At 41.1% G+C, this 60,948-nt stretch overlaps 2 protein-coding genes across 5 annotated transcripts; both read left to right on the top strand.

The window, feature by feature from the left end:
- The first annotated feature begins 3,894 nt into the window (after nt 1–3,894).
- Nucleotides 3,895–15,147, top strand: LOC133411645 (LIM/homeobox protein Lhx8-like). Of its 2 annotated transcripts, none has more exons than XM_061694239.1 (8): nt 3,895–4,015; nt 7,428–7,571; nt 8,906–9,027; nt 10,958–11,178; nt 11,982–12,085; nt 12,249–12,344; nt 12,463–12,640; nt 14,484–15,147. In XM_061694239.1, the coding sequence occupies exons 2-8, from the start codon at nt 7,479–7,481 to the stop codon at nt 14,558–14,560; spliced, it is 891 nt and encodes a 296-aa protein (XP_061550223.1). In that variant the 5' UTR covers nt 3,895–4,015; nt 7,428–7,478; the 3' UTR covers nt 14,561–15,147. The 2 variants fall into 2 exon arrangements, with proteins under 2 accessions (XP_061550223.1, XP_061550222.1); XM_061694238.1 differs by lacking the exon at nt 3,895–4,015 and adding an exon at nt 6,295–6,376.
- Nucleotides 15,148–18,094: 2,947 nt separating this feature from the next.
- Nucleotides 18,095–43,925, top strand: klhl20 (kelch-like family member 20). Of its 3 annotated transcripts, none has more exons than XM_061693857.1 (14): nt 18,095–18,209; nt 19,622–19,682; nt 23,256–23,513; nt 23,661–23,769; nt 24,952–25,158; nt 27,219–27,377; nt 27,475–27,569; nt 29,097–29,212; nt 33,066–33,249; nt 33,904–34,047; nt 34,830–34,963; nt 37,555–37,763; nt 39,618–39,724; nt 41,037–43,925. In XM_061693857.1, the coding sequence occupies exons 2-14, from the start codon at nt 19,660–19,662 to the stop codon at nt 41,119–41,121; spliced, it is 1,830 nt and encodes a 609-aa protein (XP_061549841.1). In that variant the 5' UTR covers nt 18,095–18,209; nt 19,622–19,659; the 3' UTR covers nt 41,122–43,925. The 3 variants fall into 3 exon arrangements, with proteins under 3 accessions (XP_061549841.1, XP_061549842.1, XP_061549843.1); XM_061693858.1 differs by lacking the exon at nt 18,095–18,209 and adding an exon at nt 21,920–22,010 and having other exon boundaries at nt 19,627–19,682; XM_061693859.1 differs by lacking the exons at nt 18,095–18,209; nt 19,622–19,682 and having other exon boundaries at nt 23,270–23,400.
- The last annotated feature ends 17,023 nt before the right edge of the window (nt 43,926–60,948 follow it).

Genomic DNA, 60,948 nt, shown 5'->3' with positions numbered 1-60,948 from the left:
TTTGCGGATTTATTAAAAAAGAAAAACTGAAATATCACACAGCCATAAGTATTCAGACCCTTTGCTGTGACACTCATATATTTAACTCGGGTGTTGTCCATTTCTTCTGCTCATCCTTAAAATGGTTCTGCACCTTCATTGGAGTCCAGCAGTGCTTGATTATACTGATTGGACTTGATTAGGAAAGCCACACCCCTGTCTATTGAAGATCTTACAGCTCACAGTGCATATGTGCAAATGAGAGTCATGAGGTCAAAGGAACTGCCTGAAGAGCTCAGAGACAGAATTGTGGCAAAGCACAGATCTGGCCAAGGTTACAAAAAAATTTCTGCTGCACTTAAGGTTCCTAAGAGCACAGTGGGCTCCATAATCCTGAAATGGAAGACGTTTTGGGTCGATCAGAACCCTTCCTAGAACTGGCCGTCCGGCCAAACTGAGCAATTGGAGGAGAAGAGCCTTGGTAAGAGAGGTCAAGAAGAACCCAAAGATCACTGTGGCTGAGCTCCAGAAATGCAGTCGGAGATGGGAGAAAGTTCTAGAAAGTCAACCATCACTGCAGCCCTCCACCAGTCGGGGCTTTATGGCTGAGTGGCCCGACGGAAGCCTCTCCTCAGTGCAAGACACATGAAAGCCCGCATGGAGTTTGCCAAAAAAAAAAAAAAAAACACCTGAAGGACTCCAAGATGGTGAGAAATAAAATTCTCTGGTCTGATGAGACCAAGATATAAATTGTTGGCCTTAATTCTAAGCGGAAATTGTGGAGAATACCAGGCACTGCTCATCACCTGTCCAATGACCCTAAGCACACAGCTAAAATAACGCAGGAGTGGCTTATAACGAAGGAATTTTTTTTAACAACACATCAACAACAACAACACATTATTTTATGTGGCACGTGATAGGAGATATTTGTCAGCTTCCGTTATTGTTGCTAAAATCTGTGCCGAAACTTCAAATTGTCATATATAATAAATAATATATTGATATTGAATTAGTTTTTTTTGTTTGTTTGTTACCAAACCACCTTTTACATTTGACTTGAACAATAGTTGTACAAACTATTATCCCTTGACTTCTGATTTGAAAATCCATCAATTTGTTGTGTCTTTGTAATATGAGACGTTCAAACATTTATGTTTTCTACAATTTGTCCCATGACAAGAAGGAGTTTGACACTTCTGCTTTAAGAGGAGCAGAATAGCCTGTGCTTCTGTTTGCTGTCACTTCTAACTGTGTTCCACTAAAAGAAAGCAAAAACAGCAGCAACAACAAAACACACACACACACAAAATTAGCCCCCCTAAAATAACATGGATACACAGTACCCTCTTCTGGACCAAAAGGGGTTGTGCAACTTTGATTTAAGAAATTGTTGTAGGATTATTATGATTATTATTAATCAGCAATTGCCATTTGCACCAGTATAGGTACTAGTACATGTATGCTACAGGCACATATGAAACCCTTCTATTGAGTAGCTCATTGAAAGAGAAATAATACTTTAATTTGCCAAATGTGAATGTGTTACAAATATTGAAAAATTCATTAATGCTCAGTAAGAAATTATTGCATCACTGATTGATTTTCTTTAAATATATATTCAGTAGTCGACATGCAATACAGACAACCGATACCAATAAATGAGAAATCCACACAAAATGTCAACATTTGAAAGCCTTGACCTTTTCCACTGTTTTCATTTTGATACAGTAAAACTATGTATTGTCAAACAGACCAACAAATAGTATGATTCTGCAAAAGAAATGATTACAATTTGGCGAGGCCCTGGATAAATGTGCTAATACCCAAATTTATTTCACTGTGTGAGTCACTATGGCTAGTAAGCACGTCTGCATCACAGTTCTGAAGGTCGTGTTTCAGATCTTGGCCATGGGCTTCCTGCCTGGAATTTGCTGGTTCCACTTTTGCTCATGTCGGTTTTCTCCAGGTACTCCGGCTTCCTAACACATTTGTAAAACGTGCGTGTTACTTTCCTGTCAGTCCGGATGGGCTCCGGGTCACCCAATGGCAATGGGAACAACTTCTGTAGAAAACGGATGGATCGCTGCTGGAATAACAATTGGCTCGCCTCACTTCCATGCGGACCGAGTGGGTTCAATTCCTGCTCAATAGATGTATGAATGCGAGTGTGAAAGCTTTTCGGTCTCTGCCCTGTGATCGACCGGCAATTAGCCCACGATGTACAGTCTGCTGTTTGACCAAAGTTAGCTGGGATAGGCTTCGGTTTCCCTTAACCCTGAAGAGGATGAGTGGTATAGAAAATGCGTGGCCGGATGGAGTCACAATGGCATGCTCCTGGATGCAGAAAAAGCCTGTCATTACACACATACAACATACTACTGACGCACAAACACAGTATTTTTATTGTGTGAATTTTACTTGGGGCTTGGAGCAGGCCTGCACTCTACTGAGTCACTGGTTGCTAAAACCACAAATCTAATGGCGGTATAGGACTTACACACCGTATTGTAAATCCTAAATACAATCACGCCGATTTTAAACATTTCAGAAATACAATAGCGAGCAATATACCTGAATAGTATTTACAAAGTTGAAAACAAAACAACTAATGTTCCAGCAGTTTATCCACAGACACTGATAGACTTGCACACAGGTTTGAGGAAATTGTAGATTCCTTCCACTATAGCCTCCTACGCTCCATCTTTCATCACTCCATTTATTCAGGTTTCCTGTTGCAAACCGTGTTTTTTTTTTTTTTTTTTTTTTTATCACTAAGGCTATGGGCGATAAATTGCTTTCAGCTCCTTAGATGAACTGAGGCAAGTAGTGAGCCAACGGGGACACAACCCCCATGTGACAAGGCACATGCCTAAACACATTCAGCGACAGGACAAATGTAAAACTTCCTGCTAACAGGGCCGGGCCATGCTTTGAGTGGGCCTTGCCCTTGTCTGCGCGGCAGCACGCTCTACACACGGAGGCACCAAGGACATGCAAGAACTAACCAATGGGACAAGATGAGAGGACAGAGAAGGAAAGGGCAGGACAGGATGTGGGAAACTAACAGGGCAGTGCTACCGATGACTGATGCTTTTAGAATGTCTAAACACCTGTAAAAACCTGTCAGATGAGATCTTAATATATACAACCTGTGTTATTGTTAGTTGTCCCAGCATAAGCTATTCAAGCCCAAAGCGTGTCGGTGGAACTTATTCGTGAGCGAACATCGTATCACATGCATGTTAGTCAACTGGCGTACGGAGTTGCCGAGCCGGAACGTCGCGGCCCCCGCCATGCGCAAGGCGTGGGCCGTTGCTTTTGTGTGCCACTGGCTATGCTATATGTAGGGCTAAAGGTCGTTATTTGTGAATGTATTTCATGAAACTCTCAACTGTGGCGTATAACTCTCAACTGTGGCGCTGACCAGCGGCGTGCCAGTCATGTTCACTGCAACTTTACCAAATGCGTAAGTTGAAATTGCTCAGTAACGTGTCTTTATAGGCAAACTAAGAGAGCCTGTTTGACCTTATGTGGGTGAGTCATTCTGGTCATGTTGTAGTCAAATAGCTACCAATGCTATCATCAAAAAAACAAAAAGAAAAAAGAAAAAAGTCTGTGATGCGCTGAAGCCGCAATAAGTAAACCGCGGTTTCGTGAGGGATTCGTGTAATCATTGTGAGATTTCTGTGGCCAACATCCCTGAGATATCGTTCAGGGGCATTGCATTGCGCCCATTGTTTACGTAACACCCATCCAATGGAACGGACATTTACCTCCTATGTTTATCTCCGCACGTTGCCCAGAATAACCTGTCACTCTGCAGCCACTGTTCGCCCGTTTCCTCCAATAGCGTGACTCTGCTATATCAGGGGGCGGGAACTCAATTAAAACAGGATGGAAGGAGGAAAACAAGATGTGACTGTGGAGCGGGCTTCACAAAGGACAGGAAACTTTGAGACATGTCAGGGAGAAGTGGGATCGAGATGGATGAGAGATAGAAGGAGGGCTGAGGGGCGAAAAGAATCGAAGTGAGGTAAGTAAATGGGTTTGAAGAACAAAACGAGCAAGAAACACATCGGAGGAGGAAGGAAAGTCCAGACATAAAGGGAGGAAAAAAGAAAATGAAAACATCCCAAAATGTTCCTACTTTAACTTTGAAATTCATTTATAGACGTGCTTATCATATCACTGGATAAACAATTGTGTCTTTGGTGTGTGTGTGTGTGGGGGGGGGGGGGGGGGGGGGCACAGATTAAGTGGTGAAAGCTTTATAATAAGAACAAAAGAAAAAAGAAAAACTCCCAAGCTTTTGGCTTTGGGTTGCTGTGCGGACCGACGGAGACAGCTTTGATGTGACACTGATTCAGAGCAGAGCACATTTGATCGGGCGGGCCTGCAAATGAATCAAGCCCTCATTGCGCATGGCGTGTGGTGCAGAGGGTTGCAAATTACACAACGCGCTGGGTTGAGGAGCCAGGGGAGGGATGCATGGTCAGCGAGCCCGCCGGATGGGCGCCCGATTGGCACGGCCAAATATCTGAGCAATTCTGTCGACCTCTGACCTACTGTACTTTTTATAACCATTAGGGGAACTTGCTGTTTTATATTTTACGAGTCTTATTGCTCCAATGTGTTCGAAACCTCAGCATTATACAGGTCGGGTCGAAACGAACTATCGGGGGACTTCTAAGGTCAAACACAATCCGCGTGAGGGCGAAACTAGACCTTTGGGATTGGGATTGGGAAATTATCCATATCAATGGAAATGATCTGTTCCAGGGTCAAACTATAACTATCATAAAACCTTTATGAACTGTATAGTTCATATACGTAACATATTAACTTTCTTAACTGTGTAAATCTATCTTTAGTGTAGTAGTAGATGTGCTAACCAATCGTCCCCCGTGCCGGCAGTCATGTAACGGTCATAGTAAAATTGTCAAAACAACAAAATACTCCGAATTCAAAGTGATGAATTCACATTGAAAACGTGCACAATCGTTTCTTAATAGCTCTAATTGTACAAATTAAGAACAGAAAATGAGTGGAACCAAATGGACAAATGTATTGGGACATCATCTTCTTTACTTTTACATGTCAGTCAGTCTTCTCTTAATACTCCTCGTTGAGCCTCATCCAGTTAAAAAAATGATGCTTGCCGCATTTTGGAATTAGCGTAAACAAAACTCAGAGGAAACACAAAAGAAATCGAAAACCACCGTCCACAATTAAGTGTTTGTTGAGCAAACAAGATTTGCCGAGGTCACTGCATGACGGCAATTGAGTTTCCAATTTTATAACCTCCGAGGCCTTTGACTTCAAGGTTCCACAATAATAACAACTTGTAACGTGATTGTCAGCGCACATGCCATTAGTGAGCCGCCACCCTCAAAATTTTTTTTTAAAAGGTCAGTCCTGCCACAGCGCGTGCCACAAATACGGAGCGCTGAAAACAATATTTTTCCCAAATAAACACCATATACTGTTATCTCTATGATATCTGATCACGTACAGTTTGATTGACATCCCACTACACATCGAACAATGAAAATTGTTCCTAATGAGATACAAGTGCAAGAAAGTGGCCAAAGTACACGCTGGTATTTCAGCAGCCCGCCGTTTGTTTCTGACCACACAGCAACGACCTTTGCTGTGTCACTTACACCATCGGATACAAGCCGACAAGATATCAATTCCGTGACCCCCGGGACCCATCCGTTTACTTTGGTGATGTCCTTTCCCTCTCTGGTATGAAAAGAATATGCCACCTAATGTGTTGTTACTGCGCATAAAGCCGGTCATCTATCATTGTCCACTTCTGCTAATGAAGCCCAGATGCGGATCTGTTCTTGTTTCACTCTATAGCCTTGTTCATTCGCTCTTTTGTTGTCAGGATTCCGGACCCACAATCCTGATGCTTTTTTTTGTTTGTTTTTGTTTTGTTTTTGTTGTTCCGGGTTGTCCCGGTAATTTCACACTCTTAAGGGTGAGTAGACGATAGGCCGCATGTATAGTTACACTGTTATAACTATTGTTGCACGCAATCACAAACCAAGCCGCACATGAAAATGTCCGTCTTGTCTCGAATTATATCTGTCGCAGAACACTTCCGACGCTAAACTGCATGAGTATTATGACAGCACGTGAGAGATGCAGTATCGAGGGCTTATTTGTTTTCATGATGCTGCAGCGGGCGGGCCTATCAGAGTGGGAGGGGCGGTTTTTTCTTTTTGTTTTTTTTTTAAATGAAGTTTAACTAACAGAACCAAATTAAAAGAAGCATTGCCGAAAGAAGTGGGTTGACGAGAAACACTGGAAGGTGGCGAAACGGGGAAATTGGACTTGTGTGATGCATTTTGGGGAGGAAATGTTGAACTGCGTCTCCAGCAGCGTGGTAAGTGGTCAACTCCGCTATGGGGCCTACAGGCTATTCGCATTGGGCATGCGGCATACAAGACTCGAAACAATTTTTTTTAAAGGAATAATAATGATGATTTAAAAAAAAAAAAAATATATATATATATATATATATATATATAAACAACTGTGTGAGATTTTAATGTTTAATTGAATTGAGTATTAGGTGAGGAAACGCGGTGTGGAAATGCGAATCGTCCCTGCATTACATGTTTAACTCATGGCCAATAAACAAAACAACTCCATTCTGCGCGTTGTGAAAACAAATGCGTACGTCTTCGGTCATAAATAAATGCTATTTAATTACGGATGTTTTTTTTTTATTACTATTTAATTTTTTTAATGAAAATTTAAATAAAAGTTCGTTATTAAAACGAAGCCTTAGTGGATTGTGCGCGAAATGAATATGCGGCCATTCAATCAATTAAGCGCACGTGTGATGTCAATCACAGCCAAGCGGTCCAGCTGCGCGCGCGTCGGCGTTGACGCTGAGCGAACGGGCCACAAAGTACGCGGCACACGTGTCGAACGGAGAGGAGAATCATGTTGAGGGTTGACTTTTTCACTTTTTATTATTTTCGCCATGGGAATATAAAGCTCGCCTCCTGCGTCGCTCACTATTGAGGCGGGGGCATGTCGGAGAAACAACTGGAACCCACGGACATTTTTGTCCAACCTGGCAATGATTTCGTGGACACGGTAAATTCGCTCATGATTCACAATAAGCCGCGTTTTGCGTTGCGCCCTCTCCCCCTAAAACGCTCGATTTGTGCGCTCAAAAGGCTTTCAAATGACCGACAGTCAACGCGGCGGCGCGCACATCAAAGTGCCGCCGGGGACTCAATCAACGTGATTGCTTGTGCTAGCAAAGCAGCTATTGAATTGCTTTTTTTTTTCATTCCAAATGACTTCAACGCAATACTTGAAATGTCAACTTTTTTTGTTTGTTTTGTTTTTGTTTGTTTTTGTCCCCACAAGTGCTGCTAATATTTGTAAGCAGTTCCATGTCCGTCTGCGTGTTCTGACAGGGTTCCTCTGGGTCAGAGGACATTTTTGAGGACTCGTATTCTCCCTGCTCCATGTCCTCCTCCAACCTCACTGTGACCTCTCAGCAGGGAAAAATCATCTGCTCCTCTTGCTGCCAGGAGATATTGGACAGATATCTCCTCAAGGTATGGCGTCAAAATACAGTGGTTAGGCTTGAGATAGGCACCAATATTTCACTGTTTTGTACATTTCAACACAATGTCATGCCCGCATTTCTGAAATTTCTGTTAAAGTCTACGACTAAACCAAGGTTAATTGCCACAGCAAAAGTGGGAATGGATTAGAAAGTCCGCATCACTGCAGACGGCGCACCGATCCGCTGAAAAAGCTGTGTACTTTCATTCCAATGTCACTGCCACCTAGAGGTTATGAGAGAGGTGTACACTTTCATTCCAATGTCACCGCCACCTAGAGGTTATGAGAGAGGTGTACACTTTCATTCCAATGTCACCGCCACCTAGAGGTTATGAGAGAGGTGTACACTTTCATTCCAATATGACAGGGGTACGTATGACTGCATATCCTGTATGTACAGTCGTGCTCATAAGTTTACATACCCTGGCAGAATTTGTGAATTTTTCTTTTTTTTAATAAAAAGACTGAACAATCATTCATTTCTTTACGGTTATGTTTTGTTTAATGATGATGCTTTTCTGAAATGCTTGACAGTTTAATTGGAATGCCATTAAAATAAAAATTTTCGCCTAGCCCTTGTTTTCTTTAAAGAATTGTACCCATCTTACAAATTCTGCCTGGGTAATCAAACATATGAGCACAAATGTTTTCTCATTCACTAAATAAAAGGCTGTGAATTTCAAAATAAGAGCAAGTAAATCAAAAGTATTACATGTTCAAATAGTGCTTAACTTCAGAGTAATTCTTTGAAAAACTACTTTGTTTTGATCATATGGGTAGAAGCAAAATCATGCATTGTAAAAATGCGTTATACATGGGTAGAAGGGTTTTCCAGAATTTTGAGGTCAACTTTGGGGGTGCGTATTATACATGGGTGCACATTATACACGTGAAATTGCGGTATTTCTTGTGATGTCACGTGTTAGGTGGCCAATCAGGTGCTTATATACTATAACAAGGAAGTGAAGTGAGCGCTGAAGCAGCCCGCCAGCTAAGCAACGTGCCTACGTATACCTCAAACTACATTTTACGCACAACTGGGATTCATTTTAGGGGTGCTTTAGCACCCTCAAACATGGGCTAGAAAGTATGGGTGCATGTACACACCTGGGCGTTTGCCATGGTCTTTAAAGCTATAGTAATCACTTTATTTGCTATTTAAAAATGGCTTTCTGCACACACAGAACACGCAGTTGCATCATAATTTGGTCTGAACTCGGTGTCAAACAGACATGCTACCATAGGTCTCTAATATGCAATGACAGTACAGTCTTTCTCTATTAGGGTTGTTGGGAAAAATTAAACATTGAACTTATTCGTTAAGGTGAACAATTTGTGCTGGCATGTCCGCTGCCTGTCATGCTGCGTGTGCAAGACATCACTTGGGAGACATGTCAGCTGCTATGTAAAAGAGAGACAAGTTTTCTGCAAACTGGACTACTTCAGGTAAGTCTACACTAACAGTATTGTGGGGGTTTATATCTCAAAATGTCATGTGGGTGTATACTGTAGAAAAAGAAATGCATTTATGACACAATTATCTTGTGAAGGAAATTGATGTTTACAGAATTGTGCAACAGAATCCTAACTCTATTTAGGTTTACGTAAAATAAATATTGTTCAACTGAGGTTTTTTCAAGAGTTCATGCAAATTCCCCCCCCCCCCCCCCCCCCCCTTTCTCCTTCAAAGCAGTGGCGTGACAACTCAACTAGCTCATTTGACTTTCATGTTTTTGTTTTTTGAATTTTGTAAGCCCATAAACCCAACTTCAGTGAATATTCGGGGTCAAGCACTAAAGGAAACAGAAGATTAACCCTAGATGATGCAAATACATTTAGTAAGGAGAACAAAACAGATAGAAAATGAATAGTCACGGTAACCCGAGATCATATGTCAAACTCTGGCCTGGGGGCCAAATTTGGCCCGTGATGTAATTATATTTGGCCCGCAAGACCATATCAAATGTGGCCCACCAGTATATAGCAGATGCGCCACTATTACTACAAATCCCAGAATGCTTTGCTAGTGTGTCGGCCCATCAGTCTAGACCAGCGAGCGCCCCTTCCCTTTCTGTTGCAGTTGTTAGCGACTCGGCTACCATTCTCCTTGAGCAAATTTACTTCCCCTTCCCAAAAAGGTCCAAACGAAAGATGGAAAAGGGTTAACTTCCAAGACAGGTGGGAGGCAGAACGTCTGTTCACTAAAGTAAAAGACCGACCTGTTTGTCGAGGGCGGAGCAACCTGGCTGGAACAAAGAATATATCATAATTGAATTCATGTTTTTGTTAATGCCCTTTATCAACTCCTAGGCAGGGAGGGACTGTTAATAGTTGGGATTTTTATTGAAGGACATTATTTTTTTGGGTTGTTTTGTTGTTGGCCTTTGAAAAAAATTAACATCAAAAGGAGGTAGTTGGAGATAAATAGAAGATGGAGTGACAAGAATTCATGTTATCTATTTAAATGCAAAACTACCAACAAATACCACTTATGTCTTTTATCGCAAATTTGATTTCTCGTCTTTATAATATTAGTTTGTTTATTCCAGATTCAGTGTTTAAGCAAAATTGAAGTTTGTTGTCATATGATAGACTTTCACGCTACATTTCTGCAGAGAAGGGAAACCTGCACATCACAGTGATTTTTCAGTCAATATTAAGTTTGGCCTGCGACGTTGTCCCAATTTGTAATTTTGGCCCACCGTGGATTTGAGTTTGACACCCCTGCCCTAGATGATGCAAATAAATTTATGAAGGAGAACAAAACGGTTAGAAAATGAATAGTCGTGTACTGAAATGTGTACTCGAGGCGGAATGGTGGACAACTGGTTAGCACATCTGCCTCACAGTTCTGAGGAACCGGGTATAAATCCAGCCTCGCTTTTGTGAAGTTTGCATGTTCTTCCCGTGCATGTGTGGGTTTTCTCCGGGTACTCTGGTTTCTGCTAGACTTTACACCGATCTGATCGGTATCGGCCGATAATTAGGATTTTATGCTGATCGGCTGATCGACTTTCATGTCATAATTCGCAGATCGGCTCCGCACAAGACATTTAACTCCGTCGCTGTGGCGTATAAATCCAAAAGCTAGTTTATTTTTAGCCTTAGTCACGTGTCTTGTGGCTCAGTACTGTAACTATCTGACGGCCAATAAAGTTTTTTTCAATCTTGAAAAAAATACGCCATCGCCGTGGGACTATTTTGCGGCGTCTCAGACAAACAACACGGAAGTTATTTGCAGTCTGTGCACAACTGAAGTACGTCGTGGGGAATCTCGGAGTTTAAGTGAGGCATGGGACTTCTAGTGAATGCCTTGTCCTATAAAGGGCATGCGATACAGTCCTTATTACACTTATGTTTTTGTATTCTTCATCAGGAAGTATGGAACGCGCTGTGCTCGTTGTGGCCGTAATATCTATTCCAGTGACTGGGTGCGGCAGGCAAGAGGCAGCACCTTCCACCTAGCTTGTTTCTGCTGCGCCACCTGTAAGCGTCAGCTGTCCACCGGGGAGGAGTGTGGTCTATTAGAGAACAGAGTCTTCTGCCGGCCCCACTATGATATTATAATGGAGAATATCCAACGCAACAAAGAAAATGGTGAGCGTATGACTGCAAACATAACGATTAAATGTCATTCAGTGTCGCATCTATAGATGTACAGGATCTACTTCGATCTAGTTAAGACATGACAAATTGCAACACTTGAAGTAAAATGGGGATTCGACTATAAGCATCCCAAAACTACACTGGAGAGTATTACAAAACCCAGACTGTTGGTTATCCACCCACGGTTAAAGGTGCCATATATTACCAGAACAACTTGGGATGAAATATTAGCTCTATGGTGCCTCAGTAAACATTTTAAATATGAATTAAAATCATAAACGCATTCCCGAATGTTGTTTTTCTGCTGAGAGGCTTGAAATCAGGTCATTGAAATTTCTCAAGTTTGTGTACGTCATTACAAAGATCTCCGCCTCCCTCTCCAAGCCATTGCTGTCTACAAAAACAGGTGCGCTCTCACAAGTGGGTCTTCTACACCCAGGCAGCCAAGCAGAGGAAAGGGGGCAGTCTTAGCCAAATATGGACAAAGCGGATACAAAACTGGGTCAAACAGAAGTAACTGTCAGAGGGGCCTTTTCTGGAGACTTGTATGACAAAACCAAGAGTTTTTATTTTTTATAAATTAATGAAATTGACACTAATTCTGTGATCGAGAATAACTATGGAGCTCTAACTGGCCGAAATAAGGTAAAGGTCCATGTGTGGTCAAAATAAATTGATTGAGTTGATAAATAATCCATACGATAATTTTTTTGATTAATCATGAGTTAACACGTTAACTTTGACAGCCCTACTTAAAATGCTAAACCATAACATACGGTGTGTTGTCTATAAAGAGCAATCAAAAATAAATGAAGACCAGGAAGAAAAAGATGGCTGCAGCACCATGTCCAGACCTGCTAAGAGGGCCAGGACCAGTTTTACTGTTGACCAGTTACAGGTACTGCATATGCTGTTAAGATGCTAGCCCTCCACTAAGCTTATTTTGGCTCTCGTCTCGAGTCGTGTTTTGTTTTACATTCGCTGAACATGTGGGTTTGGGCGCGACATGGTTATTCAGAGCACTGGTTACATGAGCGCCATGCCCTCCACTTTATACTCAGGTAATGCAAACTCAGTTTGCTCAGGAGAACAACCCAGATGCTCAGACTCTCCAGAAACTATCAGAGAGGACTGGTCTAACCCGCAGGGTTATTCAGGTGGGCCAAAACTTCATTTCCTGTAGTACTGTAATTTCAACACAGATTGAATGTTGCATGGCATCAGATATAATTTTTTCAGGTTTCCTTCATTCCCTGGCAATTTCTTTGGTTTCAGGTCTGGTTTCAGAACTGCAGAGCCCGTCAAAAGAAACACATCACCACAAATTCTGCCTCCAATACAATGACGTCACTGCCTACTGGTCAACTGTCACCGCCTCTGACGGATGATTTGCAATACATAACCTACCTTAATTCAGATGTCCCTCTTCTCACCACATTGACCTATATGGATGGTAAGAAACCCTCCTTTTTTGCACATACAGTGGGTACGGAAAGCATTGAGACCCGCTTAAATTTTTGTTATATTGCAGCCATTTGCTAAAATCAGTTCATTTTCCCCCCCTCATTAATGTACACACAGCACCCCATATTGACGGGGAAAAAAACAGAATTGTTGAAATTTTTACATATTTATTCAAAAAGAAAATCTGAAATATCACACAGTATTCAGACTCTTTGCTGTAGCACTCATATATTTAACTCGGGTGTTGTCCATTTCTTATCATCCTTGAGATGGTTCTACACCTTCGTTGGAGTCCAGCTGTGTTTAATTATACTGATTTGACTTGATTAGGAAAGCCACACCCCTGTCTATATAAGACCTTACAGCTCACACTGCATGTCAGAGCAATCGAGAATCATGAGGTCAAAGGAACTGCTTGAAGAGCTCAGAGACGGAATTGTGGCAAGGCACAGAACCCAAAGATCACTGTGGCTGAGCTCCAGAGTTGGAGATGGGAGAAACTTCTAGAAAGTCAACCATCACTGCAGCCCTCCACCAGTCGGGGCTTTATGGCAGAGTGTCACGACGGAAGCCTCTCCTCAGTGCAAGACACATGAAAGCCCGCATGGAGTTTGCTAAAAGAAAACATGATGAGACCAAGATAGAACTTTTTGGCCTTAATTCTAAGTGGCATGTGTGGAGAAAACCAGGCACTGCTCATCACCTGTCCAATACAGTCCCAACAGTGACCCATGGTGGTGGCAGCATCATGCTGTGGGGGTGTTTTTCAGCTGCAGGGACAGGGAGACTGGTTGCAATCGAAGGAAAGATGAATGCGGCCAAGTACAGGGATATCCTGGACGAAAACCTTCTCCAGGGTGCTCAGGACCTCAGACTGGCCCGAAGGTTCACTTTCCAACAAGACAATGACCCTAAGCACACAGCTAAAATAACGGAGTGGAATCAGAACAACACAGTCACTGTTCTTGAATGGCCCTGACTTCAACCCAATTGAACATCTCTGGAGAGACCTGAAAATGGCTGTCCACCATCCAACGTGACAGAACTGGAGAGGATCTGCAAGGAGGAATGGCAGAAGATCCCCAAACCCAACTGTGAAAAACATCATTCCCAAAAAGACTGACTGTATTAGCTTAAAAGGTTGCTTCTACTAAGCGTCTGAGCACTTATGGCTGTGTGACATTTCAGTTTTTCTTTTAATAAATCTGCAAAAATATCTTTTTTTTTTTTTTGTCAATATGGGGGGGGGGGGGTAATAAATTATTTTAGCAAATGGCTGCAATATAAGAGTGAAAAGTTTAAGGGAGTCTGAATACTTTCCTCACCCACTGTCTCAATCCAAATTTCCCAACGGAAACGTGTTCAAAACATTAACTGTATAGCTTGCACCATTTGAAGCAGTGTCAGAGCGTCGTAACTAAATTGAAGGTCATTTCTTTAATACTTACTTTTTTAAAGGGCCCGTATTTTGCCAAACCAAGTTTTTCTAGTATTTGTGATGTAATATTCCCGAGCAAGTCCTGTCAATATAACAAAACGCGTGCGCTCTCACAAGTGGGTCTTCTGCACGGAGGCAACCAATCAGATGAAGGGGCGTTCTTAGCCAAATATGGACAAAGCTGATACAAAACTGGGTCAAACAAAAGTAGCTTTTAGAGGGGCCTTTTCTGGACACTCGTATGACAAAACCGTTATTTTTATTTTTTAAAACTAAGTCCACGTTAGTCACTCTGTGGCGGTCTAAATAAACAAAATATGGGACCTTTAACCAATTATAAAGAAAATTGTTGCAAATTGTTGACAAATAATGTATCTATACTTTACATTTCCAGTACAAACTCCAGACCCACTTCTACTTCAGCCTCTTATCTCCCATCCACTGACACAACTGCCAGCCAGCCAAGCTTAAGACGCTGCCCACTACTGGAGAGGCGAGGTTCACCAATTCATTTTTTGTTTATTTTTTATAAAAACACACTGCGTATCCTTATTTTGGTGGCAGGTCAGCTGGAGCTTGTGCAAGCTGACTTTGAGCGAGAGGCTGGGAACACACTGGACCATCGCAGGGTCACCACTCGCCAAAATTAGCATTTGTTACTGTAAAGCTCATGCTTCCTAATGTGTTCCCATGCACTGAATAATCCTTCGGGGACACGGAAGTTAAAAAATGTCATGTTTGCTTTGTGGAATTTTGTTAAAAAAAGTATGTACTTGTATTTAATTTATTTGGAAAGTATGATGAAATAAGTCACTGATAATTAAAATGGATAGTTTGTTTAATTTAAGATTGTGACATTTAAGTCTCCACATATTTATAGGATGTAAGATGTCTGTTGTCCAAGAATACAAAATTCAGATCCACTGGTTTAACTGCAAATTAATACTGGAACAGTACTTAATTTTGTTGACTGCGAGACAAATGTACAATGATTGTTTAGCAAACTAAAATTGACTGATTGCTATGTGCAGTTCATGTATTCACATTTATATATTTTCACTAGGATGCCTTATCACAAACAATGTAAAACAGCAAAAATACATGGTCATTTGTTTAATATGAATACAGGAATTAATTGCACTTTTGTAGGACATAAATATGAAATGGATGCTGATCCTGGGGATTAAAGTCGATGGCCGTATACTGTATTTTGTTTGCAATGCTTCTTTGACTCTGTCACAGCTACTTACTGATATCACCTGACATTTCTTTATACACAATACACATTTACATTACTTTTACCACTTGGGCTACTTACCAAAGTGTACCCAGTTGGCTTCTTAGTAGTCTTATGTTTTGGTGTTTTACCCAACTATATACAAAATCTGCATTTACTATATGTACCTTGGCAAGGTAATCTTATAATTCTAACTGTAATGTATGTTCTTGTAGCTTTATGTACCGCACAGGATGCTAAAGCAGTGAACATAATTAGGTGCTCCACTGCCAGTAGCTGAAAGAGCAAACCTGGAGACGAGGCACTGCTCCTTATTAGTTTATTCCTCCTTTTTGTCTGCAGTCGAGACTGTTGGCCCAGCAGACCACATCGTGGAAAAGAGCTGATGCCACTATACAGTACATCAGAAAATGTCAATTTCAGTCTGTTCTCATTTAATGCCATAATACGCTCAGGAATGGGATGTGACCTACCTAACTTGATGTGCACAACTTGTGTGTAAACTTGCACAACCAAATCTGAAGCAGGGAATCTGGGTGACACATCCTACATCTAAAAGATGATTGTATCTTCAAAATAATTCCAAATTAAGGGGTTTCCTGTCAATCTGAGATTTACAAAAATGAATCCACTCAAAGCAGAGCACCCTAAATCCAGGTTTTACAGACCAGTCGCACATGTTCTTACTGGCACAGACAAATCGCAGCGCATCACGCTTGTCAAATCACTGCACTGGTTACTCGTCAAAACTGTTTTTAAAATCCTCGTGTACAAAGCTTTCCGTGGCATTTCACTTCAGTAGGCCTATGTAACAGACATGCTCTTCTATTACACTCTGGCAAGAAGCTCTAGCAATTGCAGTCTAGTCATTCCTCACAAAAACACAGCAAGGGAATTCAGCTTTTTGTATCTATGCCACGCATCTGGAACAAACGAGGTGCATTGCTACCCGGGCCATGCGATGCTGGTGATGCCAAAAAAGCAATTGTCAACAGTCTGGGTCGGATGGGTGTGGTGCTAAGGAAGCATTTTCCTGATTGAAATATATATTAGTCGAGAAGGGGGGCGGAGGGGGTTGGAGTGTCGAGGAAATTCTCTTCTCATCAAAATCCTTTTGACTTCTGATGACCAGCACATATTTAAATGTTTGGCGAAGTTGTCAAAGGAGGGTATTTGTGTTTGCTGAAGTGTCCGCTACAGGTGTAATTCGGCACCTTGGTTATGAAGTGCTGCGTTCAAGTGTGAAAATATAATCCATCTTTAAACGGGCACTCGATTCTTTTCTGTGCACCCTGGACTAGAAGCAGCTGTCATTGGCCCAGCAGTCCAAGAGGGTGCGGGTGAGCAGTGGCTCATTTTAAAACAACAGCCCTGTTGAAGCCCATAATAATAATAATAAATAATGGCGGCACAGTGCCCGACTGCCTCACAGTTCTGAGGACCCGGGTTCAAATCAGGCCTTGCCTGTGTGGAGTTTGCATGTTCTCCCCGTGCCTGTGTGGCTTTTCTCCGGGTACTCCGGTTTCTTCCCACATCCCCAAAACATGCGTGGTAGGTTCATTGAAGACTTTAAAATGCCCATAGGAGTGAACGTGAGTGTGAATGGTTGTTTGTCGATATGTGCCCTGCGATTGGCTGGCGACCGGTTCAGGGTGTACCCCGCCTCTCGCCCAGAGTCAGCTGGGATAGGCACCGGCACGCCCGCGACCCACGTGAGGAGAAGCGGGATGGAAAATGGATGGATGGATAATAATAATAATAATCATAATAATAATCATAAATTAGATTGCTATAGCGCCTTTCATGACTGCCAAGGACACTTAACAAATGACCAAAAAACAAAAAGGGGTTGAGTGTTTATTCCGAAAGCCATAACGTAATAACAGCCCTTAATGAGCCCTAATTACTGAGCACTTACATAATACTCAATTATGTTATGGGCTTATTACATTTTTAAAAAGGTTGCACTGTGCGCTACATGGTCGAGACCTGGGGTTTCAAACTCAGTTGTAGTTCCGGGGCCACATTCACCTCAATTTGATCTCCAGTGAACCTGCCGAGTGTATTTTTTTGTGGCCTAATAAGCTAATAAATAATGACTATTCCCAATTTTTCTCATTTTTGGGGTGCAAATAAAATACAAGCACACTTGGAAAATATTCACATTTATTGATTACTGTCGCCAGTCTTGTTTCAAATAATTTGAGCAATCTGAAATCAATTTACAAAAATGAGTGTAATTTCAATAATATTATTATTTATTTATTTATTTTTTATTTTAATTTGTGTGCAACGTACAGATCACTGGGTCTGCGTGCTGTATGTACCTTTGATAAAACAATTTATGATCTAATTTTATGTTCACTACATGAATTTCCACATCCATCTGGAAATCTTGACAACCTCAAGTGTTTCATCACGCCATACAAATGAAAGTGGCAACTTGTAGTTGTCCCCATGCCTTGTGAATGTATACTGTACATAAAAACACGCACAAAACAACAACAACATAAAAGGGTTCCACCAAACCAACTTCTTTTGAACTGAAGCCGCTGACTGATACTTTGCAATATTCAGTCTCTCTGAATATATTTCTACAGGAGGTACTCATTTTCACAGAACTGTATTCTTCACAGTGCAAAGGTGGCACAGCCTTGAAAATGATTTTGCTCCTGAACCTCGGCATCTTTTAGTCTTCACAAGCGCGTCAATATTTACGCGCCTTTATTTTGAAAGCGCCTTGACCGGAAGTAATACATGTCAAGTGACATGCGCAATTGGCAGCAATGAGGAAGTGCTGCGTATTCAACCATTAAACTTGTAAACATTAGCGACCCGAGATGCCCGTGTTTTTGGCGTCTGATTAGGACATGTAAATATAAGGTAATGGTCCTCTTCAAAGAAGCCAACACTTTGTTTTAGATCGTCAGAATGTTCAATAGGAGCGCAGCTGAAAGTCGTTTCGTGTCGGCTGATGTAGTTCATGTTAGCATGGCATTTTGATGATCGCAGTTTTCGGTCAAATGAATGCTATGAATTCTCACTTGTGACTTTGGCCATCTCGTTATTGCGCGAAATGATCCTTGCGTTTAATTAGCTTTGGCTGCGTCGCTAATACTTAATTGTGATGGGAAATCGCCCGTGGGCCCTGTCACTCAGCTACCGATAGCATGCGCGTTAGTTTACCATTTGTTCACAAAACAATTCGACTCTTTCATTGTATTTGAAATCAAACACTAAGTTAACGATGTTTGGCATTGTTTGGGGAATTTGACTGCTCCCAAATATCGATTTGAAACCAGGCGCGACCTTTGCTAGCTGGGCTCCTTCGTGGGATGTGTCTATTTGCTGAAACTACAAACGGTTAACAGGAAACGACAGCACTTGCCACTTCTGACTCTTTTGATTTGGAGACAGTTTCAGTTGTTTACAAAACGTGCTTCATGCAAGCTACTGCATTCTACGACCGATGACTCAAGCTATACGTTTACTAACCAATGAACAGTAATTTATATAGTAGCCATTGATTTACTAAAGCACACAATCTAGCTCAACAGATATTTAACTACCTTACCACTTTAAACGAAGATGTTTATTGTTGACATAGGTAAAGGTCATACTTAAGTTGTGTTGCTGTATAGTGCAAACTTTTTTCCTTGAAGTTGTTATTGAATACGATCAATGTAAGTAAATATGTGAATATTACTGCTGTAACACAATAAACCCTGAGAAATAAAGTATATATTACGTTACAATTGTCCCCATCCCTCTGATGCTGTCTTAGTTGAAAATGATTTACTCAATAAAAGATGTTCCTGGCAGCATGGTAGAGCCTTAATGAATAATCTATTTTGCTGTACGATGGAATAATACACCCCCGAGTTTGTAATATTTGGAATTTGAACCAGATTTTGGAGGGAAAAAAAATATGCCCCTTAAATTGCACAGAACTGACTTGCATGTTGTCATGTAAGATGTCAGCATGTCAGATTGTGCAAGTATCAAAATATTATTTATTACTGTTTTGCTGAGTTTTTAATACCATGATGGAGGTTGTGTTTCTGTTGGGTCCTCTACTTTGTGTCAAGTGTGGTTATGAGGCTATTTAATAACAAACAGAAAAGGAGAGGTCTTCCTGTTTTTTTATTTTATTTAAAAAAATACATTTTTTACATGACATTTGTGATGGTTTAGCTTCTGGTATGTCGCCTTGTTTTGCTACAGATTCAACTTGTTAGGTTTAGAGGCAAGGGGAGCACACAGTCCTATAGTTTATGTTTTCTTTGTCTTTGCAGGATTTCAACGTGTGGTACAAAACACTGTTCTACTTTGCATGGACCCAAAGCTGATGCGCAGGTACGTCTTTTAATAATAGGTGTTTAGGATGTAGGGCTGTTTTGTTACTTAAAGCTTAATCTTTTGTGATGGTTATGACACAATTGGGACTGGTTGTTGGAGAGATGTGAGTCTGTTGAGGTGCCCTAAAGCAACTTGCAAGGTATGGAACTGCCAAACTACTTAGGGTCTACACAATATTGAAGCGCCTTGTTAACTCTTTCGTGCCTCAATATGGTGGATTGGTTCTTCGTGGTGTAACAAATTTACATGTGCCTCTAACAATGGATGTCTTCATGAAATAGGGCATGAATTCTTGCAAATACTGATTAACTGCCTTCTTAGGGTAACATAATTGTTCCTCAACAAATGAGCAGCTTGTTCTTAGATGCAGAAATATAAGATGTCATCCCTGTGACTTATGCACCATTCTCGGCCACATTTTCCCCCTTCCTCTTAACACTCTGTTAATGTACTTTGATGCAGCACTCTGAGCATCCATCTTCTTTTGCAATTTCTTTTTGAGACCTTTTTTTCTTTATGGAGAATGTTTTCTGCACAACCGTCAAGTCGGCAGTCTTCCCCATGATTCTGAAGCCTGCAAAGCAAATGTATTTATATATAGCACATTTCATACAAAAGGTTAACTCAATGTGCTTTACATGATTAAAAGCATTTAAAAACAAAAGTAAAAAAACTGCTTATAAACATTTAAAACAAAGAGAAAAAATACAATTACAACAGCGTACAGTGCAAGAAATATCATTTAAAAGTGGAAATGCTCTAAGAAGCATGGGCAAATGAAGAGTTTTTAACCTAGACGTAAAAACATGCTCATTTGGGGCTGATGTCACTTCTGTTGGAAACTTATTCCATTTGTGTGCAGCATAATAGCTAAATGCTGCTTCACCATGTTTGCTTTGGACTCTGTGTTCCACTATTTGACCCAGGTCTGTGGAGCTCAGAGCCCTACTGGGTTTATATTCCATAAGTATTTCATTCACGTATTCAGGACCTAAATTGTTTAGTGATTTATAGACCAGTAGCAGAACTTTAAAATCTATTCTAAAACTGACTGGAAGCCAGTGTAAAGACTTTAGAATTGGAGTCATATGCGCTGACCTCTTTGTTCTGGTCAGAAGCCGAGCTGCAGCATTATGAATGAGCTGCAGCTGTTTAATGCTCTTTTTAGGGAGTCCAGTCAGAAGACCATTACAATAGTCAAATATACTTGCGATAAAAACATGGATATGCTTCTCCTGGTCTGCTTGACACATGCAAGCCTTCACTCTGGATATGTTCTTCAGATGGTAGAAGGCAGTTTTAGTAATTGATTTGATATAACTGTGATATATATATATATATATGATATAACTGTTGAATGTCAGGTCGGAATCTATTAGAACACCAAGGTTTCTGACTTGGTCTTTGTTTTTTTAAAGACAGTGACTGCAGGTATTTACGAACAGAAATCCTCTTTTCTTTATTGCCAAAAACAATTATCTCAGTTTTATTGTGGTTTATTTGAAGAACATTTTGGCTCATCCAGTTATGTATCTGTTTTAGACAGTGACAAAACACCTCAACTGACCTGTAGTCATCTGGAGACACTTCCAGATATAACTGTGTGTCATCTGCATTGCTATGATGGTCAAAATTAAAGTTCTGAAGAATTTGACCCAAGGGTAGCATATACAAGCTGAACAGGAGGGGTCCAAGAACTGACCCTTGAGGGACCCCATAGGTCATTGCCATTCGATGATATTGAATACTTATAATGGTTACAAATGCTGAACCGTTTTCTCCAGTTTTTTGGTCAACTGTATCAAATTCTGACATGGTAATAAGAGTTTTTCTTGGGTGGCTTCAGATGTATCATTTTATCATTTTGGTGATTTGGTGCTAATATTTAACCTGATGGATTGTATTTTTTCACTAAAATAACTAGCAAATTCGTTGCATTTATCTGCTGTTAGGAGTTCTGGAGTTATCTGATTCGGGGGTGCGGAGGGGGAGGAGTTTGTGAGCTTGTCAAACAAAGCAAGTATTGTTCTTACTGATTATTTCAGAAAAGTGTCCTGGTTCAAATTACAAAGACTTTGTAGAGTCAATTTGGAGTTTAGTTTTTCTCCACTTACGTTCTGCGTTCCTACACTTTGATTTAGAGGTCTTTACCATCATTCTTCTTTTCTCTTTTTACCAAGATTGTCTTAGTTTTAATAGGAGCGACAGCATTCATGACATTTGATATTTTACAGGTGAAATTATCCAAACGTTCATCAACTGTGTCAGCAGTCACAGTTTGTGGCACAGCAGTGGTCTCCATAAACGTAGTGGCGGTACTCTGATGTATGTACCTCTTCTTAATAGACATAGAAGTTGTCTGAACTTTTGAAAGAATCTGTAATTCAAAGAATACACAAAAATGGTCAGAAATAGCCATATCCTTAATATCAATTGATAGAATTTCAACATCCTTAGAGATGACTAGGCCGAAGATGTAACCTTGAGTGTGGGTTGGACTCTTAATGTTGCGAGATGTCAAATATGTCTAGTATGACAGCTAGATGTTTTCTCCCATGTTATTGTCAACATGAATGTTAAAGTTTCCCATTGTGACAAAATAGTTGGCATGAGTACAAATAACTGACAGCAGTTCTGAAAAGTCCTCCATACATTTTCTGTTGTATCTTGGAGGCCTATAAATTATTAAAAGAATAACCTTTGGGTCACCTTTAACTGAAAAACAGAGCTATTCAAAAGAGCTAAAATCACCCAGTATAATTTCTTTACACTGAAATAATGACTTAAAAATAACAGCAATACCAGCGCCTTTTTTCCCTACTTGCTCATAAAATAAATATTTGCTGGGGTTGCCTCATTTCAAATGGTATTACAGCTACTTTGTTAACCACGTTTCATTTAGTAACAAAAAGTCCAGTTCATAGGTTGTAAGGATGTCATTGATTTATTACCCAGTGAGCTGATATTGATAAGCGCTAGTCTCGCAGCGATAGATTCACATTTTATCGTCACTAAGTTTGTAGTTGTACTTTTTTTTGTGCCATATTTAATTGCCCAATTTTCTGTCACGTGTAGGTACAGGGTTCAAAAATGCCTGATCTCCATAGGGTCTGACTTATTCTGGAAAAGACGAAACCAGACCGAGACAATTTAAAGGCTGAGGGAAAACCTCTGCAGACGTTTTGCGTTAATTAGCTGACAAAATTGGGACACAGGGAGCCTACAATGTTGAACTTTGTTATGATATGCTAATTATTATTTTTTTGTCTTTCTGCCATAATTGTCAAAATTGAAACAAATACAGGCTGGAAATATTTCACTTTGTGTGGGGTGAACTAATATAGCACACAAGTTTCACTTTTTCAAACCAATTATTGGAATAAATGGACTTTCCCTCGATTCAAATTGTTTTGGCACCTGCCTGTATATTTGTGTAAGTTAACGCTGCTATAACAAGCTACAAAACTGCGTAGCAACATTCAAGCAAATGTGACACAAACGAGGCAACAATGAACTGTGATTATCAAGCATATGTGCACTCACTTGGCTGACCGTGCGCTTCATCTCTAGGGCCACCAGCGCACGTCAAGACGCCACTGGAATGGACATCACCAGCCGCTGTACTCTGGGGGACCCTAACAAGCTTCCTGAAGGGGTCCCCCAGCCTGCCCGCATGCCGTATGTCTCAGACAAACACCCGCGGCAGACCCTGGAGGTGATAAACCTGTTGAGGAAGCATCGTGAGCTTTGTGATGTGGTACTTGTGGTGGGTGCCAAGAAAATTTATGCCCACCGCGTCATACTTTCTGCTTGCAGTCCCTACTTCAGGTAAAAGGGCAAGTCGGTTGGACGGACACTTGAGTGTAAATAGGAAGCTTTGCTGAGGTCAAATGTGCATCAATAAATTGACTACTTCATCAGTGTATTACAAGATAATTTGATGCCAAGGAGAATGTTCTTTCCTGTTCTTTTCAGGGCAATGTTTACTGGGGAGCTTGCTGAAAGTAGGCAGACTGAAGTGGTTATTCGAGACATTGATGAGAGAGCAATGGAACTGTTGATCGACTTCGCCTACACTTCACAGGTAAAGTTTGTATGAACTAATGGATAGCAAAATTCTGACCTCGATACTAAACCTGCATAAAATACCTCAATACCGGTGGTGAAACGATACCACAGCAAAAATCTAAAACATCGGTAAAAGCAGTGGAATGTAAACTGACAAAACAACTTCAAATACTTTGATATTTGTTTTTATTCATTCAAAACATGACAATAAACTTGAAAAAATGAAGTAATAATGAATTAGCCCATTCCTAACGAGTCATTTTTTTTAAGTAATTGGATCAATGCCTACATTATCATACAGTGGGTACGGAAGGTATTCAGACCCCCTTACATTTTTCACTCTTTGTTATATCGCAGCTATTGGCTAAAATCATTTAAGTAAATTTTGTTCCTTCGGTAATGTACACACAGCCCCCATATTGACAGAAAAAAACGACATCCAGGCCATGGCGGCGGAGTGCATTACTCACTGTTTTCCTTGTGACAACAGCACCTGCTAATTCCAGGCCTTTTTGAAGCTCTTCCACAGGTGGTCCTTGGCTCTTTGACAACTCTTCTAATTATTCTTTGCACTCACGCCGCTGTCAAAAATCTTGTTAGGAGCACCTGATCGAGGCAAATTCATGGTGGTATGATTGGCTTTCCACTTACGTATTATGGCGCCAACCGTGCTCACTGGAACGTTCAGAAGCTTAGATATGCACCCATAAGCACTGTCATCGTTAGGTTTTGCAACAGTTAGTTTGCGATGGTCTTGAGACAGCTCTCTGCTCTTACCCATCATGAGATGTCTCGACTCACCCTTTGTCAACGAGACCCTTTTTGTAGGCCATCAATTAGGACTGAACCAGCTGATATTCATTTGCAGTGACAAGGGGGCTGGATTGCTGTATGATTATTGATAGATTTTAGATGTTGTCTTGGCTTGCCATGCCTTTCTGAACCTCCCTTTCTTCATGTGCCCAATACCTTTTCCCTGTCCCTGTGTCATTTCACATTATTACACAGAACTTTAATTTCTGATCTTATTTGTTCTATTTTCTTTGGATTACTTGGGCTGTTCCCAACATCTGGTGAAATATATTTAGTGAGAAAAATGGTGATGTGTTAAGTACCTTTCAGCCACTGTTTATGTATATCAAAAGTTGACCCAGAAAAAATCCATCAGTAAAATTAAATATGCCCCCTTCACTTGTAGGTGACGGTGGAGGAGGGGAACGTTCAGACTCTGCTTCCCGCAGCCTGTCTGCTCCAGCTTGCTGAGATCCAGGAGGCCTGCTGCGAGTTCCTCAAGAGGCAGCTGGATCCTTCCAATTGTCTGGGTATCAGGGCATTTGCAGACACTCACTCCTGCCGCGAACTGCTCCGCATTGCAGACAAGTTCACTCAACACAATTTTCAAGAGGTGAGAATGTACTCATGTCGACACATTTTTATTTTCAATTCAATATATTTCCTTGCACCCAGTAAGAACAATTGTCCACAGAGAGGCAATTCAATTCAATGATTCATCAGTTGTCACATGCAAATTCATACCAGTACCTGAATTTTTGCACATTTATAGTTTGGATTCAGGAGAACTTGCAGCTCTGTATTTGACAATATACCTATTTTAGCAGCTTGAATCACACATAAGCACATTAATCAACAACCTGATGTGATGATATTTCAAAGAGATTGAGTCATTAAAATATTTGAACAGGATCGCTTGCCCAATTTGAAACCCGGACTTCTCTGTACACATCAGAGATGAGGGACTCGAGTCACATGACCTGACTCAAATGAAAAATGAATGACAAGACTTGAGTCAGAATAATGTTGTCCACTTTAGGGCTTTCTAGGCTAAAATCTGGGAAATATGCGACTTGAACTACGTGACTTCAGGTATATCCGGTATTGCATCGCAAAATGCAACGTTTAGCCCCCGATTGCTCAGTTTGGCCGAATGCCCAGCTCTAGGAAGGGTTCTGGTCACAGTGATGGTTGACTTTCTAGAACCTTCTCCCATCTCCTGACTGCATCTCTGGAGCTCAGCCAAAGTGATCTTTGGGTGCTGTGCCTTGCCACAATTCTGTCTCTGAGCTCTTCAGGCAGTTCCCTTGACCTCATGATTCTCACTTGCTCTGACATGCACTGTGAGCTGTAAGGTCTTCTATAGACAGGGGTGTGGCTTTCCTAGTCAAGTCCAATCAGTATAATCAAATGCAGTTGGACTCCAATGAAGGTGTAGAACCATCTCAAGGATGATCAGAAGAAATGGACAGCACCCGAGTTAAATATGAGTGTCACAGCAAAGGGGCTGAATACTTATGGCTGTGAGATATTTGTTTTTCTTTTTTAATAAAGAGAAGGAATGGCAGAGGATCCCCAAATCCAGGTGTGAAAAACTTGTTCCATCATTGCCAAAAAGACTCATGGCTGTATTAACTCAAAAGGAGCGCTTCTACTAAATAGTGAGCAAAGGGTTGAGTTGCTGAGTTGACGTAACGGCGGCATGTTTACATATAACCGTTAGTGCTAGCACTAGCTTGCTGGGCTACATCATGTTTTGTTGCCTGCTTGCGAGCCGTATCGTATTAAAAGTACGTGAATATACCTCAAGCAATCCTTGAACGAACGTCTTCTACCGAGCACCAGTGACCACCGCCGCAGGCTTTTCCCCATTTTGTTCTTTTTTGACCAACACAATACACGTGCGATCGTTTTTTGTTGTCGTGGCCATGGTAGTGAGTGTATCTGGTCGCGTTTGATTTGACAAGATAAAGCCCAGTGTTCATAAAAGACAGGTTGGGGTGGCATTGGCATACAAGATTTTATTGCAGTAGTTTGACCAAATTTGTCTTGTCGTCTGAGTCACGCAGTACGTGTTGTCTGTCCCAGAGGTTTTCTGTCCCACACCGCCAACGTTTATTTGAAAAAAAAAAAAAAAAAAGAACTTTATTGGCGGTCAGATATTTACAGTACTTTGTCAAAAGACGCGCGACAAGGCCAAAAATAAACCATCTTTTGAATTAAAATATACTGTATACGATGTCGCCGCGGAGTAAATGTCTTTTGCGGAGCCGATCAATGACGTCAATTGATCGGATCTGTGAATTGTAACATTAAAGCCGAACTATAGGCCGATACCGATCAAACGAATCAGATCGGTGTAAAGTCTCATAAAGATGAACTGAAATAATATTTCGCGTTCAGAAAACAAGGTTTAAGATTCATTCGCTTCCAATATTTACTGTAACAGCTTCAAAATCATTTAGTCGCTGCAGTTGCTTATAATAGTTAAAATAGTTGCCAATTTGACTAATGTTAGGTTGGCAGTAAAAATAGGTTTTGTATATGCTAATAGTTCTTTCAACTGTTTACTGGAAATGTTGGAAACCGGCCACACTAAACTGTGAATATGACTGAGAGCTTGAAATGATTTTTGTAGTTTTCCTTTGCACTCTTTTTGTATTGTCTTGTCAGGTAATGGAAAGTGAGGAGTTCATGCTGCTCCCTGCCAACCAGTTGATTGATATAATTTCCAGTGATGAACTTAATGTGCGAAGTGAGGAGCAAGTTTTTAATGCTGTGATGGCCTGGGTGAAATATAGCATTCAGGAACGCAGACCACAATTACCGCAGGTTTGTTTCTGGTTGGAATAGAATGTCATTTAACTAATGTTAGTTATGACAGTGTAATTGGAAAAATGTACAGACATTTATTTTCTTTTTGGTTTAGGTTCTGCAACATGTTAGACTACCACTCCTCAGCCCCAAGTTCCTGGTGGGCACTGTGGGTTCAGACCCGCTCATCAAGAGTGATGAGGAGTGCAGGTAATCCAAATGACAAGTCAAATATGTTGCTCATGTATCGAGAAGCTCGATAAAGAAAAAGGGGATCAACGATTTTCGCTACTCCACGAGACTTCCGCCAACATGGAGGAGACGATGCAAGTGACTAGCAAACCATAAATAGTCCCAAAATAGGATGCGTCTATCATTTGGAAAGAACCATAGTCTGCAGAACATATAAAAGGTGAAGACGGGTATACAGTCCTCTCCAAAAGTATTGAAACGACCAGGTCAATTTCTTTGTTTTTGTTGTATACTGAAGACATTTGGGTTTCAGATCAAAAGATGAATGAGACGACAGTTCAGAATTACAGTTTTTCTCTCATGGTATTTACATCTCGATGTGTTAAACAACTCAGGACAGAGCACCTTTTGTTTGAAGCCACATACTTTTCAAGTGATCAAAGGTATTGGAACAGACATTACTAAATTAACTTCAAGAATATAACATTTAATATTTGCAGTTGTGCAGTTGAAGCACTTGTGTTTTTGTGTTCGCTCCGTGAACGGGGCTAGAAGAAAACAATGTAGTAGGTTGCCTTACATCTGTGTGTTTATGGTGGATTTGTGGAATGGCTCCAGCTGCCAGCGTTCATGGAGTACGAAACAGCCCATGACGTCAGTGACGGCGACGGTGAGCCCACCCCTTCAGGAAAAAAATCATCGCATCTATCCGATTTACGTAAATGGCCTATTTTGAGTTCAAAACGGCGAATTTTGCCAAAAGGTGACTGATTTGCATGTATGTTATCTGCAGATCAATGGGGATGGGGATGTTTAAGTGCATTGCTGCCACCTAATGGTTAAGTGAGGACCACCCACAACAGAGCCAAACCCTAAGAAATACATTCAAATAACAGATATAAATGTTAATAACTGTAGAGTAATGATTATGATGTGCAAGTGAACAGTATGTCGAATTATTTTTATCCTATTACTTAATATACTCCTATGACTGTCCTGCGGTAATGTTCTAAAAATATAATTGTTCTGCAAGTGAATTCCTATAGGTTGGGAGCTCTGCAGTCCGAGCCATAAATGCAATTTTACTAATATTTGTCAAGTTAATAATTGGCATAATAATTTCTTCCGGTGCTTGGGTTTTCTTGTTTTTTTTGGGTTTCGGTCACAAATTTTCATTTCGGTGCATCACTAATTTTGAGATATTTATATTTTAAAATTCATGCAGTATTTTTTTCTTTGTAACGTTTATAATTGTTAAATAAACCTGCTTTATAATGTAAATCAATATGGTTTAATTAAGTTGTATGCATTTATAAACTTTAACACAATTAAATAGCAAGTCATATCAAATATCATCATTCGGGAGAAAAACAAATTGTGATTTCAAATTTAGGTCATGTCGCCCAGCACTACTCATGTAACGTTTGCACTGTCTTAGGCCTTTCTCATTCCTCAAATATTCTTTCCCAACATGCCATTGTATCAGTTATATTTCTTATTTGGTTAATATTGTGTGCGCTACGAACTCTGTTCTGTGACTGTTAGAGACCTGGTTGACGAGGCCAAGAACTACCTGCTCCTGCCACAAGAAAGGCCCCTGATGCAGGGCCCAAGAACCCGGCCTAGGAAACCCATACGTTGTGGAGAAGTCCTTTTTGCAGGTCAGTCTTTTAAAGTATAACAATGGAAATACAACATTTAAAAAAATCAACATCAGATGTTTTTACAAGTTGAATAATACCTGACAAACTCAAAACAGAAATACAGCCAAAGCAATGGCCATAGTGTATATATAGTTGTTTTTTAAATTTATTTATTTATTTATTTTTTAATCCTTGTGTCGGGACAGTCCATGCTTAATGTAAAAAAATCTTAACATTGCTTAGTGTCCCAAAACTACGACCAATCGTCACCAAAATGTATGTGGACCTCTCTAATTATGTCCCCTTCCCCATCTAAAAATATCAGAGTGAAATCCCTAATATTTTGTATTTTATGGACGCTAAGAGTTTTCCTCACGATACAGAAAAGGTTTGTCGCTCCTTGTCACAAAACTGCGACCAATCATCACCAAAATTAATTTGGACATCTGTCTTTATGCCCTTTCAACCTCTGAAATAATCAGAACAAAATCCCAAATGTTTTGGATTATGGACAAGTACCGGTAACTTTTCCTCTCCGTATGCGCTCACTATAGAGAAAAAGTTTCATATCACAAAACTGCTACCAATTGTCGTGAAATTTACCGTTATTTAAATTTGTAACATTAGACATTACATCTCCTATTAGAATGAAAGTTCACCTTTTTCAGACTGAGTCTGCTTAATAAATGTTGATTGTATTGCTATGCAATAAATTGAAGGGAAAATCAGAAACTTATTTATATTATTCAGGAGGCTTTACACGGTCAGGATTTTTGAGGCCGATCAACGAGTTTAAAAAAAACGATAACTGATCACCGATCCGATCACAAGAGCAAAGTGTCTATTTAAATGACTTGTCATTTACTGTATATACTTGTGTACTTAATTGTTAAAATTAAGTACACAAGTATAGTGCTAGCACTAGCTTGCTACATAACGTTTTGTTACCTGCTTGCAAGCCGTATCGTATTAAAAGTATGTGAACATACCTCAAGCAATCCTTGAATGAAAGTCCTCTCCCGAGCACCGGTGACCACCAGCACACGTTTTTCCCCATTTTGTTCATACAAAATCGTGAATAATGCGAAACATTCTTGTTGTCGTCGCCATGGTAACGAGTATGATGAGGTAACTGTATCCGGTCGCGTTTGAGTTAAGATAAAGCCCAGTGATCCTAAAAGATGGGATGCGGTGGTATCGGAATTTTTTTAACGGATTTTATTGCAGTAGTCTGACGTAGTGCAATCGTGAAAGACCAAATTTTTCTTATAGTCTAATTCAGGCATTACGTGTTGTCTGTCTCAGACGTGTTGTCTGTCCCACACCGCCGAGTTTTTTTATTTTATTTTTTAAATAACTTTATTGGTGGTCAGATAGTTACAGTACTACGTCAGAAGACACTCGACATGGCTAAAAATAAAGTAGCTTTTGGATTGAAATATACTGCACACGGCGACGGATCGGCGAATTTTGACATTAAGGCCGATCAACATAAAGTGATAATTATCGGCCGATACCGATCAGATCGGTGTAAAGTCTATTATTCAGCCATGATTTCACTTGTTGGTCCAGTTTTTTTTTTCCCAAAAAAGAATTATGAATTATGATTAGAATGTTAGAATTATTAGTTAATGTAGAAGTTAATGTTAGAATTATTAGGGATTTGCCGATTCTCACACACACACACACACACACACACACACACACGCAACCTTAATGATAATTTCTCGCGAGCCGCCTCCTCCTCATCTGCCATCCATCAGACAGACGGACATCTTAAACGTCAATAAAAGTGCTAAAAAAAAACCCAAAAACAAACAACGCACACACATACTGTGGTGTCTCATCCAACCACTGGGGGCACAATGGAAAGGAGTGACTCGATGTGGGGTGTAGAAAAGGAAACGAAGAAAAGAGACAAAGTAACCTTGACAGTGCTAACTGCTGTGTGCTAACTTAAAAATCAACCAAAGTAAAGGAATGACAAGTGTTTTTCTTGGAAATACAACAAATTCACAAATCCATATAAAGCCTGCCATGCTTAACTCCAGTCTGCTATTTCTTGCTATCGATACAATCAATTGATTACCATTTAAAACGATTTGAAGCGATATATTTACGGCCGGAAGGCTAACTTGGGGAGCACAGATCGCTCCAGATGGATCGTAGGAATATAAATCGATACATTGATTTAATAAGTAAATCGTGAAACCACTATCTTATACCTATGCAGAGCTGCCAAATGTTACAGAATGTCTGTGTTTTGTTTCGGAAATCACTGAAAGTTGACTCGTTACGGGCGTAATACTGATTGTTCCGGATATTGGAAAAAATAATCCATCATATGATATTACTGTCATGTCCACTTTCAACAGCTGCTTGTTGCACCCTATTTTATTACGCCCCTTGGCTGCCAAGCCGCAGAGGTTAAAGTTCTCTTTGCGCCCGGTGTCAACGCATTGTAAGTCACTGATCATCGCCTCCATGGTAGCAATTAAGCTACACTTCTTATCATGCTTCTTAGAAGTATCACGAAGGGAGGACGAGGAGTGGCTAGGTGAAGACGATGTCAAAGCCACGCTAATTGCTAAGCTATCGTGTCACACAGTCACAAATCATCGAAATAAGTGTTTAGGTGATACAGTACACGTGTCACATAGGTCTGGCTGGAACGCCGTTTTCGCAGAGAGTAACAAACTTTGAACAACAAAATAACAGGGCACTTAATACATGTTTAGAGATATAAAATGAAATCAATAATCGTAATTTCTCGTGTATCGTGCACATTTATTTCTCCCAACAATTTTGAAAAGTCAATAGTGCGCATTATACATGGGGATTGGGGCAAATGGAAAAAAAAAACTTTCACATTTTATAAATGTATGCTGCCATATATTGGTTATGACAAAGCTGTACACTTTCATTCCAAAATGCCACGGCCACCTAGACGTTATGAGAAAGGTGTACACTTTCATTCCAATATGACAGGGGTACGTATGACTGCATACATGTGCAGTTAGATAAGTTACAGTGATATAAATTTAGATACCCAAATCAGAATTTGTGAAATTCTTTTTTTTTTTTTTTTTTTTTTTTTATAAATATGACTGATGACTGAACAACAACCATAATTAATTTCGTTCTGGTTATGTTTTGTTTAATGATAATGCTTTTCTGAAATGCTTGACCGTTTAATTTGCATCCTTATAAAATAAAATTAAATGTGTTTCGCCTGGTCCTTCATGTTTTCTTAAAAGAATTGTACCCGTCTTACAAATTCTGCCTGATTAATCAAACATATGAGCACAACTGTGTGTTGTCTAGTTTACTAAATAAAAGTAGGTCTGTGAATTTCAAGATAAGAGCAAGTACATTAAAAAACGTATTACGTGTCTAAATAAAGTGCTTAACTTCCGAATAATAACAAAATACAGATAATACTTAGTTTTGATCGTATGGGTAGAAGCAAAATCATGCATTGTAAAAATGCATTCTACATACAGTGGGTACGGAAAGTATTCAGACTGCCTTAAAATTTTCACTCTTTGTTATATTGCAGCTATTTGCTCAAATAAATTTTTCCCCACATTAATGTACACACAGCTGAATTGTTGAAATTTCCGCAGATATATTGAAAAATTATTTGATTTAATTTTTGTACTGTACAGTAATATGGGTGCATAGGGCCTCAAAAAAAAGTGCTTCAATGTAACGGAAATAGGCTATATCGGACAACCCCGGGCCCCTATTAGACTGTTCTATCGAGGTTCCACTGTATTTGTTTTATAAATCTGCAAATTGCCTTGACATTTTCAGCTCCGTGTTCCTGAAGATAGATCACGATTAGTCTTCATTTTTCCTTTTTTTGTAGTTGGTGGTTGGTGCAGCGGGGATGCCATATCCAGTGTGGAACGTTACGATCCTCAGACCAATGAGTGGCGGATGGTGGCATCAATGAGTAAACGACGTTGTGGAGTGGGTGTCAGTGTCCTGGATGACTTGCTTTATGCTGTCGGAGGGCATGATGGCTCCTCCTACCTCAACTCAGTAGAAAGGTGTGCAAAAATAGTGCTTTCAATTGTGGTTCCCAAAATTTACAAAAGAAGCCACTGTTAAAAACCCCACTCTGCCCTGGTCTCGGCCTCTTTGTGACTTTCCTGATCTAAACCTTTCTTCCCAGACTGAAGCCATGACAGTTTCTTAGAGCTCTTCGTTAAGTTTAGTCACCTCCACCTCTTGCCGTTACAGCCTGCTACTGTGTCTGAAAGTCGTATATGCTATGGACGCGCACGGCTACCCAGAAGCACTTGCAGAGTTTTTATCAGAATTTTGATCGCCCTAGATTTACTTTCTATCGGTTGAAAAAAAATTGCATTGATTTCAATGTTTGATTGTATTGTTTGAAAAGTTATTATTGAGATGAGTAAATCAAAACTATAACTACATTTGAAGTAACCAATTTTAGGGGAAAATGGCTGAATTAATGCAATAAATATGACAGGACTCACAATGTCATTTAAACGCTCTGGTGGCCAGATTAAAGAATCGAGCAAACCGTATGTGGCCCACAGACCAGAGTTTGCTCACCCGTGCTTTATAGGACAAAATAGAAGGTAGTCCAATTTTAGCAGCGTATAATTTTTTTTGTCTGCCCAAGCTTGTCAACCGCTTTCTGAAAGACATTTCTCTCTCCCTTTTGTTTTTTCCAGATACGATCCAAAGACCAACCAGTGGAGTAGTGATGTGGCCCCAACTAGCACCTGTCGGACCAGTGTTGGTGTGGCTGTTCTTGGTGGTTATTTGTATGCTGTGGGAGGACAGGATGGTGTTTCCTGTCTCAACATTGTTGAAAGGTACCAATCGAAACCTTATATTATTGCCTATTGAATTTCATATTAAAATGATTTAGTTGTTTTGAGTAGACTCTGAGCCGATCTGTTTTGCGGCGTCTCAGACAAACAACACGTAAGTTATTTGCAGTCTGTGCACAACTGAAGCACGTCGTGGGGAATTTCATCTAAATGCTTCAGCACAACAAATTGGATCGGGCACCTGAAGAATGTACACGAGGAGGAGCATGCCGCGTTCAAGCAACGCAGCGTGGGGGGAAAAAAAACAAACCCTGGCCAACATCCGTCCATATAACCGGGACAGTGAGAAAGTTAGAGGAAGCATGTCATTAACAGTATTTATTAAAGTAATTTAATTGCAATAAAGTAATTTAATTACAGTAAGTTAGCACCCATTATTTCTGTCATGTGATGTTGATCTGACCTAAACGTATGTCAGTGGCCAATCCTTGAATGCCCCCGAGAGGTCATTGGTGTTTTAACTTTTGTCTAAAATGCTAGAGAATACTTTTGAGCTAGGATGGGCTCCAGCACGCCAGCGACCCTTGTGAGGATAAGCTGTACAGAAAATTTGAAAATGAATGGATGGATGGATACAGTATACAGTTCACAAGTATATACAATAAATGAACAAGTCATGTAAACAGACACTTTGCTCCATCTTGTTATCGGATCAGTGATCGTTTTTTTTTTTTTTTTTTTTTAAACTTGCTGATCAGTGATCGGCCCCAAAAATCCTGATCGTGTAAAGCCTAGTTTTGAGTGTCAACCCCCTTGCTATGCAGGTATGATCCAAAGGAGAACAAATGGACTCGTGTGGCCTCAATGAGCACCAGGCGACTGGGTGTCGCTGTGGCTGTGCTAGGTGGTTTTCTGTATGCTGTAGGTGGGTCTGATGGAACGTCTCCATTAAATACAGGTATATTAAATAAACAGTGTGATGTGAACTTTTCCAACTGAAACCCCGTGATTTTTAGGAAATGCACCCACAGGAATGATGCCGTCCAGACGGTTAGACACTGTGGATAAAAGTAATGTTTCATGAGTCTGACGCCTCGGTATTTAAAAGTTGCTTACTCAACATCTTTTAAATATTATGTAAATGTCCGGGAGACTTTAAATAGAATAAAAACATAAAGGAATAAAATTAATTCAACAATTCCCGTTGGATATTAGAGCCAGGCTTCTCACGATCATAAAAAACGTTATAATCGAATAAAAACGATAATGTGCTGCGACGCAGGTTCCTGCGTTGTACGCACCCTGAACACACCCTGTGTATCTTGCAGCAAGCGTGTGACATACAGTGCGATGAAAAATTCATGGCATTCATTCATTCAATATAGTGCCTTCTTAAATTGTTATATTTTTGCATAGTTTCCCCACTTCAATGTTTAAGGTCATCAAACAAATGTAAATATCAAACAAATACGACACAAGTGAACTTAAAATGCTGTTTTAAAAATGATTTCATTTATTAAGGAAAATAAAAACTTTTGCGTGTGTGTGTGTGCATGTGTGCGCGTGCGCGCACGTGTGCCTTGGTGCGTGCATGTACGTAAACGTGAAAGTGAGAGAGTCACAAACATACACACCATTGCTCCCACCACAGTAATTTTTATGCGAAGAGCGAGAGAACTTTTTTTCTTACTACGTGACCTCAGCCGTGCAGCGCGTTCAACCAGCTCACTGTCTGGACTTCAGACTAAGTTGCGAGTTCTCACTTGGCATTGTAAATATTTTATAAGCTAAATATTGTAAGTCCTCCAGTGAGTCAGTCCTTACCCTCTGTGACCGATATATGGCCGCGCACTTCAGTATGAATACATAACCCACAATGCATTGCGCGTTTAACATGCCAGTAAAACTGTATTCCTAATGTGTAAATAAAAAAGTAACAACAATCAAATACACTTTTTATGAAGGAAAATAACAAAAATAGTGTGGCAACAGTAAAATTGTGCATGTCTTTGCACTTTTACGGTACTGAACTGTCACTGTGCATTGTGTAATGAACAAGCACTTCCCAATCACTTTCTTCCATTTGTTGAAGAAAAGAGCTTCTGCACAGCTGGACTTATCTTTGTTCGAATCACCAGTTACATATTAGTATTTGGTGGGAGACATTAATGAAAATAAAAGTAAAGTAACTGTCGTCTAATTACATTACACTAACGCGTTACTCAAAATGGCTTTTTTTTTTTTTTTTTTTTTTTTTATATATATAAAAAGAGTAGTAATGCATTACCGGCATCACTGCTCACCTGTGAGGATGACTGGACTGTAAAATGTCTCTTCCAGTTCATTGGGCTTTTAAACAAGCGCATGGTTCAAAGTAGTGCCAGAAATCGGGCATATGAATTATTTTTTGACAAGACTCGCCCTATTAATGTGTGTGTGCATGTAGGGGGGGTTTCAGATCAAAAGATGAATATGAGTGTTTTGGGTCATTGTCCTGTTGCATGTTGAAGTTTCTCCCAATTAGTGTGGTTGCATTTTTCTGTAAATTGTCAGGCAAAATGGTTTTGTAGACTTCAGAATTCATTCTGCTGCTACCATCATGAGTTACATCATCAATCAAGACTAGTGAGCCCGTTCCAGAAGCAGCCATGCCATGCAGGCCATGACATGACCTCCACTATGCTTCACAGATGAGCTTGTGTGTTTTGGATCATAAGCAGATCCTTTCTTTCTCCATACATTGGCCTTTCCATCACTTTGGTAGAGGTTAATCTTGGTCTCATCAGTCCATAAAACCTTGTTCCAAAACCTTTGTGGCTCGTCTCTGTAGCCATCTAATGTTTAAGCAATCAAAAGGCAAACCTGAGCAACTAGAAACACCCATCAGTCACATGTTCCAATACATTTGCTCACTTGAAAAGTGGGTGGGTTCAAACAAAAGGTGCTCTGTCCTGAGTTGTTGAACACATCTAGATGTAAATACCATGAAATAAAAGCTGGAATTCTGAACTTTTGTCTCATAGTCGTCTTTTTATCTGAAACCCAAATATATTCACCATAAAACAAAAACAAAAGAATTGACCTTGCCATTCCAGCACTTTTGAAGGGGACTGAAACAGCGAGGAACATGTGAAGTGTAGTGCAGCTAGCGGGCTAGCTACATCGCTGAGCACTGTGGTTTTATGGTTTAACAAAAACGATACAGTTGCATAGACTGTATGTGGAGCCTCAAAATCCTTTACAGGGTTGCAGTTGTCTTTTCAAGTTGCTTAATTTGCGGTTGTGAGTCTGTCTTTTTTTTTTTTTTTTTTTTTTTTGCAATGGTCCAATCCTGTTATGTTAGGCCGTGTGGAGCTGTGGACCTGGTTTTGTAAGTTTATTCGAAGTACATATAGAACTACCAAGGAAAACACAATGCAGAATGAGACTACAGTATTTGTTCTACAAATCTACACTATGCAACGAGTTGAGTTAGGGAATGTTTTGTTTCTGTCTAGCAGATAAGGAAATCGTTTTCACCTGTCTTTCTTCCTTACTCTTTCTCCTCAGTGGAGCGTTACAATCCTCAGGAGAACCGATGGCACACGGTATCGCCAATGGGTACCCGACGAAAGCACCTAGGGTGTGCAGTCTACCAAGACATGATTTATTCTGTCGGAGGCCGGGATGACACAACAGAGCTGAGCAGCGCTGAGCGTTACAATCCCAGGACGAACCAGTGGTCTCCTGTGGTCGCCATGACATCTCGACGGAGTGGGGTATGTATTGCAGTCAACGCTATTACTTCAGTCAATTGCTACATACCGTGGGAGGAAAAACTGTCAGCCCTATGAAATCTTTGCACAAATTGGTCATAAAATGTGGTCTGATCTTCATCTAAATCACAGGGTTATCATAAATAAAAGGAGTCTGCTTAAACTAATACCTCACAAACAATTATGTTTTCATATTTTTATAGCGCATAGCATATAAACATTCACAGGACAGGGAGGAAAAAGTAAGTAAGTGAACTCTTGGATTGAATAACTGGTTGACTATCCTTTCGCAGCAATAACATCAACCAAACGTTTCCTGTAGTTACAGATCAAACGTGGACAACGATCAGGATGAATTTTGAAACACTGTAAAGATTACCGTATTTTTCGGACCATAAATCTCAGTTTTTTTTCAGTTTGGCCGGGGGGTGCGACGTATACTCCGGAGGGACTTCTATGTGAAATTATGAACACATTATTCTATAATTTCACGTTATTTTCACACTGACAACTTCAAGAGGGCGCTCCTTTATCGTTGATTGATGGCATGATGTCATTATGAAACCGTGAGTGTTGGGTGTGTGACATAAAGTCACCTCCCAGTCAATTCAACTGGAGATTCAGCAATGCTCTGTATGGCATTGCTTGGAAGTAGGAAATGATTCGTCAGTGTGAAGTGTAAATATTCAACGTGATATATATGTGACATGTTATTTCTGTAGTTTTATTTTGGTGAAAAAAGTAACCCAAAATGGACATTTGGGCTATTATCGGCGCCAGGGAAAGATATGACCGTGGGCTTCAGCCGATTATCAAAGAGAGAGATTTCAAGAATCTAGCAGAGATCCAGAAAGAGTGGAATGAGGCGGGAGTCACCACTTCAAAAACCACCACATTCAGACACATCTGGGAGATGGGCTACAATCGGTCGGGTTCCTCGGATCAAGCCACTTGTGACCCTGAGCCAACGTCGGAAGCGTCTCAACTGGGCCAAGGTGAAAGACTGGACTGTCGGCCAGTGGGCCAAGGTCCTCTTTTCCGATGAAAGTAAAGTGCGCCTTTCATTCGGGAATCAAGGTCCAAGGGTTTGGAGGAAGACGGGTGAAGACCAGAACTTAAGCTGCTTGAGGTCCAGTGTGAAATATCCACAGTCAGTCATGATTTGAGGTGCAATGTCAGTCATGATTTGAGGTGCAATGTCCAGTGCAGGTGTTGGTAAACTCTGCTTTCTTAAAGCCAAGGTCACCGCAACAGTCTACCAGATTGTTTGCCATGCCATGCCGCTTGACCGGCCAGCCAACTCACCGGATCTAAACCCCAATGAGAATGGAGGGGTATTATCAAGAGGAAAATGAGGGGCACCAGACCCCAAAACAAAGAAGACATCTGGGCTTCTATAACTCCCAGGCAATGCCACAGGCTGATTGCCTCAATGTCGCGGCGCATCCAGGCAGTGATTCAAGCAAAGGGATTCCCAACCAAGTATTGAAGATGAACATATCATTTTGAAAGTACCATATTTTGATTGATTTAATGTGGCCCTAATTTCTCTTTTTTTCTTCAAAAACCGACAAGTAAATTCTGTGATTTCTTCACAGTATTCAAATTTTTTGAATTCCTGATTTCATGGGTTTTATGAGCTGGAAGCCCAAATTATGCAAAAATAAAGAAATAGTTTAAACTGAATGTGTAATCTATGAAAGTTTAACTTTTTGAATGGAATTATGGAATTAAATATACTTTTCCATGATATTCAATTTTTTTGGAAAGAGTCTGCCCTGTTTCCTCGCACTCTAGCAAGTCACACTTAGATCACTTTATGTTGGTATATTGGTTTTGATTATTCTCTCTCTTTAGGTGGGCCTAGCTGTGGTCAATGGTCAGTTGATGGCAGTTGGAGGGTTTGACGGGACGACGTATTTAAAAACTATCGAAGTTTATGACCCTGATGCCAACACATGGAGGTAGGTGCCTCTCTCTTGTCTCCTTATCTGCAATACAGAAGTTACCCTACGAACATTGGCGCTCCAAACATTAAGACTTACAAATAGACTGTCGTGTTAGTTAAAATTTCCTTCGGAATGCTTCCGCCTGAAGTCTGAATTTGGAGTTGCATTCCCTCAGTGTAGTACGTTTTGTCGCAACCTTGCCAGGTTGCGCTGTATTCTATTCCCACAATTCTAATCCAAATTAGTATCCATTGCTTTCATTACAATTCCTTTGCCATGTTTCTCAATTTCTTGTTGTGTGCAATGTAACATTTATTAAAAAGAAGGAATTGTGTGTGAGACCCTCCCTCCTGTTGGTATAAATGTTGCCAGCTGCTCGTTTCGATGAGAAACCAGATGAAGTCGACATCGGTGTTGTTAGTCAGGGGTATCAAACCATTTTTTGTTGCGGGCCACATCATAGTTATGGTGACTGGTCAGAAGGCTGTTATGAATGCGAACCAAGGCTGCGCGATATTTTGTTTGAGCATCGTCATCGATGTACGTGTGCGCGATAGTCACATCGCAGGGTCTGCTGTGATGTTGGTGTTCCGGAATTTACTGTGAATCAGCTGTAATCTTGAAAGAGACCAGCAGAGGGACCCGTTTGGACATGCTTGTTCATTTTGGGAACAGTGAACTGAACTTTTAACAAGTTTGCGTGGAAAATTAACTTCCCCAACACCAATCCTGTATTATATCACATTGCAATATATCTCACAGGTTTAAAAAAAAAAAAAAAATTCATTTTCATTTTTTTCCTCCCAATATCGTGCAGCCATATTGTGAACCCATGTGTCGCCTCATATTATACTGTATGATCGCCTCATATGATTACATATACATAAAAAAACAAAACAACAACTAGAATAAGTAGTTTGGAAATCCGAAGGCAATAAAATGTTTTTTTTTTCAACTATTATTCAGTTAATTTTGAAAGGGGGATTGGTAACAAAAAATGCTTCCAATAGCTGATTAAAAGTGAAGACAATTTTGGTATTTTTATGCTTTGACGGGGCAGGCCGGCTCCGGCCCCCCGGGCGTTGTGTTTGACCCCTACATATGTTGTACGTGAATTGTACCTCAAGTTACACAGCGCTGCTGTTCAGTGCCTTTACGTTTCAACGCAGCCATTATCAAGCCTGTATCAAGCATCATTCACCGGTTTTGTTAAATAGTACCATTAGAATTTCATAAACCTTTATTAGTGTTTCAGTGTACTCATTGGTGAAAAGGACTCATAATTGAAAAATACCACATGTTGTAACTTCGTTTGACCTCTTCACAGGTTGTACGGAGGAATGAATTACCGACGACTAGGTGGCGGAGTGGGCGTCATTAAAATGACTCACTGTGAATCCCACATTTGGTAACGCCTACCCTCTCCCACAGACACGCATACTTTGACGTGGATGCCAGCAACACTCATACCTCCATAAAAGACTGTTTGTTATGTGAGGATGAGAGAAATGTTTGGGCAAACGAGACTGAAAGCAGAACGCATTTGCTATTCTTCATCCCTCCTGCAAGGTCATCCACTTTTAAAACTGTTGTCTTCAGTGTCCTCACCTCGGGGTGGTGTGTGAAACCCAGAGCAAACATCTACCGAGCATCACTGCGCCGCCAGATTGGAGAAGCCGTTATAGGTCCTTCCCCTGTGACCCCTCTAAACGTCTAGCTCAAAAGCACATTTGTAAACGTGTGAGCGATCACAGTCTCGAAACCCGAGCCCAAAATAAAACACCATACGGCAGCCGGCAAACAAGAAATCATTTGAGCTCTTCTTTGAGCTACAAATTGTCTCGACTGATACCGAATACTAACTCCATATACACTCTACCCGCGTTTCTACATAGCTTTAGGCTCGAAGGCATCCCAGTTAAGCTTCATGTTTGTGTTTTAAACAATAGAGAGCGTTCAAACTCATATGGCAAAAGGCAGTCTCATCGTCCCGCCACTTGCCAACAGAGAAAAGGGACATCGTATTCATTAGACGGCATATTGCACGTTTTACTTGAAGTTTGAAATGCTTTGTTTTGGGCTCTTCATCAAACTACTGCAATAAATAAATGTTGAGACTCCGAAATCACTCTCTTCTGACGCTCGCTGATTCTTCAATCTCGTTGTGAAACGCCTCATTCTGCGTTAAGCTGATTGGCTCCGTTTGTACAGACGACACCCGCTGGGTTGCGTCCACTTCTGCTCAATTGAATTCCTCACTTCTAAACTGTTACAAACATGGTTGCAGACTAGAGATTCTGCACTTTATATCAATGACTAGCTTTACTTGAGGAGTAGGAATACCTGACATTTATTCAGTTTAATGGTCTTTAGGGATCATACAGTACTGAAATGTTCTGATTTAAGATTTTTTTTTTTCCACGACGAGCGCACAGCTAAAAAGTAGATTTTCTTTTTAAAGAAACAAAACCCTAAAGGTAGAGCTAATATGTTGGTTATGGATCATATCCAGAAGCACAGTTTACCTAGTGAGTATTGCAGGCTGCACACGGTGAGCATTTCAGTCAAAATTGACCACAAAGTGAGATTGAGGCAATGAAGGCAGTGACCATCTCATGGACGATACTAATGATTTGATTGGAATATATTTGATTAGAATGTGTCAAGGACTTGGATTGATAAACCCTAATTGAATATGAATGCCAATGCAATGTGTTCGTTTTGGTCGCGTTCCTTCAAAGGGTCATGGTGTGCCTAGCTCCATCTGCTGGAGACTGGGGAATAGCGCAGCCGTTCTGCGTTCATGGCTGCAGTTGATCTCGTGTGAAAATCGTTTATCTTGACCGAAGTTTGGATGTTCAGGATGTATTGCAGTGACACTAGAAGTGCGTTTTGGATTTTAAAATGTGTTTTCTTTAATTTTGTTGACCCCCCCCCCCAAAAAAAAAAAACGGTGTATAAATATTCAAAAGTCACCAGTTGTTTTTTGAAGCAGACATTTTGACTGTTTAATCCATCGGTGCTCTCCGACAGCGAGCTATTTTGTTTTTTAGGTGCAGTACTTTGCTTTCTGTCTCACACAGTTCATCACTGTGCGTGTTTGTGTGCGTTCCAGCTTGTTTTGTTTTTGTGTGGGTAGGTTGTTTTTGTGTGTGCGCAGTCGCTGCCATCACAAAGCTCATAACAGTAAATGTTAAAGGCAGCTGAGCTCTGATTTCATCATTTCACAAAGGAACAGATGCACACTAGGAAGGCTGGTCATGTTTTTTAAAAAAAAAACAATTCTACTCTCTCCATGTCGCGTTCCGCAGTGTAGTTATGCAAGGTATCTTACCTACAAATGCATCTCTCACAAAATGACGACTTCAACCATTTTCGTCTTTTATTTTATTTTATTTTATCAAACATGCAGTGTAAAGCCCAGTTTTAGAAAACAAAAGTGAAATTGTCTTGAAGAAAATGTTTCCTCTCAACTGCCTGATTCGGTTCTGCACTCAGAAATGTTACTTTTTACTGCCGTTGTGTAATGTACCACACACCCTTACTTTTGTGACAATGCATTTATGATTTTTTTTTATTTTACGAAACAAATGTGCTATTACAGCTGAAGGAGTATAGATTCACAAAAGGAAAAACAATTGATGTATATCCTCCAATTTTATTTATAGTTTTATTTTTGGGCAGCACATTTACTTTTCCCTCCCTTAAAAAAAAGGCTTCATTTGACTATTTTCATAAACAATTTTACACCTCTGACACGTTGTCTGTACATGGTTCTAAACTATAATAATTTGCTCCGCTAATGATCAGTTGGAACTGGCTTATCTTATTTGGCGTGACCTATGTTAAGGGTGTCCTAAATGTGACCTAAACAGATTCCTAACACAGATTCATTTTAAGCTATGGTCAGAAACTCAAAAATGTTATGAAAAGAATAAAATGCATTTTGGTGAAAAAAGGTGTCTGTATTCTTGAATATTTGATCATGACAAGATTGTATGTGTGTCTCACGGCTGACAAGCACAGATTGTCAGGTGCAAAAATGTTTCGGTTGTGGCTCCAGTTTGGTTTTATTTTTCAACTTTTCGTTTCACATGGCTTCGACATTTTGGTAAGGGGCAGAATTAATTCTCTAAACTTCAAAAACCTCTGGAATGCCAAAGAGAATTTCAGAAATTCCAAAGGGTCAACATGATAAATATTGTTTTCGACAAAATGTGACGTATTCTTTAAAACCTTGTTTCATTATTTTTCAGTCCACAATCGATTTAAAAGTGCTTAATTTAGAGTACGGTAATTTTAATCACTGAAGCAGGTTAGCAGTAAAGTTTGTGAAACCAATTTGCTGTCGTTTCCCAAATTAATTTCGGCACGACTGTAGCTAAAATCTAAAAAGAATGTGAGTGCGAATGGTTGTTTGTTTCTATGTGCCCTGCGGTCGGCTGGCGACCAGTTCAGGGTGTACCCCGCCTCTGGCCCGAAGACAGCTGGTACGGGCTCCAGCACGCCCGCGACCCGCATGAGGAGAAATATGGCTTTGTGATATTTCAGTTTTTCCTTTTTAATAAATCTGCAAAAATTTCAAAAATTCCGTTGTTTTTTTTTCTGTCAATATGGGGTGACGTGTGTACATTCATGAGGGGAAAAAATTAACTTCAATGATTTTAACAAATGGCTGCAATATAAAAAGAGAGTGACAAATTGAAGGGGGTCTGAAAACGTTCCGTACCCGCCATCGATGTGTAAGTTGTCCTCTCGGCCACATTTTCATCATTTTATGGTAAAATGAGTATGTTCAAAGGCTGCTGGGAGCGGGGCAAACGGTGCAATTATACACAATGATGAATCCTGTACAACAATCAAAAATAAGACACTGTGGAATGCTCTAGTTTAAAATTCATTGAATGATTTTTATCATGACACCAGGTTTCCTTGTGCCTGATACGATTACTGCAACAGAACAGCGTTTAATCTGTACAAAGTTTTCCAAAAAGTCACGGGCTGCTCTCCCATATTGTAATCCTGTTTATACAAGTATTTACTCATGGTGGAACAGCTTTCTGGAAAAGCTGAGGAGCTTTTGTCACTCTGTTGTGAGACCCAAAAGGCTCCCGGTGACACACGTTGCCCTGCAGCTCAGCAGCATTGTCCGTATCATCCTCTGTGGTGCTGAAACCACTCAAGGGAATAAATACCAGCAATGCAATTTTGAATGGATTACCTGAAATCATTTATAGCTGCTATTCTGAATGTGCTGGTGAAAAGCGGGGTGGGGGGTTAATCCTGGTGGTGATGAGACTCAGGTTACTTGCGCTTATCTGCTTGTGTAAAAAAAAAAACAGGACAAAAAACACATGTACAGTACATCCCTTCAACTCCACAAGCATTTATGCACGAAACTGTTTGTCACGAATGATTAGAAAATGCAGTGGGACATCAACAGTCCACACCAATCTGTTAAAATCCGAAAATTTAAAATGTTGTCCCATAGGAATCAGTGAGAACTGAAATAATATTTAAAAAAAAAATAAAAAATCATAATAAATCATACGTACAAGTATAAAGACTTGGCGGAATACAGTCATTGCGTTCTTTCACTCATGTCAATGCTGATTCTAAAAAGCATCATGCGCATCTTTCTATTCCTCCTTTTCTGTCCCATTCCTGTTTTTCTGCCTGCCTGTTTGTTGCCTTGTCTGCTTCCTCAGTCTCCATGGCGATTGTCGGTGGGCGGAGTTGGCCGGCTCGGCACCTGCTGCTGGTATTTTAAGTGCTGCTGTTGCAGAAGGCTGATGCCACAGGATACAATTGTGTGGAGTGGGAGACCAAGCAGGCGAGACGAGGTTGTTGTTGTCGTCGTTGCCAGGTTACAATTAGGGCGCACAAGACTTAAAAGCACATTGAACATTATCGGGAAGCATCCAACAGCTCTCTATGAACACAATGGACTATGTGCACCAGTCCGGTTTTAGGAGAAATATTTGATAGCCAGTTTAAAAAGAAAAAAGAAAAAGAAAAGGTTGAATTACTGTGCAGCGTTTGGCTGCGACAGGTGAACATTTGCCAGGGAAAAGGCCGAGCGCAGCTGGTTTCACGCCAGCCAGAGTTTGAATTTGAACTCCTTAACCTGTTTGATGAATCTAATCCCTACTCGTCTACTTAAGGATGGTCTGCCACTGGCTGGCACTGTTATACTCAACATTATAAATAGCTGCTGTATATTGACAGGCTATACACTACAGTTACTTCAAGCTAGCTATAGAACGCAACTGAACTGTTCACTTGCTTAATGCGGTTTGCATGGTTTTGCAACTGCGAGGGGTTGGGCAGTCAAAAGTAATGAACCTCAATTAATTTAGCCTACTAATAATAATTGGAGCGGCACGGTGGACGACTGGTTAGCACGGCCGACTGGTTAGCACGTCCGACGACTGGTTAGCACGTCCGACGACTGGTTAGCACGTCCGATGACTGGTTAGCACCTCCGACTCACAGTTCTGAGGACCGGGGTTCAAATCCCGGCCCCGCCTGTGTGGAGTTTAGGCCATATGCGATGTTTAGGCTTTGTTTGTGTTTGCTTACAGTATGTTATACATGTATATGCATAAATAAATGCTAAGTATTTGAGATTGGTTCAAAAAACACCAGCCATAAAGCAAACAAAATTTGAGCAAGATCAGCTTCAAACCATCATGCCATCCACCCGTAGTTATACTAGTTATCACAGGATAACCAGTATAACACACAGGATAACTAGTATATTCCGGATTCGGTCATGTGGCAACGTTTCTTCCCAAGATTCTTCAGAAAGCATTTGCTAACAGTTGAACACCTTTTAATTAAACATTGAACACCATAGTACTGAAACAACACTTGCGAACCTCTTTGTTGCTTCGGACGAAGGTCTCATCTCTATACATAATGATATACTGCAAAGAAACTCATAAAAACATTGCAGCAACTCGTAAAGGATATCTGCTCCTATCTCATACCTCTATACCTGTCGATAATTATTGAGCTACTGAGAGTGGTTAAAATCCGATAAAAAGATGATCGGAAAGTTCCAAAGGAGGATCCTTGAAGTCAGTAAGATACGTTGGGAAATGGTCAGCTAAAAAAACAAAACAAAAAAACACAAAACAACCTATGCATCCTCCATTGCATAGCAAAATGAAATTAAAGTATTAAACAACATATAGGCATTGGCATCCACAGAGAGAACAGCATCCTGAAGTAATAAAAAAAAAAATGTGAAAAATGAGTACTAACAAAATTCCAAGACCATAAATGACATAAACAACACCTTACCACCAGCCAAAACGTTTTGGCTATTGACAAAAAGTAGAAAAGGATACTCGGGCGATAAAACCATGTGCAGAAAGATGATGGCGTCTCTCTGACTATGAAATATAAAATATGTGTAATGTACTGTATTTGTCATCGATGGGCTGCAACCATGTGACTCAACCGCGAACGAATAAGCGTTGACGCGTCATTCGTCAGAGAGACTCCAACGACGGCCCTGCCGAGCTGCGAGTTGAATGAAGTGCTTTGGAAACTCCATCAGACAAAAATAAGTTAGCGGCATCTCCAGGAGCGAAAGTAACTTCAGCAAATCCGGGAACATGTTGAAAATAACTCAGTGGGAATAACGGGCGATGAAAGTGAGGCTTGCAACTCAGCTTTTCAGCAGGAGTGTGTCAGATGCTTTAGAGCACACACAGCTGCATCTGTCGAAGTTCAGAGAATGTTTAGAGACCGCGGCGCTCCTGACAAATATTGATGGGAACTCGCGAGTCCTCCACAGCAGGAATCCCTGAAGGTGAACAATACAAAGTGCTGTGGACATACAGCTTGTATCAATAGAATACAAAGAATGCCGGTGAAGGCGAAACGTTTTCACCTGGAAGTGGAATATTTGACATTTATTTTAGGACTTGGAGCTCAATGATAAGATTGCAAATGATATTTCAGGAGGCCGTTCGAGCCTTATGGCCGAGGCTTTTACCTCTTCACCGTCAAGCTTGATCACAATCAACTTGGGCGTTTTTATTCCTCTATGAAAGCTCACACTGGATTAATAACCGCTTGGCAAGACCGAAGACCCAACGAGGCCGTTGAACCGCTGCGACAATGCTTTAATCTTTGAGGTTACGCTGATGTCAAATTCATTTTGATGGTACAATGGCTCGCAATGAGCTGAATTCTGTCATTGTCACGGTGAGAAGCGATCACGTCGATGCCCGGTCGCCCGCAAATGACACAGCCCGCAATGCATCTTGAGATTGTCATTTGCGCAGCCGCTGTGGATCGTTCGTTTGATATCAGCCATGACTTGCGGTGGTGTAAAAATGAAGGGGAAAAAAAAAAAAAGAAGAACACGTCTAAGAAAGGTTGATGTGGAGTGAAGACATTTCAAACTAATTGTACTGATGATTGTTAATTGGGAGACTTATGATTAGCGCTGCCACTGTAAAATGTGAGGAGAGAATAAGCTACCAAAACAATCAAACAAAAATGCCTATGTCTATCCTTTGATTCCCAACACTAAAAGGTCATGATTATTGCCAAACAGCAGAAACATAGTATATTCTTTTGTGGCTGAATTGATATATTGATAATATCTAACCCTGGTCAATGAATGGTAAGGATCCATCAGTAAGATGCTCACATTCACAACACGCGGGATATTAGACATCCTCGATCATCTGCCACCCACGGACGCTGCTCTCTGAATCATAATGAAACGGACTTTCATATATCCATTGTTCATATTGTTCAGCCCGTACATGGGGGCTATCCTTGGAGAGAAAACAGGGTGAGAGGCAGGGCACGCGTCGAGCAAATCACCAGTCAATCGCGGGATACATTGAGACAGACAACCGTGCGCGGTGGACTCACCTTCCCCCCTATGCTTCGCTGAGAGTCTTCAGTTACTGTCGAAGCCCTGTTTTTTTTTTTTTGGTTTTTTTTTTGGGGGGGGGGGGGGGGGGTGAGGGGGGTCATGCGGTGAGGACGACTTGGCTTACCCTTGATGGGAGTTGGAGGGCGCTGATCACCAAATGCCATCGACGTCTTGTTCCCAGCATGAATTTGGAGGCAAGCCTTGGTAGTCAGTAAAATCAGAGCATATTTAATGTAAATAATAAGTGGGTGTTTTCTCCTCGGTTGTGTGCAAAGCAATACAAGTACATTTGGATTTATATTTTATATTTCGTGAACCCTCCTTTTACAAAACATTGCAATTAGCTTCAGTTTAGAATCCCATTTGTACGTTTGACACAGTGATTGTATATGTCAAGTATTTGAGAACAATGTAGTATTGCAATCCATTTTTTTTTTAACCACTGCATTGTTAATCTCCAAACCTACATTGACTCCCGAATCCTACAGACTAAAGTGAGAACTATTTGAATGTGTAAGAAATCAATGCAAACTAAAACAAGCTGACATTCCAGCAGCTTCTTCCTTCTTGCCATTAACTTGGTAAAACAGCGAACATGCAACTTGCTGCCAATTTTGTCTTGAGTTTGTGGTCACCTTTCTGCCGGGCCAATTATACATGACTCGTGCACTTTGTCCCAGATTATCGCACTACTCGTCACTTTACGTTTCAAACATTTCCTTGAAGTCTCGGCGCCCTTTGCGCAATGGTCATTGCGAAATTAATCATTTCAACCTGCTCTAATTGCTAGAGGACTCAGCATCTTTTTGCACATTGTCCAAAAACAAGAATAATTGCACCGCCATTACCACATTACTGGTAACCTTTTATTGCTCAGTGACAGTGTTTTTCTGTCTTTCTGTCTCCAAAGTGTTCTCTGTCAATTGACTGTCTGTTGTGGTACTCGAGCGCCTCCAACTACCGGAGACAAACTCCTTGTGTGTTTTTGGACATACTTGGCAAATAAAGATGATTCTGATTCATATAATGTAATGTATGCATAAACCATACACACACATATATATATATATATATATATATATATATATATATATACAATGCACATAGCCTGGATCACTGTCAGCTATAACTACGCCAAAATAATAACAACAAACTTGGTGTCTTCTCAACCTTCTGCTCTCCCCCCCACACGCAGGCTCCTTCTCTCGGGCCCTCCCCCTTGGCTTTCTCATCCAATCGCAAGTCTGAAATTATAGAACACAACACATAGCTGTAGGGTTGCTACAGTATTTTTTGCCCAATTTCAAATTCACCCCGCGGGCCGGATTGAACCCCTCAGTAGGGCGAATTTGGCCAAGGGGATGTATTTTTAACACCACTGCACTACATAGCGGGATAGGTGGTGTCCACACACGAAATGCATTTTCATGTTCCTCTTCTATCTTATGACATTGTCATGAAATGAATGAATGTGCTCAGAGAAACAGTGATGGATTCGGTACCAGTCTTACATATATTATAAGAAGCTCATGCACAGGACTACGGTGGCCTGGAAGTGCAAAACATTATCACAAATTGTGAAACACTTTAACATTTCAGAAAACACAAAAACAAAACACAAAAGACTTTAACGTTTCAGGAAGCACGAAAACAAAAAGACCAACTAATTCAGCATCCCCTCTCTTTGGCAACCTGCTTCTTCCTTAACTCGTAATCTATCATTTTAGGGTTGAAGAAATGTGATCAAGTGCAATATTTTGTATACACAGCATCAAACGCAGAGACAGAGCGTCCGTATATCCAATCGCGTTCCATCTGTGGAGCCTACCCTTGCCGCGATGCAGGAGCCAATCATGTTGAAGCGGGGGCGGGTCTTGCCGAGAAAGGATTTCCAAGAAAGTCTGTGAAATGGGCCCCTTAATTTAATTAATGCAATTAAGGCAAATAAAAGTGTTTGTTGGGTGAACCGTAAAAGCAGACTGGACTATTTATGTTACTTTTAAGAGTTGACAAGAAAAGAGGTTGCTATTGTTGGTATATAGCGCTTAATGTATATAAACTACAAATGGTGGATGGTGGTAATTTTGCAGCAATATCATGGGGACGCAAATAGATTTCAAATGTTTGTGGCATAATTGCAATTAGTCTGTCTGTCTGTCTGTCCTTGTGTCATCCACATTAGACCGGGGTGTATTCCACCACTTCCCATACTTGCCAGTGAATAAGACTTTAAAAAAAAAATCATCATCCATAAGTGAGATGAATAATGATTTATAGTTAACAATCTTTCTAATATTAAAGACAGAGGTACAAACCAGCGGCGGATGTATTACTTTGTATTTCAAGCAAGCAAAGCACTCTTCTTCTTGTATATGCAGTGACAAACCACTCACAGCAGTAACACGATAACTCAATATCTGTCACTATGACCAAAAGTAAAAAAAGTAGCATCATAGCACACTAGCCAACGACCTGAATACCTTCTACTGCAGATTTGAAAAAGACAGTTTCACACCACACACCCACCCGGCCGCACCCGCGACCACAATCACACCTCTGACCTATGCGTTAACCATCCATGAACAGGATGTGAGACGCATCTTCAAACAACAAAAGATTAACAAAGCGGCAGGCCCGGACCATGTGTCCCCATCCTGCCTCAAAGTCTGCGCGGACCAGCTCGCTCCAGTCTTCACTCAGATCTTCAATAGATCTCTGGTAATGTACGAAGTTCCATCCTGTTTCAAACGCTCCACCATCATTCCAGTCCCCAAGAAACCTGCAATCTCTGGTCTGATTACTACAGGCCTATCGCTTTGACGTCTGTGGTCATGAAGTCCTTTGAACGTCTCGTGCTGGACCACCTCAAGAGTGTCACAGGTCCCCTGCTGGACCCCCTGCAGTTAGCCTACCAAGTGAACAGGTCTGCGGATGTCAACATGGGACTTCACTTCATCCTAGAACACCTCGACAGTGCAGGGACCTACGCGAGGCTCCTGTTCGTGGACTTCAGCTCAGCGTTCAACACCATCATCCCTGAACTCCTTTCATCCAAGCTTCTCCAGCTCAGCGTCTCACCTGCCATCTGCCAGTGGATTTACAGATTTCCGACGGGCAGGACACAGCAGGTCAGGCTGTGGGAGGCCACCTCATCCACACGCAGCATCAGCACTGGGGCGCCCCAAGGTTGTGTCCTCTCTCCGCTGCTCTTCTCTCTCTACACGAACGACTGCACCTCAGCGAACCCGACTGTCAAACTCCTGAAGTTTGCAGTTGACACCACTGTCATCGGCCTCATCAAGGACGGTTGGAGCGGCTGGAGCTGTGGTGCGGCCGACACAACCTGGAGCTGAACACGCTCAAGACGGTAGAGATTATTGTGGACTTCAGGAGGCATCCTTCGCCACAGCTGCCCCTCACGTTGTCCAGCTGCCTTGTGTCAACCGTCGAGACCTTCAAATTCCTGGGAATTACAATCTCTCAGGACCTGAAGTGGGCGACCAACATCAACTCCGTCCTCAAAAAGGCCCAGCAGAGGATGTACTTCCTGCGGATTCTGAGAAAGCACGGCCTGCCACCGGAGCTGCTGAGACAGTTCTACACAGCGGTCATCGAATCGGTCCTGTGTTCTTCCATCACAGTCTGGTTTGGTGCTGCTACAAAAAAGGACAAACTCCGACTGCAACGGACAATCAAAACTGCTGAAAGGATTGTCGGTACCCCCCTACTCACCCTTGGGGACTTGCACGCTGCCAGAACTAAGACAAGGGCATGCAAAATCCTATCGGACCCGCCACACCCCGGTCACCAGCTCTTCCAGCTCCTTCCCTCAGGTAGGCGCTACCGATCAATGCAAAATAGAACTAGTAGACATTCCAACAGCTTCTTCCCTCTTGCGATCAACTTCTTAAACACCTAACCTATAATTCCATTTCAATAAGCTGGCAGTTTTTGACTTGAGTTCGTTGTCACATTTCTGTGGGGCCAATTATGTATGACTCGTGCACTCACTGTCGTTGTCTCGCCACGCTGCACTATTTGCATATACTGGCCACTCATGCCAGAGTAGCATCTGCTCCATTTGCACACTGATTGAGGAGTATCTGTAACATTTGCACAGCCAACATTGTCCCAGATGATCGCACTACTCGTCACTTTAAACCGCATACACTCCTTGAAGTTTCGGCGCCCTTAGCACAATGGTCATTGCACCGGACTATTGCAATATTCGTCATTCGCACTGCTCTAAGTCCTAGAGGACTCTGCATCTTTTTGCACAATTGTTTTTTGTCAATGTCTTTATGTCTCCAAAGTGTTCTGTAAATTGACTGACTGTTGTACTAGAGCGGCTCCAACGACCGGAGACAAATTCCTTGTGTGTTTTGGACATACTTGGCAAATAAAGATGATTCTGATCACAAGCTAAGATGTACAAAAACAGTCGGGTAGTCTGATTACTATGCAACAAGAACATATTTGTAGCTCAGCACATTACTTCTAAACCAGCACGAGGCGATATTGCGCAACATGCCACAGTGTTAACAAAATTGTCTAAAATCCGAGGATATTCATTTGCTCGGCTGACGGCAGCGTTTCTCCCACCCACCACGTCAAAACATTCTCTTCTGCACTCTCAAAGCAAACAGAATGGTGTAATCCCAAGTTGCAAATGACTCCCAAAAGACAACACTTAAGAAAATGAAAACATGTCACATCAAGCAAAACTCTTAATATGCTGTCCAATGAAGTAAAGCAGAGCATTTATTCTAACTACAAACAGTGCTCTGAAATAAACACACACCCTCAGGGTAATAAAAGGTTCAGCTGAGAAGTTGAAATGAACGAAATAAATAATTAATTAAAGCATGATAAAATAGCAGAAGTGATCAACAAGTGAACTGAAAAAAAGGCAGGGAAACAAAATCAAGTCTTGCATGGTCACAACTGCAAATTGCAATTTAACGACAGCTCGCTAAGGGCGTCCTACTCGCCACTCCACCGCGGCCGGGACATCACCAGAGGCCAGCGGCACGACCCCTGTACTATTTTAGCTCGGCAACGACAAAGACAAAAGAGAGTCATTTAGTGGGGTCAACAATCAGGAAAGGCCCACCCGCTGTCTATTCGGTAAGGGCACATTTAACTCGCAGCGAGCGGTGGCACGTAACTCCGTGAACAGGTGCCTTGTGTCACCTGGGCTTCATTCGGAGGCCGGCAGAGGAGAAGGAGGAGTCACAGCAGCACAATGCAAGGCGAATGCATTTTACAAAGTCACTTGCAGTCTCACCTTGGCCATCTTGAAAATGGATTTCTAATTCTCAGTAACCGTAGGTCTACTACAAAATTGACCGTTTGGTGGTGTTGGATGAATTTCCTACATTTCAATACACTTGTATGATAATTGCGTGCCTCGGAACTCGGCCATTGATGCCATTTTTGCCGAGTCTCGTTCTTATTGTTCTTATTGCTGTGTCACGAACGCTGACCTTAACTGACAATCAGATTCAATATTGCGAAACATTCCCTCCGCCTGTATTTGTGGTTATGTATACACGACGGCGAAGCGGACTGATGGCCCTATTTTCATGAACGGCATAAATCTGGCACAGCGGGCAGTGGAACAGCGCTACAGAGGTGGGCTAGAACGGGTAGCTCGGAAAAGCCTCGGGTGGGGGGGCCGCGCCGCTGTGGTAGCGTTTACAGCCGACCTCGTTCACCACCGATCAAAGTGGCTCCTGTCATTAGCCTTAAAATGTGGCGCAAACTGTCACTCTTGATGGAGACATCTGTGAGCAGAAGATGATGATGCAGCGATCTGTAGTGTGAGTGGAGAATTGTCACTGCTCTGGCCGGTGTGGCAACAGTCACTGTGAGCGGGTACCCTTATTAAATACAGAACGAGCCGGTTATAACCAACGGCAACTGAAATGCTGCACGTCCGCAGAGCTCAGTATCTGTATGCCTGTGCCATGATCAAAATTACGTTAGACGAGCGGTCTACCTTGCGCCAGGATTTGGACGTGGTCTGACCAGGTGTGAATTTAGATCGACTTTCTGCCACCTAATTATCACTCTGCTAGGCGCATCTCCAGGGACACTGCCTCTGCTGGGCCGGAACACACAGAGTGAGCCTCGCGCTTGCACGAAAATCAGGATCTGCTAGCATTTGTACTCCGGCGCAGATGCTTTTTCTGCGCAAATAGAACCCTGAGAGCCAGCGGATGGCGCCCTCGGTGTCCGCCTATGTCGCCTATGTCCAGGGTCGGCCCCGCCCACATCAGTAGTCATTTTAGATTTGAAACCCATTTCGAGCCACATGAAGAAACATTTGCAGCCTGCCCAGCTGTATTTTAGCCATCCAAAGCCTGCAAAAGTAACAGAACATGTCCTATTTTTAGCTGAAAACAAACAAGAAAAGCATCACAACGAAGCCAACTGAGCCAACTCATAGTCTAAATGGTAAGAGCAAATGTCAAGGGTCAGCCACAGTCGAGAAAGACTCCATTAGACTCCAATTCTCCAATGGTAAATGGAGTGCATCTCGTGCTTTATGTACACCATCATGGTTCGCAAAGCGCAGGCCCACTGGGAGCAATTTAGGGTTCAGTGTCTTGGCCAAGGACACTTTGACAGTGGAAGCCGGGATTCAAACCGCTGACCCTTGACTCGCCGGAGCACCCGCCCCACCAACTGAGCCACAGCCACCTGACAGAAAACGTCAAAACACGACTGTGACAAAAAAGGAGGAAGAAGAATGCAGCCGTGCGGGTGCTGGCGTAAATGCTACGTTAGGCGTTGATCGAAACAATCAACGCCCAATCCATGCAATGAGAACTGAAATATGACACTAATAAAATGCGATGCAATATTAAATACACCTTCTGACAAAGTTATTCCCTTGTGGAGGGTGTTGTTTTTGTTTGTTTTTGAAGCATGAGTCTCACTCGTCCCTTCATGCTGCCTTATTAAATTTGTGTCAAACAAAGTGTACAGCAACAATGCAGGTCAAAAAACAAACCATCTATTTTGAGATGACTGTCAAAGAAACGAATGTTGATGTGCGTGACAGCACTGCTCATCAGGTTTCATCTTGAAAAACTCGGTACACGCCTGTTTCATTTCCTCCGCTGCAAGAGACCACATTCTCATTTCCTCCGTTGCACGCGTCAGCTCCAATAGAGACGAACGTGATGCTGCGTAAATATTTTAGCACCGTTTCCCGTGTCTTCTGATCTAAAATGCATAATGTGATGACGCTGACCTCTATTCTGTCACAAGAGATTTTTGCGTTTTAAATTTGGAGCCGGGAGGGATGTGAGGAATAATATTGTCAACGTTGCTTCTTTTCAATGTAAGCCGGTGTGAAATGAACTTTTACAACATGACCCCGTGCTTGTCGGTGAACACATGATCTGCTTTTCACTCAAGCTCAACAGCCCGAGCTATCTGATAGCCATACTTTCTAACCATTCTGTTGTCCTAAAACGTCAATAAGGTATGCCCAAAATAGTTTGAACGTTCCCAATTGAGAAATGAATGAATCTATTTTGGTTATTTATGAACTAGTTGAGGGTTCCTAAGGAGCTGCAGCGAAGACAGACAACAATTCACATCGACAGGTGATTTATGCAATGTCACTGCTTAAGAGTGATTTTTCTTTCCGAATCGCTTTGAAAAAAAAGGTCAGCGCCGGAAATCGTAAACGCTAAGCCTGTTCAACATTGATCATGGCAAATCCTTACGTGCGCGGTCACAATTCGACCAATTCGGAAAGGCGCTCGGTTGCTTTACGCAAGCGGAGGCGCAACTGCTTGCGTTAAGTGTGTAACACCTCAATAAATATGACAAGCAAGGCCCTGACCCAAAACCCACCTTTGGGATTCACGAAAACTCTCGTCCAATTATGTCACGTGCGTGACATCGTAAATGATCTCACATTTCTTGGAGAAAAAAAAAATCAAAATAAAATCCGTAAGGGTTGATTGAGTCTGTTATTGCTGGATGAGGGCCACCAAGAGCATATTTGCATGATCGCTTCCTGTCGGTGTAGCAACCAGGTGTCCCAATACTTATAGTGTCCACTTATACTGTACCCTGACATGGGTACCTTGCATCAGACAAATCCAAGTTTGGCTTTTGTACAGCCTACAAGAATAATACATCATAAATCGTAATGGAATTGGTTCTCTAATAACGGATACTACCTTGAATCGAAGGTAATCTTCGATTCCCTTAATTCTGGCCTTGTGTTGTTAAGAATGTGTCACAGTTCAACGCTCGAAATGGAGAAGTGGAAAAAGGACTTCAGATTTTCAAGCATCCTTCATTTTTGTGAGTAGAATAAATGAATCAATTACATTTTCCGAAAATGAAGCGAGGGCAATGCTGCGCCTGTTTAAAAGAGAGTTCGACATTTGGGGAATAAGCTTCTTAGATAATGAGAAAACTATCTCTCTGTAATCTCCTCAACAATAGGGAGCTGGAGTCCAGAGTTAGTTAGCTGATGTGTGCTGTCAACAGCGTCTTCCCTGCACTTTCTCTGAAGCCCACACATCGTGTCTTGTGTGTTTAGTCTTCCGTGCATCGCTACTCCTGCACTACAAGGGAAGCCGTTGCGCTGCAAATACTCACCGCACCACAAGCGGGAATGATGCATCCAACAAAGAGGAAACCTCTGGAACGACTGAAGGCTAAACATCTATTTTCCACATCTGACAATATTTACAAGGCACATTGTAAAAGGGGCTGTCCCTTGCATTGTGTTTTTTTTCCACATTTAGCGCTTGAACCTTGTCTCCTTATTCGCGTACCGATGATGCAGCAACTGGAGTTTCGTTATCTTTTGCCGAGGACACTTGGAGCTGTGGTTCGAACTTTAAACCTTTTAACCGCGCTACCACCTGAACCATATCACCCCCTCATAAAATACAGGATGATACTGTGTACTGTACGCGTAGGCAGATCTAAGATAACTGGATCAAAATGATGCCATTAATGAACTCATGTTCTCATTCGGAGAAATATGGCTTGCGTGATTGAAAATCCGCCAGTGTACAAATATTATTCAAACATACAATATACAGCATCCTTTTGCATATACAGGTACGTGCCATATACAAGAAATAAAAGAATACATTTTACTCATGTTTTCCATGAGTGAAAGTGGAGTTATATAGTGGCATGAAAACCTATTTGATCCCTTCCCCGATTTCATTTTTTAATTGTTTTTTTTATTTTTATCACGCTTAAATGTTTCAGCACATCAAGCCGGTTTGAATAGCTCACAAATACAAATAAATACAGATACCTGTATATTCAAGATGCCGTTTCTCCAGTAAAGGATGATTTCATTTATTAAGGGGCAAAAAATGTGGAAAAGTAAATCTTGAATTAACTGTGATGAACTGGTTTTGTAGCTCAATTTTACGGGCCACACCCGAGCCTGATTACCGCCAAATGTGTTGAATCAAGGTCACCCTTAAATAGTACATGTTGGACAACGTGAGGAAAAAAAGAAATGCATCATGTGATCAACCGAAGAAACTGAAGAATAAATGCAAAACAAAGTGACTGAACTCTTATCAGTCTGGAAAAGGTCAGAATGGCATTTCCGAGGCGTCGGGACTTTTGTCAAATGGAGAAAAACTGGGAACAGGGGTCAACCGTCTCACGAGTGGTCGGCCGACCCAAATGGCTTCAAGAGCGCATCGAAAATTCGGCCAAGAAGAAGAGACAAGGGAAGCAGCGAAACACTCCTCACCAGTTCAACAAGGTTTGGATTCCCCCATAGTAAAGAAACTAATCCTTTAGAAATTGCATTTTCATATTTACTTGTGTGATCTGAAACCTTGATGTGTGATAAATATGCAATACAAATCTGAAATCAGGGATTGGGGGAAAATACTTCTCCAAGGCACTGTATATATAAATGATGTATAAAAGTAATGTTATGTTCAATGGGGAAAAGTTAGTCTGTGCAAGGCATTGAATGCATTTTTAACAACAATGTAAAAACAGCGAGACAACACTTTACAACTTTAATGAGGTCCTTCTAAGGTAATGCTACTTAAGCTATTCCAAAGAAGGTATAATACAGCAATAAGTAGTACTTACTACTAAATGTACTTTACTTATGCTTGTTTTGTATGCTTTATATAATAAAGAAATGTTCTGCGTTGTTTGGAACACAAAAAGCAATTAAAAATGTGCACATTTTTAAGCAAATGAATTTGTTTCAAATTAATGAATCGCAGTTAAAGTGTTCAAGTCCCACCCCTTATTTATATATATATATATATACACACACACAAGCACATCAAGGTTTCTTTTCTGTCCTGCGTAACATTTGTCTGAAAATGGAACCTCTTCAGCTCACGACACGTCTGGAGTTAACCATGCCTCGAACAGGATAAACTCATTATTTTTACTCAATATTTCACTGCAGATGGTGTGATAAATAAATTCAAAACACGTGAGTTATGCTTGGCTAAAGACAGCAATCCAAGGAAAACCTTGAATTGTAATGCACACAGCAATCATGAAGCATTTTTGGGCAGGTTTGGCAGTGACGTGCACCGTGTTGCCTGGCGGTGGCAGCATCGCTTCACCGTCTCTTGTTTCGCTCCTTGTCCTTATCTGGAACAGTGTGACGTTAAGGGAAGCGGTTAAAGGTTAAATACTTTTCTCAAGAGTGTTCCAACGCAGTCGCTCATCATATGCAAAAATCCTGATGCAGGAAGTCGCCAGCTAGAAGCTCACAGGTCGCCATTTTACACTGCCGTTAACAACTGGAATGTTGCAATTGAGCTTGAAGGCTCGATGTTAATCAGAATCACAAGGATTCAGCCTGTGATTCGGAATGTAAAGAGATGTAATATTCTGGGCGGCGAGGCCTGTTTATTTCCGAGTCCTCGTTTTGTTGTACCGCTGCTCCACAACAATATTGCGTGCTCAGTGGAGCGTACCAGCTCCTCCTCAGCTATCGCAACCCTGCTAATTAAAGGAAGGCATTCATGAATCGGATCTCAGTCTACAGATGAATGAAGCGCCAGGCGATATCTCCCATGTGTTTCATCTCCTATTGTGTCATTTGAAAATGCTTGCGCAATCTGCCGGCAGGACGCTGCAGCCAGAATTCACATTTTGGTAGCACTCCGACCAAAATTTTGTAGCGCGCTTGCCTGTGGAGTCGCATTTTGAAAAACCTCCCAATTTCCATCAACGCACACATTCTGACCGCGTTGTTTGCGGCGGCCATTTCCACACCAGGAACGATTGGTAGGAGATCAAGAGGCCTTGGGAAAAAAAAATCAATAATAATAATATGTTATGAGAGAGCATGGCTTATGACGCAGAAGAAATGGGTGACGTCAGGTGAATAGGGCAAAGGCTGAACATGTCTGACAGTACGCATTTAGCTTACCTTTTGCCCAACTAATTCCCCCCCCCCAAAAAAAAACTTCAAGTACAGTGTACAGGTCATTTGATTTGGCAAGCTGTCAAATGAAAAGCAAGAGAAAATGGAAGAAATAATGTTACACTGCCAGCCAGCCGATCGCAGGGCATTATTTGTCCCATGAAGAAGCAATTGTCGAACTTATTTTTGAAATGATGTCTTCCGTCTTTTAATGACATTGAAGTACTCAGTTCATTCGTTTCAAAAAGTTGATAATTAAGAAATAAGAAATCATTCTGGCATAACATTCAACCACTCAAACTTTAGATTTTTAACGGATTGCACTTCCAATGATATTTTAGACTTGAAATAATTGTCAGTGCTGTTCTGCTGGAGCGGAACTCTTACATTGGGTGCTGGTCGAATGAATGTATTGAGCATTTTCCGTGGATGACACTAACACAACTTACTGGCAGAAACCGCTAGAAAATTGCATCCTAAATAAATATCGTTTGATCGTTTTGAAGTTTTAAAAGCACAGCAACCGATGTTAGCGCCGTGGCTTGTGCAAACAATGTAAACGGTGTCCCGGATGGTCGCCCAATATTGTAGATCACTAAAAGGGCGATTTCCATGCCGTTTACAAAGACTATCCTCCTTACTACCGTAAAATGTACCAATGTACCATTATTGTACTGTTATTTTAAAGCTACTTTTTGAAGGCCAATTATTGCCTTAACATTCAATTGGTGTTGTAAGGCTTGTCCACAAGAACAAATTAGTATTACAAAAAAACAAAAAACAGTTTATACAGTATGTGTTTTGGCTTTTTTCCTCCCATGAATTTTGGGCGGGTCAAATACAACGATTTTCAATAACGGCAATCGGAGTAGTTTTCAATGTTTGCAGGGAGACGAGGGAAACGTAACATTTTCAAAA

This window comes from Phycodurus eques, chromosome 13 (genome assembly GCF_024500275.1).
Source record: "Phycodurus eques isolate BA_2022a chromosome 13, UOR_Pequ_1.1, whole genome shotgun sequence".
Taxonomy (NCBI): domain Eukaryota; kingdom Metazoa; phylum Chordata; class Actinopteri; order Syngnathiformes; family Syngnathidae; genus Phycodurus; species Phycodurus eques.
The sequence above is the reverse complement of the archived record's forward strand: the minus strand, read 5'-3'. Positions and strand labels throughout refer to the sequence as shown.

Excerpts from the sequence above, each read along its gene's own strand:
- LOC133411645 (XM_061694238.1), top strand. The coding sequence starts at position 6,332 with ATGCATTTTGGGGAGGAAATGTTGAACTGCGTCTCCAGCAGCGTG. Across the intron at positions 7,572-8,905 it reads TGGACAGATATCTCCTCAAG|GTGAACAATTTGTGCTGGCA; the intron begins GTATGGCGTCAA and ends TTATTCGTTAAG. Across the intron at positions 12,086-12,248 it reads TTACTGTTGACCAGTTACAG|GTAATGCAAACTCAGTTTGC; the intron begins GTACTGCATATG and ends CTTTATACTCAG.
- klhl20 (XM_061693857.1), top strand. The coding sequence starts at position 19,660 with ATGGACCCAAAGCTGATGCGCAG. Across the intron at positions 23,770-24,951 it reads ACTTCGCCTACACTTCACAG|GTGACGGTGGAGGAGGGGAA; the intron begins GTAAAGTTTGTA and ends CTTCACTTGTAG. Across the intron at positions 29,213-33,065 it reads TGGAGAAGTCCTTTTTGCAG|TTGGTGGTTGGTGCAGCGGG; the intron begins GTCAGTCTTTTA and ends CTTTTTTTGTAG.